Below are 72089 nucleotides of genomic sequence, written 5' to 3'. Positions count from 1 at the left end.
TGCCATCTCTTCACAACACACAGCTCTTTCTCTTTCTCTTCCCTCATCTCCTGTCTCTACCCCCCTGCTCTCTCTCTGCTCTGTGTCTGACTGAATGAGGAGTGTTTTTGGTTTTGTATGCTCTGTGAACAGCCCCAGGCCAAAATCTGACCATAGCTTTGCAGCACACCCTGCCCCAACAGTCACATAAAGTTAAGCTGTCTCTGTGCTGTGCATTTAATACATTTAGTGTTGCTCTCAAGGGTTTGTGAAGGGTATAGGGAGTTACAAGATGTGAGTGATATCTATCGCTTATGGAGAGCATTTTGATATATATTTTCATTCTTTACAGTAGATCTCCCAAAGAGGAAATCTTTTCTCATGAATATACAAAGCATCTTCCTTCTAGCCCTGAAACGAAAACACACAAGCCTGAACGACGTTTACCTTGAAATCCTGACTGAAACCGATACCCTGCCTCCAAGTTGAAGAAAAAGCAGAGACAAAACGTGCTTTTAAACATTGTCGGTTTCTGAATTTCTATCCCTAGCCATCCTTCCTACACAATTGAAATCCCCTGTGACAAGTTTTGCATATTGTTTGTGAATAACATCCGTCTGGGTTGGTGGGGAGTACCTGGCATTGCCCCTTTGGCTGTGTAAAACATCTTCTCGCTGCGTTCTGTCTTGCTCGCGGTTATCTCCGTCTATTCTTTAAGGAATTTCTTCTGCATTACAACAGACTCTGTGACAAGCCTAGAGATGTTACACAGAGAGAGAGGGAGATCCTTAGGGAGGGCTTATTGATTTGTGAAATGCATTCTAAAGGTTCCCTGGCCCATTTTACTGTGGGGCAGTTGGGTTTAACAAGGACTTTGAACTCCTCACAAGCAGGGACCAGCTCTAAAGAGGCAATGAATGGAATGGAGCATTAGGGTAGTCTAGAGGATACTAGGAGTCTTTTCCACATGCCATTCTAATGGAAGAAGCCACTCACTGGGGCTTCCTTGGGCCTCAGTTCTAATGGGAGGAGAGGATGTTGGGTGAAAAATGCACAGCCTAATCATGCATGCAAAAAACATGAGTGCCATTGGGGTATTCTGATTACAAAACAACACTGAGGAAGAGCAGAAACGCGTGGGTGGGGGTTGGGGGGAGGGGTGAAGGAGTCGTGGTTAATAATATCAGAGGGAAGAGGAAGAGTCTGCTTATAGGTATGGGGCTAATTAACAGAGTTTTGTCTGCGCAAGGAATCCAGGGCAGAAAATAATGCTCTGATTCAATATTCCCTAAAGACTGTCTTCAAAGCTGAAACAGGGGCTATTAAATGCATCAGAAATGATAATAATAATGCGAGCTTGTGCGACACTGCCGGCGCTTTCCGGCTCTATCAGAGGGAGGACCTGTTGTGTTTTACCCCTGCCTGTGAGACACGGAGGAGAAAGCGCCTCTAAAACACATCAACCTGCACCTCTCCCATGGTTCATGATATGATAATAAGGATGCTGATGATGCAAACACCATTATTGCAAATTACACCAGAAACAAGGCATGAAAATGATGCACAGAGGCGTTAAAACGTTGCTCACTTCTCCATTTCTCGACAATGTGCCGTTAAAGGATATTTTGTGCATTCTTTCTTCCAGTCTAATTGCAGTCAACGTACATTCCCAGCTCTGTGAGTTTCGCTGTGGGCGCGGTAATAACAAATAAATGAAACTCTCTGACAGTCTGCTAATGACTTGTTATTGAAGTTAGAATGAACATTACATTGTAATTTAGGTCCATTCACAGTTTTTGCTTTGCTCTCTTAGTATCTCTCTCTCTATCTATCTGTTAACACATATGTGTTGCACATCACAGCATCCAGGGCACAACAAAGAGGACAGATTAAAACAAATTATACTTATATTTACAGGCCTACTCTGGATTCAAGCCACACAAGAAATTCAACTTCTTAACAAATGCTCTGTCAGTGTGTGACAGAACACCGCAGGGCATCTGAATGTGTAGACGAGGTGTTTTACAGCGACGGTCAAGTTTAAAGAACACATTCAGTTGACCTGAACACCTCGACAAGCAGATTCATCTTAACAATTGCACTCACAGCATCCCCACCTCTATATACTTTCCATTTATCAGGAATCCAGATGAGGCTTGACTCATCTAAATGGGGTTTCATGGGATAGACAATGACTAATCTATGCTGAGGAGTCTCAAGGCCAATTAGACCTATAATTGAAAAGACAATTATATCTTTTCCCTCTGTGAAAGATTGATGTGTTGTTCATGATAATTAACAAGTAATTTTAGTCTTATTAAGTACTTATTACAATGTAATTACTCCTGTGGTGGCAAAAAATTATAATTGATAACTGATTTATTCTGTGAACCAAAACATGTCTTTAAAAAAAAAAAGTCATGTTTAGTACTAAACAGTTTAACACAATAATGCTTGAAGCTGTTGTGGAGAGATTTTTCTTTTGATTATTTTGCACCAAGTGCAGGTGTATGGTGTTAGACTCTTTCTCTTATTGGTTTTGACCTGCTGCTCTCCCGGCCATCAACCCTTCTCCCAAACAAAAGAGGAGTTGTAAGATCCGTTCCCCTCTCTGCCGGCAAGGAGGATCGTGCCTTGTGCTATTTTTCTCACTCTCTCTCTCCTCCTCTGTCTTTTCATCCTCCCTCCAACTGTCTGCTCACATTTCATTAAGTCAGGAGGAAACAGGACTGGAAGCCATTGCTGGGGATCCACTCCTATTAGGATGCCTATTATCATCCCAAATCAGTCACGTTTTAGCATTTAAGTGCTGAAGGTTCGCGCCAGATTTTCCAGAACTGTGCCCTGAGGTATGGAGGGTGCATCAAACAGGAATAGAAAAAGTGTTCCTCTCAATTCACTCTTCACAGCTGCTGCTAAAAACACTTTTTTTTTCTTTTCATCCTTTACCAAACCAAGTGACTATTTCCAAAATTGCAGCAGATTTCGCAGGGCTGAAGTCAAGGGGTGATGGGATGCTTGCTGAAAGAGCCTAGCACAAGTAATGAGTGTTCACAATGTTAAGCAAATGAAATGCTCTGTTACAAATACTCACTTCAGTAATTTCCTTAAACTGCTCCAAATTTCTTTTTCTGCTCCAAAAGTCTACAAATGTTGCACTTGGTCTCCTTTTCCTTTCTTTACAGACATCAATAGACAGTTCACATATACAACAAATATAACACACACACACACACACACACACACACACACACACAAATTCGACTTTGCCATTACAGGAATAAATTACATGTCAAATATAACATGTTAAAGAGAAAACAGATTAAATTGCAATAATATTTCACAATATTACTGTGTTCACTGTGTTTTTATTATTATTATTACTATTTGATAAATATATATATATATAATATATATATATATGTATATGCTGGGCAGGGAGGTGTATTTTTAGAGAGGAAGAAACATATGGTGTGTGTGTGTGTGTGTATATATATATATATATATATATATATATATATATATATATATATATATATATACATAAAAAACTTGTCTGTATATATATATATATATATATTCGCTTGTTAAGTCTGACGTCACGTAGCACCGCTTCCGTGTCCAAACGCTCTATCAAATACCACAAGAAATCAACAAAAGGTGCTAATATACACTCACAATGTGATATAATACTACTGAAAAAGTTATAATCCTAACCTTTAACTCCATACCGAAGTCCCAGATAGCCAGACAATGAAAATATAAATATAAATAAATAAATCTAAAAATTATTTGTGTTTGGGATGCTATGAGCACGGAGACTGTAGTGTACACCGTAAGTTTGAAAGCGTTTAGCTTAAATGATTAATATGAATAAACAGTGCTCATAAACGGCTGCTGAGGTAGTATTCTCAAGTGAAGCGAATTAAGGCTTGGACCAGGAAACAGCGCTTTTTACGTCATCACTTAACAAACGAATATATACATTCACACACAAACACACACACACACATTGAAATCTAAGATAAGCCATCACAATTTTTAGTCTACATTTTTATAGTAGCTCTGAATCGAACATATGAAACATGACAGCAAGTTAAACATGCTGAATGTGACATGAACACAACTATTTGCAACCTTGAAAACCAACATACATGAACACATGCCACACTCAATCTCCAGAAAACACACATGCATGCACTCACTTCAAACCCTGCACTCATATTCATACACAAATGCTCACACTCTCACTCTCACACATATATAATTGAGATTTTTCACACAAGGACATAGAGAGCCTGAAGCCAGTGCTTAATTGCACCAGCTATCATTAGAGGGGAAAATCAACAATTTTAAAAATACACCAAGCACCTTTCATCTTCTCCCCTCTCTAATCGCACCAGTAAGAGGCATGGAGAAGAGGAGCTTGATGTAGTCAAACTATCTAAACAGTGCCGGCGGGTGCTGGCACAATCAGCCGCTCTGAAGTCGATACTAGAGGACGTGTCCGTGTGATGTGCGGCCTGTTCCCTCACTGTCAGGGCTCCGCTGGGAAATGTGATGTGACCTGTATCTCGTATTGGGCACATTTCACCCCTGGTGAATACAGCTCTAAACGGAACCCAGATTCAGAGGGTTAGCTACACTGCTCAGCCAGCACTGCCACACGATTTGTTTGTTTGTTAACTGTAATTTGGTGTAGTTTTCATCTGCTGTGCTCCTCCCCCCAACAAATATTCATGTCATGGAGAGAGAGAGAAAACGTTTTCTTCTTGCCTTCCACTGACTGAAAAGCTGCCTTCGCTCCCCCTGAGGGAAATGGGATAATGAGGATCTGTATGCCTCCGTTCTGTCTCATTTCAATTGGAAATGCCGCACACACTCTAACAGTCACACACCCTACATTTTGGGTCGGTGATGGCCGTATTATCGTCCCTCGTTTCTTGTCTGACAGTCCATCATGTCCACGCATACACAAACACACACACAAAACAGACATCTCCTCGTTGCACTCAATTTTATAAACACTGTATCTTGGCCACCGTTCTGTTTTCACACAACTCAGTAGAGATAACAAATATGTTCTTTAGCATTCAAGCTTTTCAAGGCACTTTCTTTGCCATTCTTTCTTTATATGTGTTTATGTATTTTTACTTTTTAGCTTCTTATTCTCTTATATTATTTTTATGCAATATGGCTTATTAACAAGTCAGGTTTCTTAATGTGTTTAATGAGAACTTGAGGAAGTCTAGGAACTAATTTAGGGAAGGGGAAAAAATTACATAAACAGTACATGTCATTATGCACATTTCAGGGTTAATATACTAAAACTAGCCTAAAGGTAATTAAGACAAACTACAATTTAACCTAAAAAAACTACAATGAAACTTCTGTGTAAATTAAAAGCATTTATTTATTTTATTTGTTTGTTTAGCATTTTGTTTTCAACAAGCAGTTGATACACTGAGGTGATTTTTTTTTTTTTTTTTTTTTATGTTGACAATCATTATAAATATGTCCATAAATATCACTGGTGAAACTAATTAAATGTGAAATAATTTTAAAATAAATGCAAAAACATTTTAACAACACACGCACACAGAAAACTTGAAAATGAATTGTTCATCTTACAATATTCTGTGTATTGCTGAGCGGTCACACTTTATTTTAACATCCAATTCTCACTATTAACAAACCATTAACTATGACTTTTGCCTCAATAAACTCATAATTTGCTGTTAATTAATAGTTAGTAAGGTAGTTGTTACGTTTAGGTATTAGGTAGGATTAGAGATGTAGAATATGGTTATGGGTTTTAAGTACTATTAAACTGCCAATATGTTAATTTTAAGCATGCTAATAAGCAACTAGTTAATAGTGAGAATTGGTCCCTATGCTAAAGTGTTATCTGCTGAGCTTAAACTATAATTTAAAATGGCACTAAAAGATGAAAAAAAATTGGGAAAAAAATGGTCACAATATTAAAAATTACAGTTGAAACATTAACTAAACTAAAATGTAAAATAATCTTGAAAATATAAAGTAAAAAAACATTAAAATGAAGAAAAAAAAAAATCCAAAAAAAAAAAAACTGAAAATACAATACTAATCTTCTAACTTTCCTTCTGAGCAGAATAATCTGATTATCTTTAATTTTTAAAGACTTAGTACATAAGAAAGAAAGTGGAGAACCTATATTTTATTGTGTAAATACTTCAGCAATTAGCAATGATGGCAGTGATGGTCATCTGGTGTGTGACAGTAAAGGTCAAAGGTGATATTTGTGATAGTATGGTGCAGCGAGCTGCCAATTTAACGTCAACGGTCCCCACCTATTATCCTTAATATTGACAAATGCATAACAGTGATGTCAAGTGCTCATGGTTATCTGCTTGCCTTTCTCTCTGATGCCAGCCCCCCAGAGTAAACGGCAGATAAACATATTCTCTTCAAACAATCCCAATGACAGCCAAATAGCCTGCTTGTCGCTTGTAAAAAAAATCCTCTAATGATGCGTGTCGAGGGAGCGGCCTGCCTCCTTGTAGGAGACGAGTCCCTTGTGTATGAGGACGAAGAGGGGGGGGGGGGGTAATAACAATCCCTAAAATATTCCTATAAGCTCAAAAGTCCCACAGTACACACGCAAAAAAATCCTACTCGCCAAACCTTTTCAAGATCTAGTGCTTTTTTAATGTCTTATATCTTATTCCCATTTTCCTCTCCTCCTGTTTGTCGCCCTTCCATTCGCATGCAGAGTCAACATCCATTAGGCTAACCATGAAAGTGCAACTTTTTTAATCTCGTCCCAGCCGTAGCAGATAGCGGGATTTTAATCACAGACAATTGGACATGATGGGTACATGCGCATCAGAGTAGAGGCCTTCCTGTTTGAACTTAGTCTCTGCTCGAGATTTGTCTCGAGTGAGTTCTGGCTTCTGCTTAGTGCTCCACTTTTCATAATTAGAGCTGAAACGTTGACGAGACTCTCAGAGAAGCATGCCGTTATTTTCGAAGCGCAAGTCCTGATACATTTTCCCCGAGGAGGGGGTGAGAGGTACTACGCAAATTCATATCCATGTTATTTTTATTCATTTTCGCTAATGTGATGCTGTGTTAAACATCACACTACTTCCCTCACCATCAGCACAATCAGAGCGCACTACTCCACCAATTAATGGTGAGAGGAAACGCAAGGGTCCGCTAAGCTAGCTTTTATCATCATATCATCAAAATCACGTTAACAGATTTTTGGTAATGAAGTGGCTGATGACACTCATATGAATCCTGCCATCAGAATGCTCCTCGGATCTGATGAATGAGACATTTGCAATTAACAAGAACTGGTGGCATCATTTGAACTTTTTTATATGTATGTGATTGATCCATTTCATAAGTGCTAGTTTTGAATGAGGTGTTTATTTAGATCTCAGCTGTATGTGCATACAGTAGCTTTCTTGGGTGACTGCTTTGGAAACAGGCATACTGTTAAAACCTCACTTTTCTAGGCAATAACTAAAGAGCTGGTGAAGCAGCCAATGAGAGAGCGAGAAGCCTGTGTGTCTTAATGACGAGACAGACAGAGCGCTAACGGCTCTTGATTAGCTCCGTTTATCTCTAATTAATTACCTTTACCTAATTAGACACCCTGTTTTGGCTAGACACAGAGTCAAGTAGACTAGATTATTAGCGTGCTCATTGGGCCTTTACAAAGGGCTGAAATTAATGTAACGTTGGGAAAGAATCCTCTGTTTTAATTGCACAGGTGTTGCCTTATGGCGCTGCTTTATCATCCGCTGGCTCCCCTGGATTATTAGTGGGGTTTTGTACATGGGGACTATTCTGTGAAATTCACCTTGGCAACGGCTCATTAGTTTGGCTTGTTATTGTATTATTTATTACATTTGGCCTTCCCCCTATTACACAGATTGATTCATGGCTCCTTCTCTCTCTCTCTCTCTCTCTCTCTCTCTCTCTCACACACACACACACACACACAGATTCTATCTCTGTGACTCCCCTTTTCTCTGTTGTTTTATGGCATGACTGGCTGAAGCGACTAAATGTGACCCTGAAAATACTTAAGCAGTTTTACAGCTGAAAACGAATACCAGTTTCCCAGACATGAGAAAATTATAAATTGTCAATTGATCACCAAATTAAAATCTACTCTAAAACAAAAACACTGGTGGCAATGCTTAACTAAAGCAATATGCCATGAGAGGCTGTGGTAAAATCACTGTAACATACAGCTTCTGTAGCATGAATGTAGATTATTTATACATATCATATATTTTTAATATCACCTAATTATTAATAATATATTGATTGTTATAAAATGTGCAGTTGGATTTTTTTATCTGCATTTTACAATCACTTTGAATTCAGCTCATCCAAACAAATTTTAGAGTCGGATGCTATTTGTTTTATATATTTTCTCAAAATAATTTTTCATAATAGTATAAAGAAACATACAATAATAAAGAAAAGAAAAAGAATATTAACCCATAACCGTAAGCAACAATCTCACATTTTGTCTGGACAATACCTTAATCAAAGATGCTGCTTTAACTTGTAATTCCAACAAGCTCTATATATGTCCCCCCTCCCCCTCCATCACATGAATATTATTACAACAGAATGTGCATATATAACGCATATGGTCCACATGTAAAATTGATCACAGGCATTATGCTTGGAAACATGCATATGAAGGCAAAGACACCTTCCTCGACCAGTACTTGACATCAAATGAGGGAATTGTTGAAGCATTACAGATCTGCATGGAACGATGAATATTTAAACATGGGATTAACAATTAACATGGTCCTCTCACTTTCACAGGCTAAATAACAAGTAGTTTTGAATCAGAGAATGAGACCTTGGATGATGGAAACATCAACCAAGGTGAAATAATGATTTAATTCATTTCCACACCTGGTGTGGTTTGATCACGCTTAGTTAAATCAGCACAGGATATCTTATGCATAACAACAGATGATGGAGATATGAAATACTGTGATTGTATCTATCACAGCTATGGAGTTTCTCAAAATTTGGCAATAACTATACTGTATTACTTTGACTAGTGAATAATATTTCTTTCCCATTGTCTGTTTACTATTTTTTCTATTGTTATTTCTCTCTGATTTTAATATTTAAAAAAGGGATAACTTACCCAAAACTGAAAATTATTCATACTTTTCCAAACCTGACTTTCTTTCTTCTGTGGAACACAAATGATATTTAGAAAAATGCATCAAGAAAAAAAAAGAAAGAAAGAAATGACGATTCAAAAGAAATATTATGTACTAGTCAAAATAATAGACAGAAAATGATGAAATAATCCAAAATGCTCAAATCAGTGTAAACACATCACAGACTTGGCCTGACAGGTCATTCCACTGGAAGGCAAAGACATGTCATGACATGAAAAACGTTAGTCTTTTGAAAATGGCTATTGATTGTAAATGTCACTGTGTAAACCTTGTGCAGGTTGACAGCTTACTGTGAGATGACTTAGAAAATGTCTTAGCTGAAAAGTATCACTACAACCATCATTTTCGGCGGCCAGGAAGAAGGAAGCGAGGGAATGGAAGGGTTTAAAGGATAAAAATAAGATGCACCTGTGACAAAGATGCATTGACTTGCGTCACGCACAAAGAAAGATGCCCTTGACCAGAGCTAGTGCAGGCTGAAGGTAAAATGCTGCCATAGTTTTTCAGCTTTGATTGCCAGTGCTTCTTCACCCATCAAACTCTGACTCATCACCAGCTGTTTTCTCTTTTTTTCCTGAATCCTGATCGTGTTGAGGTGAACCATGGCTGACAGTTTCAGAAAGAGGCTGACACATAGACGGTCCAGGGTGAGGGTCTGTCAAACACAGGACAGGGAACTTCTGATTATATCTATAATAAGAGCATGAAAAACAAAACTACCATTTCAACATTCTTCCTTAGACTGATATTATTTGGTATATTTAAAATAATTGCATGTGCTAACACAATTTACTTTTAAATCTGTTTACTGATTAATTATGAGATCACTTAACATGCAAAAACTTTTTTAATAATTTGTGGTTGAGCTGTGCATAGGGAAATGTTACTTTTTGGGAAATGTTATACTGTGTGTGTGTATTTTCTTTTCTGTTTGAGCTGTGCATAGGGAAATTTTAATTTTTGGGTAATGTAATATATTACTAGTTTCTCAGCTGTTTCTCAGCTGATTTACATTCTATTTATTTAAAATAGTTTCTTTTCTCTTTTTTTGTGTAAATTTATATTTTCCATTAAACACTGTACATTTAATCAAGATCCTACCCCTGAATTCGCCTCGTTGTTGTTGTTTTCATAGCTTGTAGTATAGCTGTTTTAATAACTTTAAATGATGTTTTGCTTGTAGCTCCAAAAAGCTACAGTGTTAAAGTAGCTTTCCAAAACTTGTATAAAGGCTATAGAATCATGTAATTACTAACTGTACCGGGATTATGCATCACTTTGAAGTCACCTGACATCCTCCAATCAGCATGACTAATTAGTACAGACGTCTCCATTGTACAGCTTTCTGTTTTGTCTTCAGTTCACTTCCCGCTTGACAAAGGCTTTTATTTCATCAGTTATCTGTAAGCAATCACCTAAACTGACAGTATCTTATTGAGGCCTGTCTCTGTCTCTTTCTACAGCACATTGTTCTTAGGGACTTGTCTTGCTCACTCAATCAGAATGGGTGAAATTAACAAAAATGGAATGACACAATCTGTCTTTAGTGATTTAATGTCATTCGCTCAGCAGCGGATGGGAATATTCCCAGCGGCCTTAATTTGTTAAACGTATGGCAGGTATTTAATGTGGGATGAAAGCTGGCATGCATCATATTATGAATAAAAAAAAGAGGGACATATGTCTTTGGAAAATGAGACCTCGCTGTTAGAAAACTCTGTTTACAAACACAAGAAAGGAAATCAGGCGTCATCAGTGGAATAGGAAATGGCTTTGATCTGCTAAGACACTGTGGTGTCACTTTTAAAGTCGATTAAGGACCATTAAAGTGTGTCTGCATGTGGAAGAGCTCATTTCAAACATTTAGTGATTAAAGTCCATTAATTTCCTAATAATGACAGCTTGTATTACTTCCACCCAAATAAGATGTTTCTGTTAGCACTTAGATTTGGGAATCGTTTGGGAAACTTCTAGTAAATATGCATGGCAGTCAGTAGTTTATTGTCCTATTTTACTCATGCAGGTGTTGGCCTCTTTCAGATGGAGCTTGGCTATTTAAAAAATCTGTTTCAATTTGTTCTGCATTAAATTCACTTATGCAGTACTTTAACCAGAGGTGTCCTGTGCTGTTTCAGATAAGTAAGCAAATTTAATTGTAGAATGTTAGGCTGGGGCATGCATGTTTGCGGCCCAGGGCTCAGTCAGCGGGCGGCTGAACAGAAATAGCCCATCAGGGGCACATAAGGTTCTGAGCATCCAGAAGGTCATTCATAATAGCCTGAGTGTTTCCTCTTACTTTCTCCTTCCTTGTCTTTTCTCGGCAGTGGTTGAAGTGCACCTCTCTATCTTCCTCATGCAGACAATCGTTCTTCCGTTCTCCCCTTCTCCATCTACCCATCCTCCTCTGTTCTCTCTCTCTCTGACACTCTCGCTCCGCTGCTGTCCTCAGCATCTCCGTGGGGCGGTGACTAATTGCCCCCGTAAATCACTGAGCAGGCCGCACGCTCCTCCGTTTATTTTTCCTGACAGTAATTTACTGCTTGCTCTTTTACACACTTGTCATTGCGTGTTTTTCCTCACATTAGAGTCCTGTGGAAAAAGGAGTGTAATTAACGGTGTGGAGCTCGCCGGCCGCCGCTCTTTCATCATGGTGTGATAATTGTGCTCCTTGTCTGTCACTGTAACCTCTCTCTCCGTTTCCTACCCGACTCTCCCCACCCTATTTGTCAACCGCGGGAGTCATGTGGCTTTCCCAACGCCCTCGCTTCGACGCCGCACGCCAAGGCACCAGTTTTCCTATTTGTCCGAAGCCTGGGTCATTTATATCCCCTGTGCTGCTTGTCAAAAATATTAGCCTGATGCGCTGCGGAAGATAAAAGATTCATGGTAAACACACCTGGACTGGGTCCTGTGGTAACTAAGGATACCAGACTTTGTATCCGAATTACAGTGGTGCATTGAAATGAGGGTCACACCGAAGCGCTCACAGGTTCGCTGAGTTGAGCAACTACTTCCTGTCTTTACCACAAGATGCGCGCTCATCAGCATATGCACATACTTCTCTTTCACGGGCCGCCATCCATGAATAATCTCTACTGCCGAAACAAAACCCAACTCTATTTGCAGGACATACAGTGGATTCTATTTTTAACTGGGGTGGGACAGTGATTCACTGCTCGTCTCATTATCCTGTGTGGCTCTCCAGTCTCAATATATCCATCACCACTAACCCGCGCCCAAGAGGTTAACTCATCAATAACTTTCGGAGGGAGATGAACCCATCCGAGAGACTCTCTAGCTTTGACCCTGCTCTCCGCACCTTTGCCACAGCCCCCTAGCCTTCCCTCGAAGGTTTCATTGGATTTTGATAATATCTTTATTGGGGCTGTCATGGACAGGGGCTAATGGGACGTCTGGTCAAGATTTCAGGATCCATCACGGCCAGGCTGAGGAATTAGCATGGAGCTCATGCATCACCTGCCAGAGCTGTCATCCCCCTCCCCGTCCTCCAACTCCATTCATTACAGGCCCCTGCCGAGCGCTTCTGCAAGGCTGCCGTGCACCCTGTCTCCAGTTGCACCATCCTCTTCTTCTCCGCTATCTTAACCGCCCTGTGGACCATTGACGGTGCCACCGCTTCCAGGCTGAGCTGACAAAGACCCCCTCACCACGCCTCTCGGTGTCAGGCCCCTGAACAGTAGCCACTAAATTAGGAGTCACCGTCAGCTCTTCCTTTTTGAAAGTGAGAGGACTAGTCGGGGCCAGAAGTATTCTGGGAGAAGATGGCTGATGCACCGTCCCTCCTTCCTCTTGTCCTTTAAACTCCTCCTCTCCACTCTTGGGTGTTTTTGCAATATGTGAGGGGGTAGCGGGATGGAACTAGCATGTTTAAGCTATTAAGGGTAATTAAGGAGCCTTTGGCCCATGCTGTAATAGAGAGGACCTTGACTTTGATTACTGTTGGCCCTCTTGGTGATAAGCAGGGTGCATCAGTCTCATTTACGGACCGTGACCCATGCGGCACATGCAAGCGCACTGTTGAGGGCCAGGGTCCCGCCACTCCCGAAGAGACAGTCCCGGGGTATTCTCTAGTTTTCCCTCTCTTTGTCTCCCTCCTGCATCAAAAGCAGCACCCGCTAAGAAGGTCAGAGCGAAAATGAAGGCAGGCAAGCAGGGCTACAGCTGGGGATGGTGGCCCCGGTCCTCCCCCTCTTCCCCTCATTAGCAAATCAAAGCTGCCCCGGATAGATTCACACTCCTCACCTGATTTTGTCCTTTTGCTCTAATCACGTAGCCACACAATCTTGACTGACAGTTTTCTGTATAATTGGCCCATGATCTGGCGCTGCTCTAATAACCAGAAAATCCCCTATGAGAGACGGCCAGACACGGGTGACCTATCTCTACATCCCACACACACACACGCTCTCGCTTCTCTAGATATACTGTATCGCACAATACTTACACAGATCTGACTTATATCCACACGTTCTGCGCAAACACACGCCGGTGTCACCGGCGGCCACCCCCCTGTCGCCATCTGCGCGGGCAGTATTTGTGCCATGCTATTTGTGCATGGAAGAGAGCTAATCCTAATGTTCAATAATGATGTGAATATTGGATGAGCAGCTCAGACAGAGGAGCCTCACTAGCAGCCTCTAATTACTGTTCATTTGCCAGAGTATCAAAGCCTAATTACTGCTCATCTCAATATTCCCCAGGACAGAGGGGGAGTCAAGACAGGGTATGGAGGAGATGGCCCCAGGAGATCAGTCAGTCAGCCTTTATCTCTCTCTCTTGCTCTCTTTCTCCATCTCTTGCTCTGAATAGGTTAACACGGGTGTTGGTGTGTTCAGTTCCTTCCTGCAAGCAAACAAACAATGATTCTACAAACAAACACACTGTCAGTCTGAGAGACAGCAAGAGAACTGGGGCCTATAATGCCAAGCTTATTGTTTCTTTTGCACTCTTTGCCTTGTGTTTTTAATGTGTTTTGGGTAAATATCAGACAACGGGAGGAGATGGGAGGAAGCTGCCAGCATATCTCTCATTCTCTCTTCAGATAAAAAGCATATTTTTTTCCCTTTTCCTCTCACCTAATCCTGACAGAAGCCACTGCAATCACTAGCTGCCACCCGTTTGACAGTTTCTGTCACCAATTAGCAGCTAAATCGACATCACCCAAAACAAGAAAACGAGGCAATTTATACGTCTGTTATTTATCGTTGGCTTGTGTACTGTATGTCTGGGTCCTTCCCTCTCATCTCTATCTCTCTTTTTGTCTCTATCTCTGTTTGCGTCTCTTTCTTCTCCTCAGATGTCTGTTCTTCCTCTCGCCCATCGTTTGGTCCTGATGGGGCGGGGACTGGATCTCTCCTCTTCTCTTATGAGGAAGTTTGGCGGCTGGTTTTTACCAGCCCATGCTCCTCGAAAATTTACAAGACGTCAACAAGCTTTTAATGAGGTAAGCCAAGCTGTTCACCGGGCCCTGCCACTCGTTCCTACATTTCTCTCTCTCTCCAATGGGTCGTTAAATGAGGATATGCTTGTAACTCATGCACTTTGTTATCATTCAATCAACGAGAAAACACAAACCAGTCATTGTGCTGCTGTTACTCTGGTGATTTACTCTGCCTTGTGATGCAGTATCTGTGTGTGTGTCACATGCCTTATTTCTCCTCCCTGAAACACAAAAGATACTAGCTTCAGCTATTTGCATCTACACGATCTGGATAAGTAGGATATTAGACAGCAATTCTGTCAATGTTTAATGTTATTGTATAGTAGTCAAAATAAATAAATAAGAACACTAAACCGGCCAACTGTATATAATCATATTGAATGTCACAGAAACAGTTTTGCTAACATGATTAATTAGCTCTAGACTAGTTTATATATTTGACTGTATTGAAGAGTAACCAGTTTAATTTTAAAAGTTTGAAAGCACACACAACCATATATAATAAATCACTGAACGTATTATTCTTTTTCTTGGCACGTATGGTGCATGTGGTGTCTGTCTGTGGGCAGGTGTGCTGGTGTATGCTAGCTTTAAAATCATCTCTTCTATTTTATAGCAACCCTGTAGTGTGTAAGATAATAGGTGTGGGTTACACAAATCATGGAGAATATAGAAAATCTATATTTCACACAAGGGGGTGCAGGGACAACAAATGTCAGATGTGTTATAATGGAATGATCAAGATGTCAGATATGCTACAAATATGTACAATATAGATGAGCCTCTCAGAGGTGCATAGCTTATTGGCAGGTAGGTAAACAGTATGACAATGGAGTTGTCTCAATCAATATTTGCTTTAAGAAGTCATTTGTTACTAAATGACATGTGATGAATATACTGTCAATAAAGTGGGTGAAGTGTGAGTGGATTGTAAAAAACAACAACAACTACAATAATGATTTAGATTATTTAAACAATAAATTAAAGAAAGCAATCTTATTATTAAATTAATAATCAAATTTTATTATTATTATTTTTAAACCGGTTTAGCAAGGCAAAACCCCCACTTTGGATTTTTCTTCAACAGTCCTTGTTATCATACATGAAGCTATGATGTGATTTTCAAAAAGCCAGCCTTTAAAAGACTTCTAGTAAATGTAAAAAGAAGTGATTATTATGTAATCATAGGCTAGCAGAGCACATCTCAGCTGGTGTGAGAGTGTGTGCTGTAATTACGTGTAGCATGGCAGTGTGGTGCTCAGTTAACCCAGCAGAGGACTGAAGGCTCAGTGGTGAGCTCTTGGCCTAAAGTGCTCCTCATTTAAACCGATCGAAAAAATCAATGAGGTGAAGTATGATTCTGCACTCTTTCTGCTGTCCTTTTCTCCCAAGATCTCTCAGTTAACTCTCTTTTACCAGCTGTGCTCATTCTGCAGAATAACCGCATACACACATGTGAATATGAATTTTGGATAATCCACAAAATTAAGGATTTACAAAATAACTTTGTATTTATCAAAAGAGTAAAAGTACATTTTAAAAAATAGTCTTGAGTCTAAATTCCAATCAGATCATCCACATATTAATCTGTTATTTTGCCTTATTTATTACTTTATTAATCCCACAAGTAGCAATTTTGCTTGGCAAGCATAAACTAAGCTCACATAACATAACGTTTTTCCTCATCTTCACTTGCTTGGAACACTTCATGCTTTGTATTTCAATGTCATGCAAAATCTTATCCTCCCTGGAATTCTCTTTATCTAGGACCTAGGAAAAGTTTGTATTTATTTATTTATTTTTTCCTTTACCATACTAGCATACTATTACTATTTCTGATGTGTCTTTTTTAGTGCCCTCCACTAATATTGGCACCCTTAGTAGATAGGAGCAAAGGTGGCTGTGGAAATAAATCTGCATTGTTTATCTTTTAATGTTACACATTTTTATGTTGATTATGATGTTTGTTTTTGGATCATTGTCCTGATGGAAGATCCAACCATGGCCCAATATAAGATTTCTAACAGAGGCAGTTAGGTTTAGACTGCCTCTTAGTTTTTTTATCTGTTGGTATTTGATATAATTCATGATGCCATGTATCTGAACAAGATGTCCAGGACCTCCGGCAGAAAAATAGGCCCATAACATTAAATATCTAGTGGCATATTTAACCGTGGGCATGGGGTACTTTTTATCCCTGTTTGCACCAAACCCATCTGGTGGATTTATTGCCAAAAGGCTCTTTTTTTTAGTTTCATCTGACCATAGAAGCCAGTCCTGTTTGAAGTTCCAGTCATGTCTGACATCTGAATATGCTGGAGTTTGTTTTTGGATGAGCAAGGAGGGTTTTACTTTAAAACCCCTCCTGAACAACATGTGGTGATGTAGAGGTTGTTTGGTTGTTATTTGGTTGGTGTGAGGTTGTTATATATATATATATATATATATATATGGCCACTCAAACTCTCCTCCTCACTATGCATTAGGATGATATAGACACACATTCTCTTCCAGGCAGATTTGTAACATCTTTAGTTGATTGGAACTTAATTTATTGCCCTGATGCTGGAAATTGGGATTTTCTTAGTCACTTTTAATGTTGTGAAGGTCAACAATCTTGTTCTGCACATCAGAACTATTTTCTTTGGTTTTACTCCTTATGATGGATGATTTAGGGAATTTGGTCTTTGTATTCATCATATTTATAATCCTGTGGAACAGGAAGTCATGGCTGGACAATTTAATGCTCCTAGTTACCCTGGTGTGCTAAAAAAAAAAAAAAATGTAAATATGAATGGGTATATACTTCAGAGATATTTTACTCTGAATTTCACGGGATGCCAATAATTGTGGCCAGCATGCATTGGAGAAAAACATTTATTTCATAATGTGAGTTTTCCCCTACTTTCAATTGTTTTACTTCAATGAAAGATAATAATTTTATAATTTTTTGAATGAAATATCAAAAAGATAAACAATGAAGATTTATTTTCACAGCTGCCTTTGCTCATATTTACCAAGGGTGCTAATATTGGTGATGGAGGGCACTGTATTAAAAATAAATACTATGAGTAGGATGCTATTCTAAGTTCAGACACACTTTTGAAGAAGTGAAGAAGGATTTCTAATCAGGAATAAAGTACAGACAAGTACAGAAATTCAATTATTTTGGGGTCAAAGAGGACTAGGTGAATAGGGTCTAACTCCAGACCACTAAGAGTGGCACCTGTTTAGTCTGCATAACAATATATTCAATCTTCTACCAGCTATTCCTTAACACACACACACACACACACACACTATCCAGCACAAACCATATGCCATATATATGGATGTGCTAATGTTGAAAAGGGACACTTTTTTAGTTCTGTCAACATGCAACATGCAAGGGGCATATTTGGTGATATAGTTAGGTTTAACGGGTAGAGGTAGGGTCAAGAGTGTAATTATAGATGTAACTACAGAAATTAATTACATACAATATGTGATTATAGAATGGCAGATAGCACTTTATTTTAAGGTGTCCTTGTTACACGTTACATGTACTTACTATTATAATAACAATTTTACATGCAAGTAACCATAAGCCAAACCCTAATCAAAACCCTAACGATATACTGTAGTAAGTACACAGTTAATTAATATCACTCAGTACTTAAATGCATATTTACACTGTAACAAGGACACCTTAAAATAAAGTGTAACCGAATGGTGTTTTCAAATATAAGTACAATATTAAAACATGTATGTACATTGTAGCAAATGATTCATTTTAATGTAATTACATAGTAGTTAATGACACTTAATATAAAGTGGTTCCTAAAATGTTTTGTATATTTTAGGAATATGTATATACTGTATATATTTTATATTCTCTGCTTAACATCATCAGATCTGTTCTGGAGTGAGTTCAGTGGAAGCATTCGTCAGTCGTGTGAAATGGCTTTGCTTAATCATGGAGGCCACTAAGGGGCTGAACTGATTCTGTTGAAGGGGTGCGGAGTGAAAATGCTGACAGACAAACCACTGCGCCGCAGGGCAATGGAGCTACCACCACCGACACACTTTCTGCATGTTTCTGCTTTATAGCCATCTATCCAAATGACTTGATGCAACAGTGCAGTCGTTTAATGCATTTTAACATCTTTTGTGAACAATCACATTTACAGCACAACTCCCTCCAGTGACGCTGTGACTAAACCCACTCAACCTGCCGCATTTAAATCCTTCAGCTCCTGTTAAAGAAAATGCTCCTCCTTTTATGCAAACACTCACCTCGAGTGACTAGGATGTGTCTCCACTGTCTCTCTCTCTCTGTACTTACCCACACACCACTGGCCATCCATACACATGACCTACAAAACAATAAATGACTTTTAGCCCTGCTGTAAAGTATAAAGTATTTAAAAATAGAGCCCTGGGGGCTGCTTTGTCCGTGGCTGGAGGCGTTATTATAGCCGGCCTGTCACGCGCCATCCCCTCAGGTCATTACTAGCCGGCAGAGCTGCAGCCCTTGGCAGCCTAACAGAGGCAGAGTGCTCCATTATCTGGAACAGGGAGCAAGGGAACGAGAGAGGGGAGGAGAGGAGAGGCCTGGACGCTGATCTGAGGAATGAGAAATGGGGAGATGGCAATGAAAGCTGTGGGGAAAGGGGGAATGCTTTTCGGGACTGGCCCGGCTCCTAGACGCCACCCATTTGGAGGTTGATTCGCAAATGCTTGTGGTGGTTTGGAGCTCTGGCAAAGGAAAGCTTAACCTGATCAAGGACATAATTGCATGTTTTTTTCATCCTTTTTCTTTTTTCGTCTGATGCATATATTCCCTTTAGTTAAATGAGAGCCTCCCTGCCAAAGTCCGATCGTGTTGGTCCTGCAGATGAGCAAACACTGCAAGGTGCAATAAGAGGTCTTTATTTTACATAGCTCAAAAGATGGTCACATCGCAGATGTTCTGTAATTCACAGATCTTTTATTCGTCTCAAAATCTCCCACGTCCCGAAACCACGTATCAATGCCCTGTTGATTGTTCTAGTATGGCTTGACATGAAAGGCAGAGTCAACTGAGAGAAATAAATAGTAGTAAGAAATGTCTGAACTCAGATTCTGACTGTTGACAGTGGATTGGAGGCATCTGGTCTTATGATGATGCCATACATTAGGAGACTAAGGCAGTGATTCCCCACAAGACCTGATTGGCATCAACATTTATCTAGCGATGGAGATCAAATCTAGATCAAATCTTTATTTTATTTATTCTGTTAATTTCATTTATTTGATCAGAGTTAAGTTAAAGATAAAAAATAATAATAATGCAGGCAATGACAAATTATGAGAAACAGAAATTATTCATTCAGGATTTTCCGGCCTGGGTCATTCATTTTTTTTTTTTTTTTTCAAATTAACCAAAAAGGAAAGGCTAGTACAGTAAACATAAATGATTAGATTAATTTAAGCAATTTATGTATAAATTGCAAGAGCTAAAACGGTCAAATGACATCAGAAATGTGTTGTGTGCTAAATGTAAGAGCTTGTTTTTAAAGATGATTCACGGCCAACACAAAATAAACAAATCACTCTCCGAGACAACTCACTATTCCCAAGTCATGTAAAAGTTTTGTTCAAAATGAATTAATTGTTCATGATCGACCATCACTAGTTTAATCCTGAGAATTCTAGCTTTCGCATTCTCCATGATTTAAATGCATTTTACACTTCTTCATTTCCAGCCAGCTGCCATTCAAATGGTGTAATGAACAATTCAGGCCCCAATGAAATGTTCGTGAATGCAGGACATGCAGAAGCAACTTTTTTGATTGCCAGTCTGTCAATAGTACTTTTGTGCGCTTGCGCAACATCAAGGCAAGAAAAAATGGATCAAAGAAAGATTTACATTAAATGGGTCTCATGTGACAATTTCAAGTTTTCCTTTCTTTTTGGAGTGTTACAAGCTGTTCATGCATAGATACGATCGCTAAAGTCTCAAAGCCAAAGAGATATTCTTTATAAAAGTTAAGACTTGTCCACGCCCTCCTAAAACGCCTCTTTTAAGCAAGCCCCCACATCTCAACGTCACTGTGTGGGAAGATTTGCATAACACCGCCCAAATGTTCACGCAAAGAAAGAAGGAGTAACTTTTATTCTCGCTGTAGTATTGTTGCTGCCGCCATGTCGTGGAGATGCTGTGTGTTTCATTGTGAAAGCGAAAATACTTTGTTTGGTCTTCCAAAAGAGGACACAACTAGAAATCAGTGCTTACGTTTTATTGCAACACTGTTCCAGAACAGTTTAACCTAAATATTCAGATGTGTGGAGTGTATTTTACGAAGGATTGGTGGGGCATTTCCAACTTTGCAAGGACAGTCTGGCGCTTCTGACTCACAGCCTGTAAGTATGTTTTCATATTTAAAGAATTTGCCACTGATGATTCAAACGCGAGTTTTGAGCAGTGTAGAGTAGTGCTTGTTGTTTGTCGTTTCTCCAATCACAAATGCAGACATGGTTTTATGTTTATGCGGCATGATACACAATGCAACACGTAAAAATCAGTAATTATGTCCCCACTGGATGCAACAAATGCCTCATTTGTAATGGGTTTTATTGGTTTTGTCTTGTCGCACCAGGATATGGCATCACAATATGGTAAGGGGCGTAACATTTCCGTCACACGCTTGAGGTATTCAGCCAATCACAACGCACTGGATAGCTGACCAATCAGCGTACACCTCGCTTTTCAGAACGATGAGCTTTGTAAAAATCAACACGTTTCAGAAAGGAGGGGCATAGAGGAGCAACAATAATGTACAGAATTTTTTTAACCTTAAACTGTATGAACAAATTTCATTACACAAAATAATGTTCTTTTTAGCAACGTCATATGACTCCTTTAATAAAAATATTTATATACACTTACTTAATTAACACTGGACATTTTAAGTCAAAAAGGTATAAAAGATTTGACAGTCAACGGCCACAATCAAACTTTTTTTTTTTTTTTTTTTTAAACAAACTGTTCAAGAAATGTACATACTTTTGAAGATTTAGCAGAAAGTTTTGGCATATCCATGTCATAATTATTGCATAGCTATATGTGTCCTCTCATTGTAAACTGGCCTCTCAATCATCTTGTCACAGTTAATGTCCTACGTGCTCCACATTTGCATTACTTAACAACTCTTCCTACCATTTCGGAGAGAAAATAAGTAACACCGCTATGGGGAACACCTCGTCGTGACCCGTGTCTGAAGCATACAATGAAAAAACACCAACGAGTTGGCCGGCGACAGCCTCTGACGTCACTACCAGTGCGACTATAAAACAGGCACCGGGAAACACGTCGTTCTCTTCTTCGTCTTCAAAACTGACCGTTTTGTTTGAAGCGTGCATCTGAAAGAACCGGTAAGAGCGCTCTTTCTCTGTCTATCATGGCGACTACTAGCAAGCGTTTAGACGATGTGTGCATCCGTGTCGGCGTTATTTGACACCGGATGACACACACGATCTTTACGTCATTTGATTGGGTAAAGAGCACGCACGCGATGTCTTTGAGGAGGCAATCTCCGTGTATTGCGAGCGTTTTTTCAAGGAAAAAGCTCCGCTCTCGTTCGTCTCTCTTTCCAAGAAAAAAAGGCTGCCATCTGCTTCCCGCGGTTCAGGACCCGCCGCTGCTGAGGCACGGAGGAGAATGAGCTCGTGAGAATTTCAGGTGGATCTGTCTGAATGGTTTAAAGAGGGACTTTCCCTTTCGCGCTCATAATGGCGGCGGACGAGAGAGCGCCTCGGGAGGATGATGTTATATATTTAACACTTTCTGATACTGAGGTTAGTGCTCTGCTGGGTTTTTACCCAGGAAAAACAGGAGATATTTGAGGATGGTGAAGAAGCTGAGGCTGAGCCTTCTCAATTCTCCTGCCCTGCGTATGTAGAGCTGTTGGAGTTTATGGATCGCGCCTCGATGACCGTTATCTTTCCGACCATAGCCCTCCAGCTCAGGTGAGCCTTCCATTTCTGCCTGATCTCCATACAGAGATCGAAAGGAAATGAAAGAGGCCGTTTTCTTCATCCATCTGTTTCGGCATAAGAGTTTTGCCGACATCGAGGCGATGCGCGAAAACGGCTATGAGAGGATGCCCCCTGTAGAAGGAGCTTTCATTCTGCGGGGGAGACATCCTCTCTTAATCTCCCTCCTTGCCATCTAATCCCCTTCAAGAAATACATCTTGCTTAAATGGCAAGGCATACGCAGCAGCAGGTCAGGCTGTGGCTTTATTACAAAATAAATGCTTCGAGCATATCAGACTGATCTGCTAAGAGACCTGGATTGAGGCGAAGGCCTTTTTCCTGATCAGGTAGCCGAGCTGCTACGCACCACAGGCCTCTCTCCGGGCTACCAAGCAGGCCGACTCTGCCAAGCGCAGGACTATGGCGGCCATGGTGGTGGCGGAGACACTTCTGTGGATGAACCTGGCAGACATCGGGAAGAAAGAAAAAAGGCTTTCTTCTCGATGCTCAGGTTTCGCCTTCTGAACTTTTCGGTATTTCCGTTGAGACGGTGATCAAGAAGTTCGGGGAGACGAAGACGAAGGGGAGACGAAGGCTTTCAGATCCTTCGTTCCACGAAGGTCCAGGTCTGAGCCCGAACAACATAGGGGTCCTGGCCTGTCTCGATCTGAGGATCAAAGATGGGCACAGAAGGCTAGTGTCGCGACTCACGCTCCTCCCCCACCTGCGGGCAGGGTTAAGAGGAATTGTGGGTCACAAGGAGGTAAGCAGAACCTAAGGGATTGTGATCCAGACGAGGCAGCATTCTCGTCTGAGTCAGAGTGATACTGAGGTATCTACTCGTTCCCTTTAGGGATTTTTAACTTCTGCTTTTATCCTACCCTTCCAAATTCCCCTGTAACCACCAGCTCTCCACCTGATCAAGGTTAGGTGGAAACCTCTAACGCATAACCTATGCTGGACCTATAATGTTTTTGGCTGGTTCTATGTTCATAGCAACCACCTTACTGATGGTCCGGACTAAAAGGAGGCGCCCCTTGAGCGGGTCTCCAGCGCAGGAGGGTGGGAGTATAAAAATAACCCTTTCTGTATATACTTATGTGTAAATTGCTGGTGGTTATGTGTCTACTAATAAACTCTGTGAGTTTCCTTTGCAGTGCTCAGTTACAGTGTTTACTAAACACTCGTCAGCACCAGCCGTCCAGCTTCATGTTCCGGTATTAGGCGGCTGAGATCATAGGTTTCTGCGGGAGCCTCCTGGATCATCAGGCCTGGCACAGCACTGCAGGGAATTTCATAGATGTCCAGCCAGGTCACCCTGAGGGGTCTCCTGGCCGCTTAGGTGCTGTCGCATCCAGCGGGAAGTGAAGGTGGCAGTTACAGAAGTCTTCTTGTATATGCTGCCTCAGGTGATGCTCCCCTCGCTAGAGGTTTGTAAAATTTGAGCTTGCCTCTCCCGTGCGGTTCAGGACCTCTGCGATGCTTAGGAACCTTTAGGTACACACGCTAAGCTCTGTGTACTTTCTGAAAACCACATGGTGGTCAGTGTGCACGTGAACACTTTGCGCACTTTCTAAAAATCCACGTATTGGTAAGTGTGCACGCAAGACTCTGCGCACTGTCTGAAATCCTGTATGGAAAGGGTTACGCGCTCCGCCTCGTTCCCTTTCTTGAGATGATTAGACCTTGGTTCCTTGGGCTCCATTCAGCCAGTGTGTATTCGTTTATACACTTCAAGCATCGCTTCCCTCAACATGAGGGGCTATTCGGGCGATTCTCGTGGTAGTTTAGCAGCGCTCCCCTTTTCCAAGAAGGGTCGCCTATGAGCGCGCTACTCTGGATTCAGGAGTTCTCCTCTCATATGAGACTGAGTTCACTGTTTTTCCCCAGAGCGCTCCAGCATTATTTCCACAGATCGAGTTGATGACTCTCAAACATACTGTTTTGAGATGTACCATTCCATCTATGAGCTGCTCTATCAGAGTGTCACGAGAGCCCTTCCTTAGAACAGTATTTGAATCCATGCTATGGTAAGTGTGCACGTGAAGTCTTTGCACACTTTCTGAAATCCACACTGTGGTAAGTTTGCACGCTAGTACTCTGCGTTCTTTCTAAAATCCTATATGGTGAGGGCTTCGCGCGGTTGCTTCGTGCCCTTTCTTGAGTTGGTAAAAGCCCCGTTCATCTTGGGCGCCACTCCACCCATGTATCCTCGGATACCTATCTAAACAGGGTGTTGCTACTGGAGATCTGTTGAGACAGCTCCTTCAGCAAGCTTTTGCGGAAGCAAGCTGTAGCCCCTGTGTGACAGGCAAGACTTAGTATAAAATGCTAGGTTCCTAGCCGTGTCCCTTTAAAAGAATCTTTCCTGATTCCAAGCCTTTAGTTCTACCACCGGGCCGAGGCCCTAACAATTAAGTTGGGTATGTAGCTTAGGCCTTTGGCCGTAAGGGGTATTGTCACAGACAGCCGTCTAAATGTCCCGGGGGCAACTCCCATTGAAATGGTAGAGTTGGTACTTAGTGTTCGCCATGATTCTGGCCTGCACTCCCCTCAGCATGGCGGCGTGGGTATACTGTTCCCCATAGCGACCCCTAGAGGACGCAGTTCGAAGTTCCCTTGAAAGGGAACGTCTCAGGTTACGAATGTAACCATGGTTCCCTGAGTAGGGAACGAGACACTGCGTCCTCTAGCTCCCTGCTATGCTTCGGACGCAAGCTTCAGACGAAGAAGTGAATGACGTGTTTCCCGGTGCCTGTTTTATAGTCGCACCGGTAGTGACGTCAGAGGCTGTCGCCAGCCAACTCGTTGGTGTTTTTCATTGTATGCTTCAGACACGGGTCACGACGAAGTGTTCCCCATAGCGACCCCTAGAGGATGCAGTGTCTCGTTCCCTACTCAGGGAACCATGGTTACATTCGTAACCTGAGACGTTTTTTTAGATTCAGATTTATATTTTAGATAAATTTGTAGATTTTAAAAACTACATGATTATATATGAATTTGAAGTTTAATAACATTTGTAAGCATTTTAATTTACATGATTTGTAATTCATTATGTAATGTTCAATAAGTTAACAAACATTCAAACACATTATCTCATACATGTAGCTATTTGAATAACTATTGATCTGTTAAACATTATATAATGTTTGTTAATGATTTATTAATGAAAGCTTTTATAAAGACTGCAACACATTTGAGGTTTTGCATTCTTTGGCTGCATCTGAAAGCTCAGGCTGTTGACTTGTTGCCTTGATGCCTTATTAAATAGAAAGAAAGAAAGAAAGAAAGAAAGAAAATAAGTATAAAAATAACTTTAAAAATAAATGAAAGTATGCGTAAATAAAAGTTAAAAAGAATAAAATAAATGTAAAAAAAATACAGAAAATAATAAATAAAGAAAAAAGATGATAAAAATTATTTAATTCAGGATTAAATTTTATTATAAATGAATTATACTTGTTTTATCAAATAATTTATTAATTCATTTTATTTTTTTATTTATTTCTGCAGGTTTGGTCCTCCATAAGCCTGTGTGAACTGTAGCCTCATTTTCTTGTTCGTAGCTGACAGGAGTGGCACTCGATGTGGTCTTCTGCTGCTGTAGCCTATCAGCTTCAAATTTCAACTTGTTTTGCATTCAGAGATGCTTTTCATGCCACGTTCAGAGTCACTCATAGTCATCTTTCCTCCCCATTCTGATGCTCAGTTTTGAACTTCAGCAGATCTTGACCATATCTACATGCATTGAGTTGCCACCATAATATTGGCTGATTAGATATTAGAATATCATTAGATATTTGAGATAATGAGCAGTTGAACTTCATTGATTTGTGTATAACTGATGTACATGATTAAATCATGTAAATTCAGCACTTTTTCATTCATTAATACGGTTCTCTCATTAAAGGGAGCGATAAGAGGAAATTTCTGTTATCCAACATTATTGATTATTTTTTTGTTTCAAGAAGAAATACTGTAATAATTTTAATAACAGGCATAAATGATGATGCTTCATGGTATTCCATATAATATGCTAATGGGAATGCATTGCTGGTATGGTCTCAGTTATGGAGTATTTATTATCCTTGCCGATAGGGCTAAAAAAAAACATAAGAAAAGGTGGATGCCAGGGAAGCCGAGTCGAGAGCTCCACACCAAACCTCACTGGAGACTTCATCATCTATCTGCCCTTTCCCCTATTCCACAAACAACACACCAAAGAAACACTAACACCACTTGTGACCAAAGCCTTATGATCTGTGCTCTCTAACCAGACGCTCTCAATCACTCTGTTATTACAATCTCATCAAAAACAAATCTCCAATCTGGTCGATTTTAAGCCTCAGTAAACTTTAAGACCTCCGATAAGTAGATCAGAGACAACATATTCATTAAAGGACATCACTGTTTTGTAATATACTCCACTTTGACAGAGACGTAAGTAAAAGGCATGCGTCTTTTCCTGTGAGGTCCTTTCAGGTGTTCACAGTGTCTTACATCAATGACGACATCTCATCAACCACCGAATGGTGATAGAAAGATACAGCTGTCGTAAATCATTACTGTGCCTCGTCGTCGGAGATGCAAAGCTTGGTAACTGAGAGCAGGGATTAATAAACATGTTGTCCTTTGTGAAGTGAGGTGTTTGTCCCCTCATTGTAGTCTTTGTGGAAGGTATTGATGACTGCTCTAAACAGCTACCATTGTGTCTGCTTTCATATGAGAATGCCTGTTAAATTGGTTTAGCACTTTGAAACATCTCATTCACGTATCTTTGACCAGTCACAGCATGAAAACAGTTGTAAGGAACGGCAGACACTGAGTGTGATTAAAGGCAAAGCGAGAGATGTGAAGCATCTGTCTCTTTCTCTCTCGCTCTCTCTCTTTTTGGCAGTGTGGTATGAGTTTGAACGGAGAGATGGAAAAAGGTTTCTCTTGACGTGTCCCGGCTCTGGCCAGGCTGAGGGAGAGAGCAGGGCTTTCACACAAGAGAGTCTGGCCATGTCGAGTGTATGTTAGCCTGTCAGTCAAACATGACAGCTGTTTCCAGACTGACTGAGAGAGATGAAAAGACAAGTAAAGGGAGAGAGAGAATAGAACGAGTGCTTTAATCGGGGGTCCACTGAATCCATCCAATTGTTCTTGCTGGTGCCTGCACTACATGCTCAAATATAGAAGTCACAAACACTTTGTCTTCCTATCAGTCTTTTACCATGCTATACCACACACCATACACCCAATATATATAATAACATAAAAAAATAGCATTTATTACCCAGTTGCAAACATGAAAATTTTGCTAAATTATTATTCATTATTATACTTGTTCATCACATGTTGCCCAAAGAATACATTAATATGGAAATTAGAGACAACAGACTCCGACAATAGACTCCAATAGATTATAATAGTGATTATAATAGGAAACCCCGTTTTTGGCAATGTTTATACACTTATTGTGTAAAGTAAATTGGTATATTAAATCATTCACTGATATCTTTCATACCATAGTTGAGAATCTTTGTACAAATCTTCATGCAGAATTTGGTTCAGGTGGAAGGTTTGTAGAGCGGTCAAAAATCTAATTGATTTGAAATCTGAAAATTTGACTGTTATATTAAATATAAAAATGGAACATTGCTTTGGTAATAGAGTCTTGTTTTCGTTTTCATATTAACTTAATATTGGTGTCCTCCAAATCATAAAATATTAATAATTTACAAAACTTTTTTTCTATGGTTCTCAGGATATGAGTGTCTATGATCAAAGATGGGGGGGGGGGCTATTTTAAATCACATTTTATGAACTCTAAAAATGGTATGTGGTGTAACCATCAAGTAAAAAACAATATTTTGCTTACATATACATGTGAGTTTATACATCTGAATATTTGATTATTTTCAAAATGTTTATTTAAATGTCAAAGTCAGGTATTTAACTAGTCAAGGTATTTATTTTATAAGTAATATTAATTGATAATAATAATAATTATTATTATTATTACTATTGTTGTTGTAATAAAAATAGTGAAAAAATATTGTTAAGTTTTCTTTAGGATTGGCACCACATGAAATTTTTATTTTAAAAACAAACAAATCAATCAATCAACCAATCAATCAATAAATAATATTTTAGTCATTTGTATGATTAGCCTTTTATTTTTATTTTTTTTACCTATTAAAGTTATATACAAACACTGTTCACTCAGGCTACAAATCACATTTACCTGTGCCAAGATGTAGAATAATTTGTTAGCATATCAGTCACAGTCCATTTCCAGCATAACATTTTATGCATATTCTATCAGATGTGCATCTGTTTTTGTGATGTGCATGTTCATATTTTACCGGCTCTTAGGTGAGAGCTCACACTGAGACCAATGGATAAGCTAAGCATAATACTTATACATTTATCACCAATAATCACACTTCTCTCTGTGTGCCAATACTTTCAGACAGGAATAATGAGATGCCTTGCCGAGACAGGTTTTGAATATAAAACCTCTGCGTGTATGCGAACATCCTGGGACTCTCGCTCTGAAGGTGAGGAAAACACTATTAGACAGCTGTAAAGCACCGTCAACAATTTACCAGATTAAAACGCCTTTCCAATCGATATATAAATAGTTACAAGTTTGGTGCCTACTGTTTCTTGTAAGAACTGAGATTGATAACATCCTGTGTGAAATAGAGAAGCAGAGTCAGTTTTGTACTGAAACATTTTCCCAGGAGTTGAAGATATAAACCTAGTACAACCCTTTCAACTCAGGAGTGACCTCCAAACTCTTGTTCCTTGTGGTCCAGGGCTTGTTTACTCCACCTACTGGCAGTGGGGTAAAATGCAAGTGTTGCATTGCATAGTAAGTTTCCAAAGGTCATTGGAAGGTCATCTACTTACCAATAGGGCCATTTCAAGTGACCCAAGTGGGAGTGCGACCCAATATTTTCTAATGAACATGTCCAAGACTTTACCCAGTAAATAGGGGTTCATTTTCTAAAGCCCACATTAATTAAAAGTTATGTTTTAATGTTTTTTTTTTTCTATTATAATGCTATTAGAAATCAAAATTAGATGTTGAGTATGATAATGCAGTACCTAGAGATCTGAGGCAATATCAAGACTAATCCCTAATATAAATTAAATCAGCACTTCAAATGTTTTAAGAAGGATAACACACAACTTATTAGAAGTGTAATGTAGTACTCACTTTTTAAGATATAAAAAGGGGGGCAGTATGTCATTCTCTTTATAGAAGGTCTCTGTGGAGCTGTAGTCCTGTAGTATATTGCTCTGAACTCCACCAACTGGAGACTAATTTGCTGCATTTACAACCAGAACAAATGGGTATGGTACTGCTGTGTGCTGTGTGACATACGGACAGCCCTTTCCCGCTGAAATGTGAATCTGTGGGACTTTATGGAAAGGTGTATATCACTTGCCACTTGATCATTAAAGATATGATTACCATTGAATGGGCTCAGACGGCAGAACATTCATTAGTATGGCAACAGATGGGGATGTACATTTTCCTTTCACATACTTCGGAAATGGCTCTTCGGGTAGCCGTATAAATATGATGCACTGCTTCACGTCTCACTTTATAGAGGCACAAAGTCAATGCAACCAGGTATGCACTACAGGGGACAAATAACACCACATATTTGGCAACCCTATCATGAATGATCTATTCCACACAATGGTATGGTTTACTAGCTGTCTTGCATATTTGCATTTCTTATCATTTATAGCGGTTGAGAGGAATACAGAGTGGAGACATAGCAAGCAACCCTGATTTCTGTCTTCATGGGAAGTACATCTCCCAAGCGAGAATACATCATTTTCTATTATATGAACAATTTTCACTGTCAGTGGAAATATAGGGCTGTAAAAAAGTGGGATGGGGTTTGACATGCACATCAGAAGAGAGTATCACTATTGTCATATACATTGTTCAGCCAGACAAACTGAAAGCTCAACCAATATTCATTACCATATTGATTGAAATAATTCATCATTGTGCGATTTTAGGTTTAGTATTTGAGAGAGAGAGAGAGAGAAAGAGAGAGAAGATGAGAAAGAGAGACAGGCAGTAAAGAATTATCTAACAAAAGAACAGCATTGTACCACGGGGACGTTTCTCTGTTCCAGTTCATTGATGGAGTTGATGAAGTTTAAATGAAGCAGACACGGGATAAAAGTGAGGGTATTGACCAGCGGGCGCTTGAAAAACCTGATACATGCGCGAAAGCAAGATTTGCTAAATGCTCTAATCTTCAATCAAATCTAACATCAATACAGACAAAGTTTGGTAATGAGAGATTCAATGAAGCATGAAGGAGAGAGAATTAATTCCCTTCGCCTAAACTGGGTTCAACTTTGAAGCTTTGCTCTTTGGGACAGACAGTTATCTAAATGCTAAATAAGAAACGTATTGTACTTTTCACAGTATGCTAATCATTTGTTCATTTCATCTCCGTTATTTGTTCTCCCGTAGATTAGAGTTGTTGATCTAGTGATTAGAACAACATTGGCCAGCGTCTGGAAGTGGGCAGAATACTTAACAGTCAATTCAACGAGGCCTAGGTGCAAATATAACGCAGGCCTCTAATTTAAAAACTCAATATTGTGCAGCCTGACTGACTCCAATTATGGACGTGACAAACTACAGATTTTATGTCCATCAGCCCCATAATATAGTTCAATGCGATAGCAAGATTTAATTTTCATTTGAAACATATAAAACAACCCTCTATTCAACAGCATTTAAAAATAGGAAAAACAAAAGCTGTGAAGGTATTAAATAATTACATGTTGTTAATTTGTATTATTACACATGTTATTACATATGCAATTACACTTTAATAAGAATACTAATCTAATTTAAGCAGAATTTGGTTTTGATTTAACACTTTTTTCATATTCTTATGTATTAAATGTTGCATTGAACAATTTATAATCTATGTTATACAGATTGCCTGTATATTACAAAAAAAAAATTATATATAAAAAAAATGAAAATAAAAATAGGCATTCATTTATTATCACCTCTTACAAACTCATGATGAGCCGACATGTTTTGGCATGTGTTTTTACATTGTTTTTACAATCCTAGAAATGTTTCTGAACTTTGGCAGGACTGAGCAATGATCACAGCTCAGGGTGTAGCTAGCAAGCCTGAAGGTGACAGACGCATAACAGGTGACAACTCCCTGGACGAGCTGTGATATCTACACACACTGTGTCAGCTCTATGACCCTTAACAGCGGCAGAAAAAAAGAACACGGAGAGAGGGCAAATCGTTAAAAAAAATTTAATTTCTTTTAGATCTTGTCAGATTAGAGCAGTTTAACATGTTTGTCAGTGAATGCATACCACCTGCAATGTTAGCCTCTATGCCAGCAGGTAAAATATGACAACACTTTCTAGGCACACATATGCACCACCATATTTTCAGCTGAATAGGCATTGCCAAGACATATGTTTATGCCATGGATCAGAGTCCCTCCATAATTACATAAATAATCTGTTACCTAAATATAAATAGATTTGTGTGTGTGTGTGTGTGTGTGTGTGTGTGTGTGTGTGTGTGTGTGTGTGTGTGTGTGTGTGTGTGTGTGTGTGTGTGTGTGTATCTAATAATTCATTACAATTGGAATAATAAAAAAAATGTGTAAATATTAGATGGTTCAATAAAATAAAAGTACATATAAAGCACGTGTTATCAATAAGTACTGCCCAGTGCATACGTATTAAATTACACTGTAACCTAAACAAAAGCCTGAATGTAAAATGTGACCATATTTTGTCGTTATTTTGCATTTATCGCCGAAAGACAATGGTTCATTTAGCCAAGCAGGTTCTGCTGTTCTATTTGTGTTGGTATGAGCGCGATGGGACCTGGAATCTGCAAGTAAAGAGTGTCTGTCAAACCCCTATCTAATCTGCATGTTTGTTTCTTAAACAGGGCGTGTTAGTTTCTTTCTTCAGCCCGGGAGATGTGCGCTAAAACAAACTGCGCTCTCAAAGCTCTGCGCGCCTTTGTACTACTGCGTGTGTCTTTCTACTGTCACTTATTCCCCTTCTGTTTCTGTCATTTGCTCTATATATTCACGTGTCGCCTGACACATTTCTCAACAGTAGTATACAGTTGGGTCGCAATTATATATATATATCAACAAAGCAAAAGGCAAAAGAAAGCATTGCTTACGGTGAAGATATTCCACGTTTAAATGTTAAAACACGCAGCAGGATGACGCGCGCGAGCAAGTTTGTGTTTGTTTGTTTTTGCACTGAAATAACAGACATGTCAGTGCAGTAAATGCAGAATTATTTCGTTCTTCTGTCTGAGACGAGGCTTTCTAAAATTAGACATTACCATCCCAAGGAGCGGGGGAATTATGAATAGTAAGAAAGTACTAAATATTTGGAGTTATTTCTACATCCTCCCCAATCAGATGGTTCATCCAATAAGGAAGAATGCAATAAACATTTGCAATTTTACGCTGAGCCTATAGTCTTAATGCATTCAAATGATGGAGCTCAAAACATTAATAAATAATTATCTGTTTGTGGGAAAACAAACCAAATAATAATAATAATAATAATAATAATAATAATAATAATAATATTAATGCATGAAAAAATGTTTCCTGTCCTGTACAATTATACAGTTACCATGTTACCCATTCTGGAAAATTGTCTAAATTGAAAATAAATTGGAAATTGTATATATATGTATATATATATATATATATATATATATATATATATATATATATATATATCGTGAGCGTGATTTCACCAAGTACAACATGTTCCTGGATCAACATTGTTGATCCTGGAACAACATTCCAATCAACCAATCAGAATAAGGATATAACTTTTCAGGAAATATCTGTTTTAGGCTTACAGGTTAGGTGCTTCTACACTCTTGTTAATCAGCTATCCTTTAACACTGATTTTAGGAATAAATTATTGGTAGGGTTAGGTTTAGTGGTAGGAATTTGGTTAATTCTATATTTTTGGACATTAATGTTGATCCAGGATCATCAAAATATGTTCATCCAGGAACATGTCTTACTTGGCAAAATCATATATATATATATAGGCCTACACATCCTGTATATAGAATGTTTCTTCATTTTATCAGCGTGTAAATCATGACTAGTGACATTTAGTCACAATTTTCTACATTACCTTTTTTCTACCACTTTTTAGGTGAGTACCTAAACAGGTTAAAATGCTGTTAGGCAGACTCATCTCAAACGTTTAATGTTGGCTCAACAAAGCGTCTGTAGCCAAATGGATCTTAATTGCAGTGCAGTGACTCCTAGTGGCCGATTTCTGAACTGCATGCAGTTTACGTTTCAAAAGAAAAAAAATGTATAGCAAACAGAGGCTTTAGGCCAAATACAGCATAAGCAATCTTATTTGATTGGCCCAATTCTCTCTACATTTTCATTGGTCTGAAACGATCAATTAACACTCGCAAACGGAGCTGGGAAGACCAAATTGGCGCCGCATTTTATTACAGAAGAGAGAGAAATCTTGCATTTTGATTTGGTTATTTCCCCCAATGTGTGAGAAAAGCATAACATGTTTTTTTTTTTTTTTTTTTTTTTCAATCATGAGTTAACCCATTACAACCAATACAAGCCAGGGTAACTTTAATGATAGCTATACAGCAAGTGTGAATTGGATTGCCTGGTATTTAATTAATTTAGTATTGTAACATAAGATAAGCAACACACACTATAATGTGTGCCTATATGATGCTTTACATAACGCAGATAGAAGGAAAGGATGTTGAATATGTAAGTATTTTAACGATATGTGCTGTTGGACAATATTTGAACCGGTTACACGGAGAATAAAGAGGCGCTGTATGTTTTACGCGTGATGTCTCATGCCCGGGACACCCGTCGGACTCGTCACTTTTGGCTCATATTCTGCATTTCTTCCCGAATCCAACTCAAATCACTTTCATTTTGTGGCTTGTCAAGCCTCCAATTTAGTGTGGAAAGAAAAGCAGGTCATGGTGCGCCCGGAGGGATGAGCGCCAGCTGCTCAGTGACCAGTCACACCTACAGTTCTGCTACACATTCATTCATTCTTCAGAGAGTCCAGCACAATTTCGAAATATGATTATCATTATTATTATCATTTTTATTATTAGGCCTATTATTAGTAGTAGTCTATTATTGTGGTTGTTGTTGTGAACTGCATGCTAAAGTCATGATACACACCGAATATAGATAGATAGATAGATAGATAGATAGATAGATAGATAGATAGATAGATAGATAGATAGATAGATAGATAGATAGATAGATAGATAGATAGATATACACACAGATAATAATAATAATTGTACCAATAAACGAAATAGTATCCTGCATGATTTTAATTCAACCCAATTATTAGCCTAAGTTAGAATTTTTTTCATTATAGGCTAAGTAATTAATGCTACAAATTTCATTGCATTCCGCCTATTAATTGGAAACATTTTAAAATAGCCAACTGTAATTATGTCGTCATAATAGTGTGTAATGACGTGTCTTTAGGGCAGCTAATGATTAGGACCTGCTGTCAGCTGCTGAAATGAACCGAACCAGTCGAGCGTGCACAGCGACATGACTCGCTATTGTTCGAGGCTTGTCGACATATTAACCTGCATTCCCTGCAGTCATCCACTATACCGAATTAGTGCAGTAGACAAGGAAAGGGAAACCGGGGGAAAAAAGGAAGGCGGACTAATTGAAAAACAATTGGTGGGAAAGCGCATTAATTAATAGGCTCTATACCGCATGTCAGATGATGCCTCGAGAGCTTGAAGCCTTTTGTAAAATCCGTCCATTAGAAATAATTTAGCGCGAATGGGCGAGCTAATTTCTCATTAACCTTTGTTATAAGACCCAGTTACACATAATTAGGGACAATACAGTTGCAGTTTCACCTTAATGTTTAAGAATAAACGGTGTTTAAAATCATAACATACAAGAAGATATAAACATTTCCTGCTCCACAAAAGCTGACTGTGGTGAACCTCAGACAAGCCTTACAGATCTAATTGAATGTGACAAGGGCTAAAGCATATTTTTGGAGCACCAAAATGGTGCATCCCGTTTCATCCTTGTCAAAATGTATTGATTTCTCTAGTTTTGTGGAGTGGTTGATGTCTCTGTTACTCAGCGGTCAGCGGGAGAGGGTTGGTTTAAGCGGGTTCAATTGGAGGGCTGATACAACACCCACCTAACAAGTCTGTAAAACTAGATTTAACTTAGGCTTTCTCTCATTAGAGATACTCTTGAGTCAAAGTACTCTGTAGATGTTTTCAAGCATCATAGTACTTAACATAGTGAGATATTGTGTAAAAGATAGGCTACATTGTCTATATTTTTAATGATTTACATTAAGTGAGAGAATACACCTACATGCATATCCAATTCTGTATATATTTATTTATTTTGTAGGACAGGGGGTAGGAGATGGGTAGCAGTGGGGGAGAAAGACAGGGAACGGAACAGAGAGTGCGAGCTTGTGCCGACCACGGAGGTGATGAATTTCTCTTGGCCAGAATCAGTGCACCTGGGTTTCCTTTGGTGTATCCAGAGGTAAATAATTGATGTGGGGATAAAAGCGTTTGTGAGGGGGAGTGAGACATTCAGACAAGGGAGTGAAAACCCGGCCGGAGCCCAATCTTCTATGCCCCCCTCGCCGTTTGGTGGCCCCTCACACCGCCACCTCGGACAAGCGCTTGAAGTGCAAATCTGTGTTCTGACTTGTTCCTGGTTGCTGTCAGCATGTTTTCCTCTTGTCAGTGGCGATTGACTGGGGGCTCATCTCACCCTTGTGCCGGGACTGTAGCGGGATCATTGACAGGCCAGTGACACTGCCCAACCAGATAATGGAAACCTATTGATTTTTTTGTTCTCACACTCTCTCCGTCTTCTCTCTCTTTTCCTGGCTTTTTTCACAGAGGAAGTGTAGGCTCTTACACTTTAGGAATGACCGAAAGCAAGGGCACGGTTGAGAACGTTGAGGGCTAGATCACTGATCCTGATCTCCAGGTCGCTCCTGCCATTTCATAGGAGGGAAAAAAAAATCAAGACAAGTGGCTGTCTTTGGAAACAAGAAAAACACTAAAGGGGAAAAGTGCCCATCGATCAATCAATCTATTAACTGTATCTTCTGGTGTTTGTGTCAGGTGCACCCGAGACTATGATTGGGAGATAAATGTAATGTGAGATAACCTCTCTCTATCCTTCCTGCAGTCCCTAGTCTGCCTTTGTCACAAACACACCAATGAAATATTAAGAATGTGCTTATCTGCCAGAGGGCGATTTTAATTACCACCTAAGGTTACACCATTAATATGAAATAACACAGTGTGCAATCTCTTCATGTTCTAAAGGTTCAATTAAACAAATAAAATATGGTGATTAATAGAAAGCCTCTTTCTGGTTTTTCCAAAGGCGAGTCATTACACCTCCTGGTTCACATAAGATGTGCTCTCTTGCACACCGAGAAGGGATGACACTTGTATACTGTTTTAATGGAGGAATCTCCAGAGAGCAGGACTCTTTGATTCACTGCCTAATGATAAGCATGCTCTGGTCTGTCAGCGGCACAGCCCCATAGCAGATGGCTGGTGTGGATCTTACACATTTCTTTATGTTCCTGCCTCCCCCCTCGTTCACCTCATTCTTAAAGCTGCCAATGGTATAATGGAAAAACTCAATCCTGGTCATGGTTAGCTCAATCTCATTATAATCCCTCGTTTTTTATTCATTCGGCCCTTTGGGACACTGTCTGCCCACCATGCAGCTTCCAGCCTTGGTGGAGTGTCTTTTGATTCGGCCAGGAGAGCCTAATGAAGTCACAGAGAGATACAATTATTTCCCAAAGCAGGGGCATTAATGTACTCCAAATTCCCTCTGGAGGAACGTGATGACAATTGGTTTGTACAGCTTTGATCGCCAGTCTAAGCCCTGCCCGGGACAAACTGTGAGGTCGCCCCCCCCCCCCCCCCATTCCAGACGCGTACTGATGAACCTGAAAACAGACCCCGGTCAAGCTGCTTTCTCTGGTATTATCAGAGCTGTTCTTCTACACAAAGACAGAGCTGATATCATGGAGAACCTTCATACTTGCATAACAACATTGTTGGACAGAGCTTTTGTCAACAACGTGGAAGTGTAAAGTAAATAAGTATTACAGCAGAAAAAGATACAAAGGTTTAAATCACAATTTCATTTTAATTGGCTATTACTGACTTAACAGAGACATAAATACAACATGTTAACACTTCCTTTGCTCATTAACACATTGTATACCTTAATTGATCGGTATGTGCTTGCACATTATCATCACCAAGCAATGGTATATAGTTACATGGTAACTATTTGAAGGGTTGAACAGGACATGGAGGGGTATACCTCCATTTGGTATTTACCTACAGCTTTATTTACAATTAAAAAGCTAAGAAATCATTTACCTCAGAAAGAATGAGTGGTAAAGTTTCCCTTAAGTATCCTAAAGTAACATGATAATTAGTTGTGCTGTTATACGTTTGTGACATATCTTACATTTTAGCACCATAAAATGATGAGCAAAAACAGTATTTGCAGGGGTTTCAGCAACGTACAATAGAACAATGACCTTTTTAGACATTATATAGATACATCTCATTAATATTTCATCATGCCAGTATTGCCCATGATTTTATTAAACAACTAGAAACTTTTTGAAAAATATTTATTGATATTGTCAAAGTTCACAGTTCATTTCTTTGATAATGGCATTAAAAAATATTGTAATAGATTGTGTGTTACATGTTTTGGGCTTTAATGCCCATATACGCAATATGATAATTTTTTCCTCAATGTGTTAAATGATGCATAAGAGTAGATAAGAATTCTTAACCATAAATGAAGCACTACTTTTGTATATATATTATTATGTTGATATACTCTCTTAAAAAAAAAAAAAAAAAAAAAAAAAAAAAAAAAAGTTATACATTGTTTTTTCAGTGTAATAAATATTGCGGTGCAAAATTACAGTAATTTGCAATAAGTCCTTGCAGCTGTCTTTGAAGCTGACCAGTCAACATAGTGCCATGTTCTAAACAGTGACCTCTGAATTTCATGATTCGGACAGTTTCTAAAATCTAGTTGCAGGATTTTAGTCGTGCAAGTCACAGCAGCTGAGAACTGCAGTCTGTGACGAGACACTGCCTTAATGTGCACATCAAAGATCTAAATATAGCCAAACTCTACATCTATGTTGCAAATAGCATGCCCTTACAAATAACTGAAGATTGAAATAATAAAATTGGCAAATATTCCGAAGAAAAAAAATGAATAGTATGCAACATAAGAAAGTCTTGCATTTATATTATATATACATATATTACTATTCTGTGTTTATATATATAGATTTATATATATAGTATTAGATGTGTTTATGAACATGTGCAGAACAGGTGTACAGCGAGTGTAGCTGGTGTGTAAACGTGGCTTAGGAGACCCCCTCAGGCAGACTGAGAGGAGGGCTTGTATCCAGAAGCAGGCGCTCGGGGGGAGATGGGGAACACAGCTCTTTACACAGCGCTGAAACCTCCACCATACCTGCACCCACACCGGGGATACTCGTGTGCATGAGATGCCTCTGCAAGTGCTTGATCCAGTCTTCCTGAATTGACTGAGGACCCTGGAAGATCAGATCGCAGAACCTGGGGGAAAGCAAGACAGATATGAGAACTCCTGGTAGTGGTAGGAGAGAGTGCAGGAGTGCTGTAAAGTACCTGCAGGTCATTCTGTAGATCACTTCAGAGGCGGAGCGTGAAGATGAAAACACCTTCCTTTTTGGTCCAGGCCTTGATCTCTGACTCTTCTGTTTACAATCATATGCTGTGAAACAAATGATGTAATTAAAACCAACAGAAAGCTGAGTGGCTGGATGATTAGATTAGATTGGAAGAGCAAGGATGAAACCCTACTTGTTCCTTCTAATAAGGCGATTTTCTTCCGTCGCGTATATGCTCGAAGATGATTGGACAGGCTGACAGCGCTGTGGAACGTCGTGTTGCAGTGGATGCAGATCTTCTTATTGTCTGGATCACACATAAATAAAAAGTTTGGAGCTAATGAGTATTTAAATTACAGTTAGATGACCTTGTGCTTTTTTTCGGTCTCTGCTCTCCACTCATGACTTCTCTTTAAAAAGAAAAAGCTTGGTTATATGGCTACATGAGTGTGTAATTTAGAAAAAGAACACAGCAGCTTGAAGAAAATAAAACTGTGATTCCCTGAGTGTCATCACCTCCCACTCCATCTGTTTTCATATCATAAAGATCGTCTGTGCACTCTGTTTTTGAGGACATGTAGTTATATGTTCTCAGTAAGTATCTGCACTCAGTTTGATGGTTTGTTTGTTTGTTTTTAGGGGCAAAGTTTGAATTTAGCAATCTGTTCTCATTGTATTTTTATATTAAATGTAGTCATTTAATACTAATCTACAACTGTTATGATTCTTGACTATAAAAAAATAAATAAAAAAAACACAGGAGGTAATAATACATGCTAGACATTTAATGATCAAAAATATATTTAATAATCAGGGTTTGTAATAAATACAAAAAGATTACAATAAGAAGTTTTGGTCCCACTTTATATTAGGTGACAAGGTATACATTATAGGATACAGGAATCAGGTACAATGTGTTCGTGTTCATGTTGTATTGCATAACACTGCTGCTACTGAGTTTGGATACGGTTAAGGTTATAGTTACCGTTAGGATTACGGCTAGGACAGGTTTTGGGGTACAGTTAGGAGTATTGGGAGGGTCAACACTGTAATTATAGATGTATCTACAGAAATTAATAATTTTTTTATATATAAGCACAATGTAAAAACATGCAAGTACACAGTGAGTGCATTGTATCAAATAATTGGTTTAATGTTACAACAGTTGAAGACACTTAATATAAAGTGGGTCTCAAGTTTTACTAAAATTAATTACATGATTCAGTTAACTTGATCAGAATTAATTACATATATTTACTGGGAAAATTACCCATATGAAGATAATTGAAAGACATTATTGGGAGTAAATCACTGAATAGACATTAGGGATTTTAGAGTTCAATATATGGTTAAGATAATTTCTTAAATTATTGAGCACCATAAGCCAACAGTCCTCAAATATTTATTTTGCAATCGAATTTGTTACGCTGTCAGAGGTAGATTTAGGAGTATTCAAGAATCCAGTCGCATTTTTTTTTTTAATTACTGCTCATGCATAGGTCAAAAGGTTGCTGATTTTTCAGCATATTGTACCACAAGTGCCACATTTTTAAAACACTGTGGAAAGTTAAAGTTTCAAAGTGGTGTTTTCAGACCACCAACATTGTTCTAATACATGGCACTATGTTTTGATGTTTCTGAACACAATAATGTGTCCCATGCGGACATTTTTTTACTCATCCTGTGCTGTAGTGTCAGCTGAACCACTACAGAATTTGCAAAAATGTGATTGCATATACTGTAGGTAGTGCTTCTTTCCTTACTATGGAAGTTACATAAGGGTCACGGGGCATGAATTGTTAATTTGTGTGAGTTGTTCACACAATCATATAAAATCACATTATTATCATTCTATATTTTTTTTATTAACTGAACCAAATCAACATGTTTAATTGATAGCCCTAATACAAACATAACTGAAGATGGAAAAATACACATGAACAAAGACCCCCCACCCCCGAAAGCACAAACATCTTTTTTTTCTAACAGGCATCATTGAACATCCTACAATAGTTGTTAGTGCTCCACCTCCAATCAAAGAGTTCCAGCAGAACATAAAAAACAGACCTGATTATATGAGTCTGGTTGAACAGTCAAATCTAATTTAGTTAACACTGTATATCCAATTAAAATGGACAACCTGTGAAATTAATGTGATTGTTTAACTTCATTAATTAGTTTTTTTATTAATGAAATGAGAGTTTTATTTGGGTAGACATGAAACAAAAATGTGCAAATACAGCTGATGTGTTTCCAGTAGTACATAAAAGAACGCTATGCATTTTACATTTGAATTTCAAAGCCACTTTTGATGACATTCATTCTTTTTGTACCTGCTACAATATTTCAATGAGTGGCAAACTTTTACCATGAACTCTCTGAATCTTGTGTTCCCTCTCTCTTTTAATGGCATCAACTGGCAACTTCAAGGTTACAGGAAAAGAACTTTGTCTTTAAGTATGAGGCATCTGTCATACATATTTAACATGGAGTGTATGACTGAAATTTGGTTTTAAGGTGCACAGTAAATAATGAAGGCAGTAGAGGTGGAAAAAACATATGAGACTGTGCAGTCATGTTACACTGCATTGATCATTTCTACCCATGCTTACTGTAACCATCTCAAATCAATGGTATGGCACTTAAACTGCTTTATTATTTGCACTTCAAAGGCTATAACTATTAACAAAAGACTAACAACAATAAAAACCCAATGTTATGGGAATAATGATTGTTCAACACTGCTTTGTGACCCAGATATCTGAAACCTCACCTGTCTGTCACTCTCAGATTCTTTGATTCAACATCTCTCGAAACAAGACAGATCACACGCTCAGCTGTCAGTGAACAAGCAAAAGCTTCTTGTCATGGAGGGGTTTTGTTTTCACTGAAATTGCTCAGTATCAATGGTACTTCCAAGCTCTCTTTGTCAATATACAATGCATGAGGAAAAAAAGAAATTAATGGCCAATTAAGAGGCTAAAATTTTTTCAGCCACTAAACTTGATGTTAAATGGGCATATGTATGGTATATACATAAGGTATTTTCATCTTAAATGCGAATATGAATTTCTGAGCCTTGATAATAGTACAACAGCTTTGTATGACAGAGGAATAAACAGATATTTAAGTCATTAACCACTTTAAATTTCCTATAGTGAACCGAATAAGTACTAAGTCGTGATAGTTGTACAGACATATCAAACAAGCTAATGAAGTCAAATGTTGTTTATGTATTTTGGTGGAGAAAAGGGCAATTCTGTCACTGATCTTCAACTTGAATGACTGGGGGTCATTATTAACCTGCTATTATTAACTGTTTATTAACCTGTTCACCTCTACATATTAGAGACACTTACACAAACTGAAGCTGATGGTGAAAGAACACATAAGTACACATTAAATGGTTTGTCATTAATGTTTGAGGGCCACTTTTTCTTTGAGAGGTTCAATGAGACTACTAATGTCTTCAAATATCAAATAAAGGCACTTTACTGAACCTTGTTACTAAAGGAAACAGCTGCAGAATTGGTGTTTAAAAATTAAGTTCTGAATTTCAGAAGATGACATTAAATAGGTTTCCCCATGTAAATTAATATTTAATTAATTTGAACAGCAAATGACACATGAATGAGTAAGTGTGTGGTTCCTAACCTTGGCTCCAGGTAGGATCCAGCTTCACAGATGGTGTTCTGGGTAAACTGCCACTAGTGGAGGAGATGGTCAAAGGAGTTCTGGCCTCCTCTGAGTGGCCTTCAACCTCCATTTCCTGCTCCACATTCCTATTCCCCAGCAGATCCTCTAAAGTGCTAGATTGGACCTTATTGGTTCTCTTTCTCTCTCTGTCGACCTGTGGGGGTCTGATCATAGTACGTTCATCTGGTGTGCCAGTTGTGTGATGGATCTTCATGGGAATGCCGGAGGATGTAAGAAACAGTCCATCGCTGCTGGCAAACTTTTGAGAGACAAAAGGTTTAGATAAGTGCGGCCTTGAACCAAACACCTTCAAGATGTTCCTGTACTCCGTCTCATCCTGAAGAAGTTCTGTCAGAATGCAGAGAGGCGACTTGCTAGCGCCCGAAATTGACTTGCCAATCCGCTTCAGGTGACCCCGCACGTGATTGGAGAGGCCGGTCTTAGTGTCAAACCAGCCCAGGCACAGCGGACAGGTATGCTCAGTTTTAGACTCTGGCTTATCTGCCATGATGAAAGCACATGATTACTTTAAATGAATTAGTATTAATAGTAAGTTACATGTAGAAAGGTTTGTACACATACATAAATATAGCTTATGCATGTGTGATTTTAGTTTAAGTTCATTATCTAAAATCACAATGACTTGAACAAGGAAAGGTGAACAATAATCACCTTTTCTGATTCTGCGATTCACTGAGGGAATTTTTCTGCGTATGCGAGGCTGGCGGTCCTGAGATGCCACTTGCTCAGGTGACACCACATGACGAGCATCATAACTTAGCCCCACCCTATGTAAGTGTCCTCTCACGTGGTTGGACAAGCCCACCCCAGACTCAAACACTGCAGGGCAATAGGGACAGCACTTCCCGCCCACCAAAGGCAAAGGGTTGACAATATACTCTACATAAGGGTCACTTTGCTGATAAACAACATGATCAGAGTTATCCTCACTTATTATACTCTCAATACACTCCTCCTTCACTATAAATGTACAAATATCATCACTGTCCATCTCTATGCTATTGTCTTGATTAGTATCATTGGCATAGTCTGGAATGTTGCTGTTGAGAGGGATGAAATAATCACTGGGGGTATTGCTATGAAATGGATCCAAAAACTCTTTGGTGCAGTCGCTAAAATCCTGAGCACCTTCATAGTCATCTCCCTCTTGTGGTGTAGTAGAGTCCCACTGTGGAGACTCAGGCTCACATTTTGGAAGACGCACATGAGGAATATCGGCATGGGTGTTGCGGTACGGGATTGACATTTTTCTTTTCGAGGGTATTTTGTGCCGCAGCATTTCCAGCGCTAAAGTACTACTGGTTGAAGGATCTTTGGGACAGCTCTCAGTGCCAGGGTTCAGACAGGCTGGTTTACTTACAATCTCTGTTTTTGTAAGATGTACGTCAAAGCTGGAAAGATATTTTGTCCTCTTTTCGGAGACAGCACTTTCATATTCTTGATTGTCTTCTTCGACATACGGAAGACCTGTTGTCACGTCTATTTTCTCTGTAGGCAGAAGGGATAATTTGCTTGGCTTGTCACTTCTCAGTGAGAATGGTGACAGCTTGTTTGCTGTGCTGCCAGGGCTCCGTTTGATCAGCGAGGAGCTGAAACCATCACAGGCTTTTTGTGTTTCTTTGCTTCTCACATTAAGGCCAGCTGAGCCATTGGGCCTAAAGGGCAGCTCACCTCTGTCCTTAACAGACCATTTCTCTGTGCTTTGAAACTTTGGCATCAGTAAAGATGAATCCTTGTTTTTGGGTTGGCCCAACACAGCTTTTATGTGGTCATCCATATTTCTGTGTGGTTGAGGTTCATAATTCTCATAATTCTGCCCGTGGATAAGCTCCACATGCTTTCTGAAACTATATCTATTCTTACTTCTAAATGTGCAATTTTGACATACAAAAAAGTCACCTGTCTTGCCACATGTGTTGTGGTGAGCTGTGAACCCGTGTCCCTCCATTTCAGTCATAGTCATGTGATCACATTCCTCACAGCTATAAGACGGCTTCTCCATCACATTAGTTTTGCCAGGATGGACTAAAGTTTTGGGGCATTTCGTTCCAAAGACACACTGGGGACACTGAAGACAAGCTCTTCTTCCCTCGACATCTATCTTACTGAAACCTTTAATCTCTTCCATCAGCCTCTCCCTCCGCACCTGGTGGATTATCATGTGCTTTTCCAGAGAGGTTAGGTCTCGGAATGAACGCCCACACTCTCTACATATAAAGGGTCGGGGAATGTCTTCTTGTCTCACCTTATTATTCCTATCTAAATGATACATCATATGCTTATGCAAATGCCTCTTCTCCTTGAAATTACCGTTGCACTTTGAACATGGGAAAAAGGACAGCTCCTCGCCTGTTTTTGTCTCTGTCTTTAACCGTGCCGATTTTTCACCCATGTAGGTGTTTGTTTCTACGTCGCTGCTGCCTTCATCACATCCCTCTTCCTTCTCACTTGAAATTAGCTCCTGCATGGCAGCTGACTTGTCGCAGAATTTCTCCAAGCGCAAGCCGGCATAGGCTTTCAAACTTTCTGGCTCTTTCCTAAAGGCATGTTCTTTGTTAATGGACGACTCATAATCGGAGTCTTCGTCGGTTAGGGAATACTGGGATGCATAATCAAAGCCTTCATAAACCTGTCCTCTAGTGTCAGCCCTCTCCGTGGCAAGATTTTTACGCATCCTCCGTCTTTGGTTGGCAGGTTGAGCTCCATCAATCTCTACCTTTGTTCTTACTCCATCACCTGCTACACTGCTTTTCAACAGTATCCGCATGAACTTCTCCTGCAGGCCCCAGTTCAGACCATCACAGTCATCAGAGGAACTCTCTGACAACTCTGAATCAAAGTCCCATAAGCACCCTGCTTTGATTCCCTTTCTAGCCAACAGTCGGCTGATTGGCCTGTTATCCAAGTCTTCCCCCACCAGCATACCTAAGGGGGCCTCAACGTCACTGTTGTTTGATTCAGATGAGGCCCGTGCGGGCCACACTTTTAGGGCGCACCCTTCTGTTTTCTGCCGGGTGTCTGATTGAAGCTCACTGGGAGGCGGTAACACCTCAGGGCTGGTGTCTGTCCCGGGCAGAGGGGACATGTCTTTGTTGTGGACGCAGGGCTCCTCTGAGGTACAGTGTGAAGCAGCTCCATTAACAAGTGCTCCTGAAGGCAATGAGTCGTTTGTGCTGGGGGCAGCAGGGACGCTACCACAGACAAATGGGTTCGGCTGGACTCCATTTAAAGGGTTTTGGTGACTGTCCAAGGGCAGGGGCTCTGGTGGATCCAAGCTGTTATTGTTGTTGTTGGGAGAAGATGTGCTTGTCAGCTCTTGAGTGTCATCAGAGGAAGATTCTACCTCTTTGTCTTCCTCTACACTTTCTTTTACTGCCGCCATAACACAGTCTGTGAAAGAGAGACAAACGATCACTTTCAAGTCAGCATCTCCATATAACTACTTATAATGGTCAATGTCATGGTGTACAATATCCTTGATAAAGGACAAGAAAACACATAGATGCCAAGTTGTCTATGTATTCATGTTGACTTTTCTAAAGTAATTTATATATATATATATATATATAATGTATTTGTTTATTTACAAATATTATTAATATTCATGAAGAGGATCCTCTCTTTGATATATTTTCCTGTATCTTATTTTTTTTTCTGTATGTTGGTTGGAAAATAACTTTATAGGCCGCACCACATACAGTACCTTTTAGTGCTCAAAGCTATTAATAAGCAGTTAAGCAGTTTGTTATATAAAATATTATAATTAATTATGATATAGATACAGTTCTTCCACATTTTTGTCTTTATGCAATCAAATAATATCAAATTAAATTTTAATTCAACTTAAATTATTTTCGTAAATAATTTAACTTAAAACACAGACATTGAAAAGAGTTCAGGTCATTGTATGTATGAATTGCATTTTAATGTATTTATGAATAAATTAATAGACCCAATGGGGGAAAAAATGCATCACGAATATGTAGCATCAAAGAATCACTCTCTCTAAAACATACTAATGGTGGCTGAAAGAACATGGCCATCATTTTTTGCCAAAATATGCATCTCAAACACCCAGTCACCACTTTTTTTCCCAACACACCACAACGTTAGCCCTGGAAGTCCTAGTGAGGAAGCTTAATTATGTGAACGCACCTCTGGGAACTAACCTTCCTGTTTCTCCCACCAAAGTTCTCAGTCGCCTACTAAAATTGACCAATTTCCATGGGAACAAAGCACACCACCAATAAGATCATATTATTCTGTCTTATCACTCTCTGATGGTGCCAAAGCACATCCCAGCACGAGACTGTTGTTACTTCAAACCTGACAAATTGGCACACTGCACACACATACACAGAGAGACAGACACACACACACACTCAGGTAGAAATGCTCCCGTTCATGACTAGCCAGAGAAATATACATCAGGTGTCATCAGCCGATCTAATTATATTTGATGGTTTTCAACAGCTCAACACCAGCAAACCTGTGGGACAACAGGACTATGTTTAAAGGGTGTGTTAAAGGGGCCCAGGCTTGCTGTTGTCCTGCTAGGCCACAGTGTATGCTCTGAGGATTTGACATTCAGCACTAGCTGCTCTCAACAGGAAGCCGCGTTGCTAACGAAGTGTTAAATTCAGTGTTAATGAGTGGCTTCACTGTTACCACCTCCTAGGTAAACCTTCCGAGCTCCATATTCTCTCCATCTGTTGGGGTGTGAGGGGCTTTCGGAGGGAGAACAGACGCTCTGCATTTAAAAACCAACTTCACTGCAAACCCCTAAACAGCAGGGTGGCAAAGCCTCAGAATATGATTTCAGCTTTAAATTTACAGGCCTCATTAGCTTCCAGTTTCCACACTGATCTGTTCCATACATAACAAACAGGGTTCAACTGCAATGCGTCTTTTAAAAATTCATTCGCTTCTATTTACTTCATTTAGTCAATGTTAAAAGGCTGCCTTTGCCTTGCTGGAAGCTATTTACAAGGATTATGAGCTTAAATACATTTACGCTCGGCACGGAGATCAATCTGAAGCGATTAGCTCTTTCTCTCAATCTTGCTCTAACTCTCTTTCTTCCCTCCTTGAAATATGCTCAGTAATGAACATGTTTGAATTCACAAACAACAATGAATCAGAGGAGGTCCCCCTGTGATCAGTATAAATTAACTGCACAAGTAAAAGAGCACTTAACACTTACACGACACACATATGTCATGTGCTCTCTCTCTCTTTCTCTCTCAGCCCCTATTCTTTCCATCAGCACTTGTTCTAACACTCGGGTTGCACCTCATCTTGAGGTTACTGCTGAAAAAATAAGAAGTGATAATTGCATATTATCATTACACATTATTCTGGAACCCCAGAAGGTAAACTTTTCTTGGATATTTATTAATCATAGGAGAATTCAATCTACTTATGTTCCACTTTGGTGTCTTCAACTTTTTTCCACCTACTACACTTTTATGATGGTGACAAAAGGCCAAAAGTTGAAGTATATGTTCCAAGAATACAATTTTATGGTGTACAACAAATGCAAAGAACCATAATGTATGTTCTATAAATATGAGGGATGAAGAACTAAAATCGATCTCTATTTAAAAATAGCTTCCTAAAATAGGGTGAAGACACGGACCTACTGTATATTGCACTTTCTTTCTGCACATGTAAGCTATGAAACAGAAATTGATTCCCAAAACACTTCAGACTCATTCAACTGAATGAAGCCGTGAAACCTATTGTAGTTTTCTCAGACTCTTCCCCTAAAAGGGAGGACTAAAACAACAGTTGGAAAAACCAAGTTAGGCAAGTCATACAGAGCAGTTATCTGTCTATGTGAATCGGCAACATGCCCAACTCCATTTCACTTTATCTATTACAGTACTCTCTCTCTCTCTTTCTTTCTTTTACCTGTCTATTTCCCCATCCTCTCTTCCTCCTTCACAGGAAGAAAAAAACACATCTAAACAAAGAGGGGAAGCCGTGGCCCCTCAAGTACAGAGCAGAGAATCTTCCTCGGTTAATGGGAGTTATTGATTTGTTTGACACACTGTGAATTTATGAAGCCGCCTCTCAAGTGTGAGAGACTAACAAAGCACAACTGTGAGCAAACAAACAGGTAGCTATTCAACCTGACACCTCACAGAGACTGAGGAGAACCTGTCCTTTCTCTTCTACTCTTGCCATGTTGAAGAAAAGCGTTGAGTTCAACTCAAACAGTCTTGTGAACACACAGAGCAGCAGTGACAGAAGCTGGGTTTACTGGGTTACACAGCACATGCCACAGCCGACGGGACAAGAGATGTTCTGGGGAATGATTTTGCCAGGGGAATACTCATATATTTGGGAATTTCATATTATATTTTTTCATTATTTATAATGAATTTAATGACTTGAATGAATTAGAATTTGTGAAATGCGTTAAGAGGTCTCAGTTAACAAGTCTGACTAATAATAATTAATATAATGCAGAATGACTAACTTGCTTCACCATTAATTTAACATATTAAAACAGACACAATACAAAGAAGTAGTGTCAATACTTAAAATAAATGTACCACAAGGTTTTTGCATTTTGATCCACTCTGTTAGTTGTGTTTTTGTTCTTAATTTTTCCAAAAAAATGTCACTATTTAATAAGAAACGAGGACTGACCTCTGTAGTAACCTTTCCACATCAACATACAGTGTTTATATTTATTGATTTGGCAGAAGCTTTTATCCAAAGTGACTTAGACTGCATTCACATTATACATTTCTTCCTTGGGAATAAAAACCTTTGCACCTCCAGCAGCACACTGTACTCTCTGAGCTATAGGAAAGCAAATACACATTGGATAGCTGTCATTTGTTGCTCATGATTTGTACCAAACTAAGATGCACGTAGAGTGGCATAGATCCAATTTCTTTTGAATGCTTTGTGGAAATTGAGAGCTCAGCAATAAATCTGCTTCAATACACAATCTCCAAAGAGCACGGGGCAGCTACCTTAGAGATCTCTCTCTCTGTGTCTAACAAACCGCTGCTTTACCAGAAGCCAAGGCTGCCAACTCTAATGTCTTGGATACCACTGCACTGCAAAAGTTGCATTTTCCAGGGGTTGCCATTCATAGCCAAGGTGATGCAACGTTGCGGCTTTGTTAACTATTCCAGAATAAAAAAATCAGTCCACACAAATTTGGCTCTGGATTCCAAAACAAAAGAGCACATCCTTCCTTTACCCAAATTAAATGAGCATCAACACATAATCAAAGACTTGATTGCACAGCTCTTCTCAGTACTCTTCTCTAAAATAGAGCGAGTGAAACGCCTGCTCCTCCTGATGGTAGATTTAGGATCGGGGAGAGGGGAAAGGGGGGTCAATGGGCATGATAAAAGGGGACAGGGAGTGAGTGACAGTTGGGTTAAGACAGAAGTCATGTTCAATAGCAGGTAAGGAACATCAAAAGGCAAGTTCACAGGAAACCTATGCAACATTATCTAGAAGGAGGATTTTCTGTTGTGTGAAGTAGATTAGTGATGCCAGAGCTGCTGACATGGCCTCATTTGCTGCTCTGTAGTGTTAGAGGAGGATTAAACCATATAAACTTTGAAGCCTTAAACAATACCTTTCAAAATTAGACAGATTAAGGGAGGGATGTCTGATGGGGATTTCCCGTGGCTTTGTCAGTTTAAAACTTCGCTTTTTTAAAAAGGGAGCAAGAGAGCAGGGGAAAAAGCTGAGCAGATCTGGGGTTTCAGTTTTAATGAGGGTGCGCTTATTGTGAGGCAGGCAGTGGGTGTGAAGTAGTGCAGGTCGACAGGCCCTTAAACCAGTAGCCTCTCTCTCACATTAAAGAATGATGCAAAGAGTTTGTCACTTAAAGAAGGGGGCGAAAGTTTTCTGGCAGTTGCATCATAGCGGTAGTTTTACACGGTGGCACATCTCTTGATGAAAAATAAACATTGATAGTTGCACACTATTCTGTGTAAAATATGAAAGCGAAATGCCATGAAATATACTTCTTTTCAGGTCATGAGTTGTAGGTGCTTTTTTAGCTACGTCGTCGATTTTTCTTTATGTGAAATCTGATGATTACTGGATATCTGATTTAAATACGGTGGGGCTGCACGGGCCCGTATCTACCGCTGTGATCGAGGGCAGACTCGCATGCACTTGTCTTGCTTGAGTAGTGCGAAAGAAAAAAGCTAACTTTGTAACTGCCGCTTTGCTGAAGACACGTGACCAATCAGATGAAAGCGCGTCAATGTCAACGCTTGTCTACACGCTGAGGACGGGATCAGGTCTAAGCGAGCAGACATCAATACGCTTAAATTTGGAAAAATGTCAAGTGCCGCAGGTTTCGGGATGAAACAACTTTTATTACCTTTTCTTAAAACGTAATGTGCCGCGCAAGCTAAGACATGAGCAACATAAAAAAAAAGCGAGGAAAGTGGAAAAGAGCAAATAGTGGCAGAGGATTCCTATCTAAATCAGGACCAAACTGATGGATGTAAACATTCACACTGACTTTTTGTTTAACCAAAACTTAATCTAAAATAACACTGTGCTAATAATAAAAAATAAAAAAAACGACCCGCTCTTAACCACACAAAGCAAAGCTTGCACTTTCTGATCCATCTCCCCCTGAACAGGCTCCCTTAGGATATTAAAAAATCATCACATTTTTATCAGTCCCTGCTGCTTGTCAATGGCATCTATTAAAGCTGAATGAGGAGGCGGAGCTGCATCCAGACTGGTCATTAACACCAGAGCCCCACTCAATCAGAGCAACTCCCAAATATATCAAAGAGGAAGCTGCATGCGTGCAGGAGAGGTAGGGGGTGTGCTCGGTAGCCTGAGAAAGGCCCCATGGAGAGATGTAAATAACCTCCCAAGAGACTCCCAGCGGGCTGTAAAGAAGATGCTAGCTGGGAGACGGTGGGAAGCTAATGAGTATAACAGTAAATGTATACAAAAGACAGAAGGAGAGGCCCTCTCTCTTTATTCCAATTAAGATGCTCTTATCAATAACAGGGCGCCGAAGCCACTTTCCTCGCTGCACCGTCTGGTTGTAAGCAACAGCGGCACTCCATAAAGTAAAAACGCAGCTGACCAAACCAAAAGTGAAAAAAATCTGTTGTTTGATAAACAACAGATCAGATGATCTCTTAATTTTTTTTTTTTTTTTAACATTTGACCTATAAACAAACATAGCATGGTGTAAACATAAGCATTTCAGAAACATATGTGAGCAGGTCTATTGGAAACTGAAATTTTTCAGCATCAAGTTGGAATAAATACCAGGTTTTATTACTTAATTTTTATGGAGTCTCAGCAAAACAGCTAAATGTGACTTTCTGCCAGGATGGACTCTGCAGTCTGCACAATTCAAAATTTAACTGTGGTTCCACACAAAAATGTAAAACAAGGACTGTACTTCCAATATAATTAAGTCCCTATTATTATTATTATTATTATTATTATTATTATTATTATTATTATTATTATTATTATTATTATTATTATATTTACATTTAATCCATGAGCTGACAGAATCAGTACTTCCTACTGGTCACTACCACTGATGACCAACAGATGGCTCTGGCAACTCAACATTTTGCCAGACTTTCTATAACCAAATTACATAAAATAAATATGTAAAAACAAAAGAATATATAAATAATAAAAAAGAAATAAACAGAAAAAGAAAGAAAAAGAAAAAAGGAAATTGAAAATAAATATCAATAGTAATATATTTAGGGTGATATTTAGAATAAATAAAAGAAAGAGTTTGTGTTTATGTGTTTGTGGACAAAAGTAACATTTCTTGGGTTAAAAATAAATAATAATTAATGCTTTCATTTTTCTATTTTCAAACTCCGGTTGTACAGAGTTTCAAAGCCTGCTTGTGAACACATCAATAAGCAGAATATGAGTGTATGTAATGACTGCACAAGTAAACCATTCACACACTCTCATCTAGTCTCTTAATACCACATATAATTCAGTGATTTCTTCCTGACAGAAATGCTCTATAATCACACATCACCCTGCAACCTCTGTTCAAAGCTCTAAAATATCACATCCAACTTCAGGAATAATTGGAAAATTTAATGAGATTGGTGAACCACAACCTTGAAGGATTTCACAAGAAAAAGGTTTTGGGTGCTTGACAGTTAATTCTCAGGCAAACTTTTGCCTTTACCCTTTCAATCAATAGAAACAGTGGATTTAATTTTGGTTAATTGGTGCTCAGTAAGAGACACCCTTCAGCGTCGATAGAACATTCTTACGGCCTTGGTCCTATTGATTTTGGAATCTCTTGTAGCCACTTACAAACGTGTCTGTTCCGATGGATTCTGTTCCTCTGCGGTTCTCATATTTTTAAACTGGATAAGAGACTTCGAATAAAACTGGTATTACATGAGTATGTAATTTCACTCAATACTTACTATATCATGCACTACAAAAATCAAGCAATACTCAATATAATTTTTCATATATTTACACAAAGTTTTCAGCTGTTCACTTAAGACTAAGTAACACTGTCATATTGTTACCAACATTTCATACTGACACAACTACAATTATTTAAAAATAGACTATAAATGGCATAGACGTTAGTGAATCTTCACAGAGAAGCATTCATATCTCTTAACTGTAACCAAGTTTAGCACCCCGCAGAGCATTAGTGATCAAATCCTGGCCCCTAGTGGTGAAGTCATCAGCGTGAGATGATCTGGAGCCTGAGGCTGCTGCAGTCTGTTTGTAGCTTCTGGTGAGCTGAAAGATTTTACGTGTGTAACTTCCCTCATAAAGTCTTTAAAAGGAAGAAGTGTTCTCATTTGCTTATCCATGGTGTGGAATAACTGACTGCCGGGACACCCATGCCATATCTGTTTCAAAGTTGTTAGAATTGCGCTAAGAGAGAGGCAAGCTCTCGACTTGGAACGAGCCTAACCGGCGACAATCACATCTGTCAAATAATTTTGGCACACATCCCAAGACAAACTTCAGAGACAAAGATATCGTTTGATTGTTTGAACGCAGACAGGTTAACATTTTTCGCACTATCGTCTCGACTCTGTTGGATCATTGTCCAATTACACAAAATTATTTTGGCAGTTTTGCTAACACAACATTATACCCAGATTCCCTTTTTTGTCCTTTTTCTGGAGGGCTGCTAGAGGAAGATGAAGGTTGCCAGGTTTCCAGGCTGACGGGAAGTAGCTATGCCTGTGACAAGCGTAACTGACAGCTCTGATTTAATTTGACTGGTGATCACACCCAGCTATAGTATCAGAGCAGTTCACACATCTGTGCCTCAGCTCAAGGTGTTGAGACATGCCACCAAATATCTGGAACATTACACGCACCCCTGGTGCTGTGTAAAGGCAGCCAGAGCAATGTCACTCCAGCTTTCCAGCAACATTAGCGAAGACACAAATCTTACATTCGCCATTTCCATCCTAATTCTGTCAGCATTTAATCTCTTTCTTAATTAAATTTCCACATGCTTATTAACAGTTTGCAATGATTAATAACATTATTACAATTTGCTACGATACAGAAAACAAAAGACACTAAATTGTTAATCTTTTAGATATATATTTGGTTCCTACCAGTGTTTTCCAAAACATTGGTACCCTGTAGTTCTCTGTAAACCCACCTGTAACATCAACATATACATAGACAGAGAATTTGTATGTGACATTTTGTGTTATTGCTAGGATTCACCAAACACAGCTGCTTAATCATCTCATTTAAAGTAATAGAGCTCATTACATTCTAATACAGTGATGAGTCTGGTGGCTGTAATGAGAGATCATGCTAGAGGTTAAATGATATGGAATGAGCAGCTAATACTCAGAGCAGAGCGGCGGATAAATAGGCCTCTCTCTCTCATGGCCTCTTCCTCTAATAGATTTATGCAGGTCTCAATGTTCTGGCTAGATCAACAGCTCACTGAAATATCTCTCCGGCCCAGCTGCAGTAGTGCTGGCTTGCTAATTCAGGCCAGTGTACTTCCATTAAAACAGTCCCCTGTGTCTTCATTTAGAACACTGCGAACTAGGAACCCAGCAAAAACAAGGAAGACCGGACAAATTTTTAGCATTCTGCACATTCTAGAAGTGTCTCAGTGCAAATATTTGTCCTTGCTGAGTGGCACATAATCAGTTTGTTTGAAAATCGGCTCAAAGTATTTTCATTTACTTGGTCTTGCCATGTAAACTGTCTTCAGGACTTGATAATGTATTTGTGGACATGCGGCTTGCAGGTTGCATGTGCCTGAGCCCTATTCCTGGTCTTGACCCTCCTCAATTATGTTAAGGAATTACCCTCAATTATAAAAACTAAAACATCTGCTCTCAGCTTTATTTTTAAACTCCAATAAAAAAGTTAGATATCCTTGTGTTTCCTTGGCCCGATTTACCCAGTGTCGAAAGTAACAAAGCAATCAATATATGTATGTCATTGTTTCGCAGAACTGTGTGTAAGAATAGCTTCATTGTGAAATCATGCTTAGATAATTAAAAATGGAAAAATTCTAATTGATTTTATACATTTTGTAATGATAATATAAACATCATATTTACAATTGTGCTGTGATTACCTAAAATATCATGCATAGGCCGGATCACGGCCATGATGATACAGAATTCAAATAGGACAGTGTCATGATATTACTCAATTTATTCAGTGTATTTATAGTTTTTATTAAATAAATAATCAAGGGTGACATTTTAAGTGTATAGTAGTCACTCTGTGAGTCACAGCAGACAAGTCACATACTTGCAAGTCAAACATTTGACTAGTGAGCAAATGAAAAAACTGAATCTTGACATGGTTGGCAGAAGAAAAAAAAAGAGTTTACTCTGGCACTCAAAGTTGTCATGCAGCAAAACAAAGTTTGTGCATCTGATAAATTGACCAGTGGAGCTAAAGCTGGATTTATCAAAATGATGTGTGAAGGGGGGCATCTATGAAGTCACACACAAATATGTTATTTAAATTTATAAAAATATAAAATGTGCATTTACAGTTATAAAAAAAAGCAATAGGCTGGCGGGAGGTTTCTTTGCCGCGGTGCGCAAATGCGCTGCGCACAGATTCCTTCCGATCAAGGTCGCGTCGAGCGCCTTCAAGACGAGCGTCTAAACGCGTCTGCGGTCTTCAAGTGTCAAATCCGCAACTAGAGGCCACAACACAAACTCCCCGCTGACACGGAAAAAATCATTGAATCGTCTCATCCAATGACTGACTTGGATCGATTCTGACACCTATCTTGTAAAAACCAATATAAAGTTGGTTCAACGTTTGACGTTGGATATTAGACATTTCCAAGTGAAATGGAATATTGAATAAAGTGCGAGGCTTTATTAATAATTAATAAATCAATAATTTTTTTAGTGAATGAGTATAATTGTATAAAAAATGTCTTATCTGAAAAGCATTAGGCCTAAAATGTAGAACTGAACACACAACGCAGTTTATTTGTTTTACTCCTCCTCGATATGTTGCAACCTGTTTTTACATTCTATGGTTGCAACGCATAAAGTCTCTAGCAGCAGCAGCGAGCTAGTGCTTAGGCCAATAGGGACCGTCTACAAAGTACACATAAAGGATAAAACGATTAATGTTTTCCCACCAGAATGTTTTTTACAATTAACAAAACAAAAGCAATTTTTGCATCAAGGTCTTTGAAAGATATAAAGACAAACACTTATAACGCTCACTTGAATTTAAATAAGAAATATTGTACACAAGATATGTGATAGTGTTTATTATTATATTATTAATATTAATAAATATATTAATAAAAGAAAAACAATATTAAAAATCATTATCATTCCATAATCCAGTAGTTATGCAGTAGTTATGGTGTGTGTGTTGTTGTTTTTATAAGAACATTTTTATATTTGTTTTAGTCACAGAACTATAACAGAAAACATGCTATTAAATTCAACAATTAAGATAAAGCTGGCAAAGTGTTGTTTTCGAGAAAATAATTTTTATGGTGGCAAAGGGGTGGCATGGGATCTATGAGGGATGCCAACACCAAAGCAAGCCCCCATGCATAGTTTTTGGGGATTTATGGTACCAATATACACAATAGTCAATACACAATATAAAAACTTGAAATGATTCTGAGCTTGTATCACTAAAGGAGACATGCGGTTCTATTAAAATTACATATGGCTACTCAGATGGTAGAATCACGTTTAGTGCAAGTTTAAGAGCAACAAACACTTTTGAATTTCCTAACATTAGAAAAAAATACAATAATATTAAAGCACGGAAACTATTTGATTTTCTGTTATTAACAGAGGTGGGAATGTCTGTAATCACCCAGAACAAACACTATCAACCATATACTCTAGCAACACCTCAGCAACTGCATAGCAAGAGCCTAGCAACCACCCAGAATATACTAGCAACCAACTAGCAACACTTTAGCAAACACTTAGAACATCTAACTGACCAAACATTTAAGTTTTTTAAACAAGTCTAAGACATGCCAGCATAAATTTGTCTTTCAAACTTTTCAATTTAGTTATTACAGTTTTTCTTAGTTTTTTTTTTCTTCAACTGCTTACACACGTTTTCAAAACTTTGCCTCTTTTTTTTTTCAAAACTTTACACAAAAATCCAAGAATTGCACACACAAAATGCAAAATGCCTCACATCTCTTGCAAAATGAAGCACTGCATTCAAAATATCACAAACACATTTAAAAAGCAAACATTTAAAAACACCTTTGCCATAATATTAATTCCTGTTAGATTTGTGTGTGTTACATAGAGAATTGTGTGTTGTGTTTTGCAAAAAGTGAACGGTCCAGAACTAGTGTATGGTTTTGCAGATTTGGTGTATGCTTCTGCTGTTTGAGTGTCAGCTTTCAGAAATTGTGTGACAAGTAAAGATTTTGTGTGGAAGCAGTTGAAAAAAACTTTAAATGTTTACACACAATTCAAATACACAGATGACTTTCCTGCCCAGTGAACACTGAGATCAGTAACACTGTAACAAAAAACTCTGACTATAGGATTCAGGAATTATTTTCGCAGCTCAATGTCTATTACAGTAAACATACATTAAATTACAGATACAGATGTATAATTCAGCAATTAACATTTGGAAAAAAATCATTTTCATTTTACTGTTGTAAAGTAATCTTGCAGTAGACGAAAAGCACTAGAAAAGTTCAAATACCAAAGAATTGTATGAACTTGGCATCCACCACAATACATTACAGTAAAAAATCTAATTAAAAAAAAGTAAATTTAGCGTCCTTTGCACATTTGGCCAAATTACTGTACTAAAGCAGTTTCTTTGTCTCCTGACACAAGACTAGCTATATCTTTAGGCAGCCATTTCTCAGTTCTGCAAAAATGCAGTACACATAAAAAATGGTTACAAATAATTTTTTACAGTCACACGCTTGAAAGTGTACATGTGCTACAGTCAGTGAAGGTAATGAATTACAACTACTCAAGTTACTGTAATTAAGTATTTTTTTGGGTACTTTCTTGAGTATATTTTTATCGCTGTACTTTTACTTGTACTTAAGTACAAATTAAGCAAAATAATCTACTTCGTTACTTTTAAATGATAGTTCGTTACTGAGTACTCAATATTCAAACCTTTGAGAGCACTTTAGTAGCCAATAAACATATCCGAACATAAAGGGACCAATAACAGCCCTGATATCTGAACAGTGAGGGAGCTCAGCGTAACTTGCGTAACTGGACTCAAAGTTTGGAGAATGGTGTTATCATAAATATCTATATTTTGATACAGATACTGAAATATCTGACACGGTTCGATTACTCATTTTCCACAGTATCTAATTGTTGTTTTGCAGGTATTCCGCAGAATTTTAATCATTCCCGCACAAATGTGGCTAGAACTTTGTTGTAACATGAAAACACAGTCATGTAATCGCAGAAAACGGTATGCGAGCTCTCAACTTATACAAATGAACTGCCTGGCTGTCCTCTCACTCCGATATTGCTTGTGTGCAATCGCGATCTCTCCATGCTTTTAAAGTAGAAATTATTTCTCTTTGCTCCTGGATTAAACTGTCAAAAGTTATCAACCATTCAGAATAGATCCACACCTGACCGATGAAAATGCTACCAGAAATATTAGTGGCTGTAAGTGAAATGCATCAGAAAGTCTTTCAACTATCAAAAATGGGACTTTAATTTCTTTACAATGTAAGTACATGTTTTGGAATAGGATATTTGTCTGATTTGTACATATAAATATCTTAACTGCAACACTACATTGTACAGACATTACAGGTCAAATCCATCTGATGTTCCATTTATCTAAAAAAAATAGGCTTAACATACTGTATGGTTCTTAAATCACTGCTTATAAAATTCAGTGTCATTTTTTGAATACCTCAACTGAATTGAGGTCATTTGTTTTATCGTTTAATTTTATTACTGACTGTGCACTTGTCTTTTTTTGTAAATTAAGTTCAGTTTGAAATCAAATTTGCATGCTTCCTTGTGCTGTAAGCTTTTGCAACAAAGTTACCATATTTTAAAGACAAAAATACACAGGATGAACAAATGTTTAAGATTGAGATTATTGTAATGGTAACTGATGAATGTTTATATGTATGTAAACAAAAGCCTATATTAAATTTTGTTTATCATATAAAGCAAACTTGTCTTTTTGGAAGACTTGGATTAAACCATTTAAAGCTTGAAATAATAATTGCCTGGACAAAAAATGGATGGACAAAAAATAAATTGAGATATTAAAACATCTATATGGCAGAATTCAGTATAGTTTTGCCAATGGTATTGAAAAAGTCGTCATAATATCAAAAATTATCCTACTTACATTTTTTAGTGCACATTAGCCTACTAGTCTTGTGGTTGCAAGTCAACACATTGGGGAAAAAAAAAATTGTATGCCGTCGTAATCTTTAATCAAAAACTGAAAATTGGCTTCTACTCTGGAATGGCGTTCTCGTTCTGATGACTTAACTTTTAATGGCTTCGGGAGAATCCTCTTGTTAAGTATGACATAACGACTGCTGTTTCTGGGTCCATGCCTCTACTCATTTCACTTGAGAATACTATCTCAACAGCCATTTATGAGCACTATTTAATTAATATTACATACTTAAGCTAAGCATTTAAAAATTTGCTGTGCACACTCTCCGTGTTCACAGTATCTCAGACACTAATTTTTTAGCTGAATCACTGTCTGGTCATCTGGGATATCAGTATGGAGATAAAGGTTAGGGTTATAATTTTTCAGTATTACATGACATCGTGGGTGTATATTAGCACAGTTTGGTGCTTTCTTGGGGTGTCTGGCAGAGCGTTAAGACCCAGAAGCAGTGAAGCGTGATGTCACACGTAACAAGCAGATATTCTTAGCCTCTCCTATCCAACCGTGAATCCACTATGAGCAAGAGGTGGAGTGGAGCTGCACCACAATAAAGCCCCGCACTTTATTCAATATTCCATTTCACTTGGAAATACATCACAACACTGAAGTCAGTTGCAACTTCCGGTTCACGGGTACTTTATTGATATTTTTCAAGGTATTGAAATTCTTGTATCATGACCACTAATTCAAGTACTTTGTCAATAAGATAAAAGTGGATTTTGCTCAAAGTAGCTATTATCCACATAGATCTATGATATTAATATTTTTTGGAAATTCATTAAATATCGCTGGCTAAAAAGTAACTACTAATTAGTACTCCGAGTAGTTTTTGAGAAGAGTACTTTGTACTTTTACTTAAGTACTGTTTTGGCACCAGTACTTTTACTTGTAATTAAGTATTATTTAAGCAATGTAACAGTACTTGTAATTAAGTACAAATTTTCAGTACTCTTTACACCACTGGCTTCAGTTTACTGCTATTAGTTTCTGTAATCGGCATCTTCTTATTGATTTCATGTTATTATTAGAATCGGATCACCAAACAATTAAGCGATGAATCTCAGACATATCTGGACGGGATTAGATTTCTCAGAGGACTTCTGAGTTACCTGAAAAGCAGTAATTATCTGATTCACGAACAAATGTAAAAATTTGTTAGTGAACTGGAGCACACTTTGTGGTTTTGAATCAAAAAGAACCGGTTAATGAAGCTGACTACGGTGCGTGCACGTGCAACCATCATGCACAGTTTATTAAAAGACGTGTTTTTACCATTATTTTGCCATTTTTATTCTGTCATTGCCATGGCTGAAAAGTAGCACATGAAACACTGCTTACATTTGTATTTTATTCTGAGATAATTCTGGGGTGGCAGGTTGGGTGGCACACCTTTTTCTAAGGGTGGCAGTTGCCACCCCTTGCCACCCCGTTAGATCCGCCACTGGTTGTTTTGCAGTTGTAAATTAATAAATTAATTTATAACACGCAGTTTTACTACACAACTTCAATGGGTGTGTCTTTTTATAGATTAGACAAACATTTTGATGGTGGTTTTAGCCACAGAACTATAATTGAACACATACCATAGAAAATGAAACCAATACATAATTTAGTTTAAAATAAATACAATCTTCTACCTCAGCTTTAAAGGCTGTGTCTTGTTAAATATTTCTTAAAGAACATTTTGCAGTAGTTTTTATTGGCAAAAGAGATGCCGAGGTCACACTATTGACATTCAAGAATGGCTTGCAAAACCTTCCATAGAGTCTCCAGTATTACTGCCCCCTAGAGGAAGATACTGCAGTTGTTTTGGCTGAATTCGACATTCAAACCTTTAATAAATTAATTTAAAATGCATACAGTTCCCTTTCGAATTCAGTCACTCTACATTGCTATGGAAATTACCCCTTCCTCCAAATACTACTGAAGCCTTATTGAATCACGCTAGTGAAACTGGCCAATGGCGTTCAAGTGCGTGAAATATGAGGGGCTCCCACTCTGCATACAGTTCCCTTTTGAATTCGGTCACTCTACATTGCTATGGGAATTACCCCTTCCTCCAAATACTACTGAAGCCTTATTGAATCACGCCAGTGAAACTGGCCAATGGCGTTCAAGTGCGCAAAATATGAGGGGCTCCCACTCTATATACAGCAGCGGTTGTACATCATCCATTCAGAATCTTTTCCTTCAGCCAAACTTCTACAAGAAGCAAGAAGCAAGAAGCAAGAAGCCTATCTCAAGGGCAGACACGCCTTCTCTCCTCTGCTGTGTTCCGGTGAGATTCGGACAAGGATGACCTTACGCGATTGCCTTTACTTCTCGTGGGCGGTTGAATTGTACTATGGGATGGAATTGTGTTTTTTGTGTTTTGGTTGGGTGAGTGCAGGGGGGGGGGTTGGTTGGTGGGACTGCCCCCACTGTGGAGATATGAGCCTTTGGACTCTCAGGCTTCTTGTGGCTATCGTCCAAGGCGATGAATTCACCCAAATAGCTCTGCCGTGCTCTTCCTCTGCAACCTCTTTTGAGGCCCAGTGCCCACGCGCTCCTCAGCCCCCTGCTGCAGGTCCCCTTCCAGTGTGCTTTATGGCCGCTGATCTCCGTCCCTCCCCCAGCACGTGGGATATGATGTCTTTCAGTGGCGTTTAGGGTGCTGAGGATGAAGGTGATGCCATTTTGGTGGCAGCTTCTGCGAGGGAGGAGTGGTCCAACAGTCCACTGGATTACACTGCAACCCATGACAGTGACGCAGGGGACCTCCATCATAGGGATGTCGAACTCCTAAGCGTCCTGACCAAGGCGGCTGATGAGCTCGGTTTGGAATGGGCACCTCCTGCCGAGCCAGCCAGAAGTCATCTGGATGAGTGGTACCTCGAGTCGGACTAGAGCCAAAAAGACACCCCACGGAGGCCCAGCCCCTTTTTCCTGGAGGTGCACGACGAAATAGAAGTAGTGGAATGCGCTGCTCACCAGTCGAGTGAACAATACGGGATTCTCCCTCCTGTCATCTGTGGACGGCACTGAAAGAGTGGGGTACATTAAACTTCCCCCCGTGGAGGAAGCTGTTGCTGCCCACCTCTGTCCTGCAGCCACGGCAAACTGAAGTGGAAAAAAAAACATGTCTCTCCCCTCTAAACCTTGCCGCGTCACAGCAAACTTCACTGGCAAGGCTTTCTCTGTGACAGGCCATGCAGCTTCAGCACTGCACATCATGGTGAAACTCCAGGTGTATCAGGCCAAACTTCTCAGGTCTCTGGATGAGGATGGCCTCGACCCTGAAGTCTTCGAAGAGCTCTGACGCGACAAGAATCTGGCCCTCAGAGCGACGAAAGTTACAGCTTGCGCGATTGGCCGCAACATGGGGAACCTTGTAGTGCTGGATCGTCACCTGTGGCTTACCCTGACTGAGCTAAAAAACTCAGAGAAGATGCCCATTCTGGACACGACTGTTGAATCCATCAGGTCTCTTTGGAGCGGCGGTGGAGACGTTAAGAAACAGTCTATGGCCATTAGCTACTTCCTGCCAAAACACGCCGGCGCGAACTCTCCTGCGCTCCTACCCTCCTGGAAAGACCGCACGCCTCCTCTGCTGCTGTTCGGCGCAAACATGAGCCAACATTTCCTCCTCTCACTCCCCTCATCCCCATCACTCACTCTCACACTCGTGTGGTATTAAACTCCCCGCCCCCCAACGGCGAGTTATCCATTACAGTGTGCAGCCTGCCTCGCCCGCTGTCACAGTTCACAGAAGCATGGCGGGCGCCACCAGGGGTATCAGAGTGGCGTTATGAAATCAATAAAGAACGGCTACACACTTCAGTTCTTCCACAGACCTCCCCATTTCAACAGTGTGTTAATGTCCACTGTATGGGAGCATAATGCCTCAGTTCTGAAATACACAATCTTCTCGCAAAACATGCTGTAGAGATAGTGCCCCTTGCAGATCGCGAGAGCGGCTTCTACAGTCGTTAATTTCTGGTGCCAAAGAAAGACGGTGGACTCCGCCCAATCTTGGATTTGAGACCGCTGAATCGTGCACTTTCGAAGCGCTCGTTCAAAATGCTTACACTAAAGCAAATCCCCTCACACATCAGACAGGGAGATTGGTTTATCTCCGTGGATTTAAAGGATGCTTATTTCCACATTCAGGTAGCCCCCCGCCACAGGCATAGTCAATTGGTCTATATATGTGATGGCGCTGGCGCCACCGCCATTTCATATTCTCTGTTTTACCAGCGTTCAATATCAATATCACTGCCGCTCTCATTATGGTTCCGTATGTGAAACTCGTCATACTTAGTTGAGCCAGGCTCCATCGCTGTGACACGGCGGGATTTTATAAGTTCCCATAGCAATGTAGAGTGACCGTATCGAATGGGAACGCTCTCGGTTACTCACGTAACCTCGGTTCCCTGAGATGAGGGAATGAGACATTGCTCTTATTGCCATGTCACCTAGCTCAGGATCTTAGAATACCAAGTTGCTTCAGTCAAGATTCCGAATGGATGACGTAGCAGTGCTGCTTTATATAGAGTGGGATCCCCTCATATTTCGCATGCTTGAACGCCACTGGCCAGTTTCACCAGAGTGATTCAATAAGGCTTCAGTAGTATTTGGAGGAAAGGGTTATTCCAATAGCAATGACTCGTTTCCTCATCTCAGGGAACCGCGGTTACGTGAGTAACCAAGAGCAGTTTCCATCTCAACTTCGAAAGTTGAGAGAGCATTTCTATGCAGGTTTTACTCTCATTTGTAAATCAGGATGCATGCTATTGAATTGAATTCAAATCTGTTAATAAATAAATTTAAAATAAATAGCCTACAGTCTTCCATTTCAACTTCAAAAGGTGTGGCTTGTTTCTGATTCCTAAATGAACATTTAAATTCAGGTTTTACTCTCATATGTAATTCAGGACACATGCTATTGAATGAAATTCAAATCTGTTAATAAATTAATTTAAATGTATGCCGTTTTCCATCACAACTTCAAAAGCTATGTCTTGTTACTGGTTTCTAGAAGAATATTTTAATGTTGGTTTTAGTCACAGAATTATAAGAGAACACATGCAATTGAAACTGAATAGCCAATTAAATTGTTTATTAAGCTGATTAACCCATACCTCAATTAGTTAAAAATTCAATTTTCGAGCTAATTTTTAAAGGGTCCATTTTGTTTCTTTGAAAACACTTTAATGTTTTGTAAGAGGAATCACACAAAATGCATGCAATTTTTTAATACTGTCCTGAGTAAGATATTTTGTGTCAAAGATGTTTACATAAAATTATAGGTGAATTATATCAGAAGCTTCAGAAGGAACTTATGTGTTTCCCATGTTACCTGGAGAGTTTTTCTGAAGAATAATGGACGGTTTAACTGCTCGGGACAAATAAGATACTCATAAATAACTATCAATAATAATAATAATAATAATAATAATAATAATAATAATAATAATAATAACAATAAATGAATGGAATTTTTTAATTAAATTCAATAGCATATTTCCTGATTTACATATGAGAGTAAAGCCTAAACTGATGTTCATTTAGGAATCAGAAACAAGACACACCCTTTGAAGTTGAAATAGAACACTGTATTGATTTTAAATTAATTTATTAAAGGTTTTAATGTCAAACTCAGTCAAAACAACTGCAGTATCTTCCTCTAGGGGGCAGTAATACTGGAGACTCTATGGAAGGTTTCGCAAGCTATCCTTAAATGTCAATAGTGTGACGTCTGCATTTCTTTTGCCAATGAAAATAACTGAAAAATATTCTTTAAGAAATCTGTAACAAGACACAGCCTTTACAGCGGAGGTAGAAGATTGTATTTATTTTAAACTAAATTATGTATTGGTTTCATTTTCTATACTATCTAAAAATTATGTTTAATTATATGTTCAATTATAGTTCTGTGGCTAAAACCACCATCAAAATGTTCTTCTAGGAATCAGTAACAAGACACACCATTTGAAGTTGAGATGGAAAACTGTATGCATTTTAAGTTAATTTATTAAAGGTTTGAATTTCAAACTCAGTTTTAAAGGGGTCATATGACATTGTATTTGTTGTAATGCAATATGTTTATACGGTTTAAGGTTCAAAAAACATTATTTTCCACATAATGTACATTATTGTTGCTCCTCTATGCCCCGCCATTCTGAAACGCGTCGATTTTTACAAACCTTATCTTTCTGAAAAGCGAGGTGTACGCTGATTGGCCAGCTATCCAGTGCGTTGTGATTGGCTGAATGCCTCAAGCGTGTGACGGAAATGTTACGCCCATTACCACAGCGGTTCTCAATCTCAGTCCTCGCTCCCCAGCTCTGCATATTTTGCATGTCTCTTTTAGTGAATACAACAATGTTGTAAATACAACTTAACCACTGATTCTAGTTGTGTCCTCATTTGGAAGGCCAAACAAAGTAGTTTTGCTTTCACAATGAAACACACAGCGTCTCCACAACATGGCGCCAGCGGCAACAGCGAGAATTAAGGTTAGGCCTTCTTTCTTTGCATGAACATTTGGATGCCGTTATGCAAATCTTCCCACATCGTGACGTAGACGTGGGGTCGTGTTAAAACAAGCCGTTTTAGGAGGGCGTGGTTGAATCTTAACTTGATTAAAGAATATCTCTTTGTATTTGAGACTTTAGTTTTTGCAACTTTACCGATCTGCTTTATGCACCAAGAGATTGTAACACTCCAAAGTGAAAGGAAAAATTGAAATCGCATCATATGACCCCTTTAACAAATGCAACAAGTTCCTCTAGGTGGCAGTGTACTGCACAATCTATGAAAGGCTTTGTGAGCTTTTTGCTCAATCCTTACATTTAAATAGCTTTTGCTGTGTTGCAGTTTCACGACTAAAACCACCAAGTAAATGTTGTTCCATGGACCAATAACACGACACACTCCTTAGAATTGGGACAGAAGAGCGTATTTATTAGAAATGAATACATGTATTTGTTGCCATTTCAATATCATGCATCGTGTTATAGTTCTTTAACGTTAACATGTTGACATTGACGTATATTTTTAATTTGTTTATTCACATTTCTGAATATCAAACTCAGTCGAACCAACTGCAATGTATTCCTCTAGGGGGCGGTGTACTGCACACTCTTTGGGAAGCTTCCAGCGCTCTTTCTCAGTTTTTACAATTCAATAGCTTTTGTTGTTACACTTTTGTGAATAAAACCAACATCTAAATGTCATTATAGGAAACAATTACAAGACACACCCTATAAAGCTTAAATAAAAGAGTATTTGTATTTTTTATTAATCGATGTATCTCCTTACATTTCAATAGCGTGGTGTGCTATAGTTCTGCAAATTCAATCGATATCTAACTGTTATTCTATGAACCAGTGACAAGACAACCTTTGAAGATGAGATAAAATGTATGTTTACAAAAATTATATGTCAATAGGTTTGAATTTGATTCAGTAGTGTGTATCCAAATTTTTTGAAAGAAAGGATACATAGAAGTGTGGTTCTATGAACCAGCAACAAGACACACCCTTTGAGGTTTAAATGTCAGACTGTGTATTTTAAATTAATTTATTCACATTTCAGAATTTTAAACTCAGTCAAAACAACTGCAATGTGTTCCTCTAGGGGGCGGTGGAATTTTTACATAAATGTTAAATTAATTTAAACTTCTGAATGTCAAACTTGGTCAAGACAAGTGAACTGCACAATCTTTGTAATGCTTTGCAAGCTTTTTCTCAATTGTTCCATTTCAATAGCTTTTGTTGTGCTACGTTCTGTGAATACAACCAACATCTAAATGTTTTTTATGAACCAGTAATAAGACCAGGGCCGGTTGCATAAACGGTTTAGACTAGTCTTAAAAGTTAGTCATATGATTTTTTTTCTTTAGGACTGGTCAATTTTTTTTACATTCGGTTTACATAAAAACTTAAATTAGCCTAAATTGAATCCAAAATATAAGACTACCCTTTGGTTAACTGCTAGTTGGTCAAAATAGTTTTTAAGACACTGTCTTAACATAGAGGCTAAGTTTATGCAACTGGACCCCGAGCTTTATTTTTTTTTTACATTTGACAAGTGAAGCATTTAGATAGAATAATTGTGCTTTTTGCTCTTGGTTTTGCACTTTGCAGACAGTCCCTATCCTGCACTTTTTACATTACAAGGTCTATCAGTTACAATACCTGGTTAAAACAAATAAAGCGCATTGTGTTCTCTTCTACATTTGAAAACAATTATAACACATTATGTTTCTTGTCCTTGTGCTAAATCGTTAAAGAACTATTGAAGATTTCCGAGGTTGATTCTCTAACAAATGTCAAAAACGTCAAACGTCGAACCAACTTTATATCTGTCTTGTAAAAGTGTGTATTAAGTGTTTATCAGGGGGAAGCGAGAAACCGCGCGAGTGCGCTCAGATAGCAGAGGAGCGTCCAACTTTTCCCCAAATACAATACTATTCAGAGCAATAGCGTACATGACAACGGAGGGGTGAAATCTTAGCTTGCGCGATTCGTGACTGGCACGGTGTTGACATAGCTACCTGATGCCCTTGTCTAAGCTCTCGAGCCCATACAAGTACTCAAGCCACTGTATACCCATCGCGCACTCATATCTCAACACGGTTAAACACACATCCGGCAAGGGAAGATGTTCTTAAGTTATAAACCTACCTTCCCAGAGAATGACACTATAACATAGGACAAGTTTGTCATGGTACTTGATTACAGTCCTTTTTTTCGTCCTCCATCCGTTACAATGTCGCCATTTTGCTTAAAATTCTGCAGGTTGAACTTAAACTCCAGGAGGGATGTTCGGTCTGTGCGTTCACAGATCATGCCATATACTAAGACTAAAAGAAACGTTGACATCCTTTCAAAGAGGAAAACAATAGTTCAAGTCGTGTTATTATTCAGGAAGAAGGTGCATTGGGTCTTTATAAAGAGGGCTGAAGTGGAGACATACTGTAAATCCCCCGCTCGCGAAATGGATTATTCCACAGACAGAGGGTGAATTCTTCTTAGGTGAACTTAATGCTGCTGTTGAAAAAAAGACAGGAAAGATGGTGGAAAGGTGAACTTGCACACCTAGCGATGTGGTGAATAATGGCATAAATGGAATAATGCGTTTTATTTTGTCAGTGATTATTTCTTGCTGGAAATTGTAGCCATACTTTTAGTCTGCAGTTGTAAGTTGTTTGATAATACCAGACACACACAAAAAAACCTGTCTTGTTTATATGCATACATACAGTACTGGATTCCTGAATTGCATTTTTAGTTTTCTTCTGTTGTTTTTCACTGTTGTTTATTATGTGTAAAGAAATGAAATATCATGAATCATAATTTCATAAATAGGTATTAAATGTCTTTTAAAACACATATCTAACAAATTTAAAATATTCTTTCATGACATTGTTAGTGACTAGAGTCCAGTTTGTTTGTTTTCATTTTTTAAGAATATTTTGAGCCATTCTGGCATCGATAGAAAGAAACAATGCTAAATGCAAATATTAACATGCAGTTAACAGTATAATTGTGCATAATCAGCTACAAAAAAAGCCACAGATTTCGATAAGTGTGTTGTCTTATATTCAAGAAAACAGTGTTTTTTTTTTTGGTTTTTTTTGGCAAATGCATCTGTTATTTGGTAGAATTGAACCAAGACAGATGCCAACATGGGCAGGTTGTGTGCCAGCTTCAAATACCATGAACAAAGCTATGCAAGGTTAAAGAAAGATGAAGTGGTGTGTTTTGCCAGTTGAACAGCACACACTTTTAGCATACATTTAATACACTTGTAGTCAGCATTAAGAAAAACTTGACATCAGCTGGGCTATGATTGTATATCATTGTATATCATTTTTGTTCTAGACCTGGATCCATATATATATTCTCTTTCATTCTCACAGTCCTGTGCAGCTTAACTTGGTTGAAATCTTCTGTGACAACTGTGGGTTCAGAGAGATATGTGATGAAACAGTGAAATCAAATGAATGTTATAAAATAAATGCCTACCTGTAAAACTAAAACCAACACTTACAGCTGAAAAATATCTGGGTCAAATGATGGAGCACAGAACATTAAACCCAGGAAAGTTAATTAATCTTGAGCATGTATTTTACATTTCTGACGAAATATCAAAATTAACTTTAGGCCTCTGTTTTAAGAGCATGAAGAAATTCTTTTAATGGCCTGCCAAGCATACACTGAAAAGTTTGAATTTGGTCTACTGGAACAAGAGCAGAGAATAATTTATTATGCTGTTTGTGCCTCACGTTAGTAGTTATCGTTCCCTACCTTGGGGTACAATTGGCCATTTTTATCCATTTTCACTGGCTCACATTTTTTCTTGATCCCGTACGCTGCCGACTAAGCTTGAGCCTGGAGCAATGGTGTCGAAACATCACAGGAAACCACATTATTATACTGCTGCCTGTTAACAGGCAGAAAAGAGACGGTGTACCCGTTTAAATCTGGGGGCAGAAGAATGAATACAAAGGATCAGAGAGTTCATCATTTCACCAGAGGTGGTTTGTCTTTAAAGCAGAGCAGAGCAGAAAGCACACTGCGTTTCATCCGTCCCGTTTCACAGGCAGATCTGAGACCTAAACATATTAATGAAAGACATTCTTTCACTTGCTTCGGCCATCAACTCAAGGTCACTCTTCTGCGCTCACCTGTCCTTAAATAAGAAGTTCAGTGTTTGTGTGGGCACACTGATTAATAATGTCTTTTGAAGAACTATATATATATATATATAGGAAATTATGGAAGCAAAGTAGTGAGTGTAAGAGAATAAGTATGTGTTTATGTATTTTGGAAATTATGGAGGTTTGGTGGTGTTTGTAAGGGAACAAGGTAGCAGAACGTGTGCGGACATGCAAGGTCTTGGACAACATGAATTAAAATTCTGAAAGAGAATTCTAATAAATTATACATTTATAGCCTAATAGGGCATCAGTCTTTCCAGTGTCTTCATGGAACAATTCAGTAGATGTAACATTTTGCAATAGCTTTCATGTTTTTAAGGAATGCTGTTAAAAAAAGGCCAGGCAATTTTTCTTGTCTTGTGTGCCGTGTATCAAACAGTATCATTTAAATTGCAGCATTAATTATTTATAATATTTTCATTTTATGATAACAGAAATATAACAGTGTCTTCACAAATAACCTAAAAGAATAATGATCTTGTTTGCTTTTTACTTGCTTCTCATTTTAGTCAGTCTGTGAGTTGTTTTCAGCGTCATTATATGTAAATGTATCAGCTTCATCTCCACTTAACTTCATGGAGTTTGTTGTTGTGCGAAATGTGGACAGCATTTTTGGTATATGTTTATTTGATTCTTTTAGTTTTCACTCATAATCATTCACTTTCCCACTCTGTATCGTCTCTTCCTAGTTTGAAAGCGTTCTCTGAGTTTCGAAACTCTGAAAATTTCCCTGCCAGAGGCTTTGTCTACCTCTTTTAAGGTAAGGAGAGCTGAAGTTTATATTCTTTGTGCTGTGCTTTCTGAATGTTATTAGCAAAGCCATTATGGCAAAACAGTTTAAGGTTATGGCACCATTCAGTTATTCATGTCAGAGAGGTAGTTATGTCTTCCCAAGAAGTTTGGTTAGTTGATCTTTCTGTAAACAAGATTTAAGAACGCTGGATTTGAAATAGATTACAAATATGGAGCTGTTCTGAGTGCAAGCCTTCAGCTTTGATGTTTCCTTTGTTGAGGGTACAGAACAGCATTCATCAGAAATTGAGAGACCTTGGGCAAGAAGCGAAGACTAATTAGTTCTGCACGCTAAAGATATGGGCAGCAATGAATGTTTCTCTAATATTTGTTTTCATTCCACTGAATATCTGAGGAAGAAAAAAAGAGAAAAGCTTTACATATCACCGATTCTTTTTCTCTTCAAAAGACTAAGAAAATCTTGTGATTCTTTTGGTACGTCCTGTGTTCTTGCTCATTACTGCAATAAGCCATATTGCGCCTCCACAGATCATTCTAGAAAGAGA

The 72089-nt window shown here is 38.8% G+C and overlaps 1 protein-coding gene across 1 annotated transcript; it reads right to left on the bottom strand.

The window, feature by feature from the left end:
• Positions 1 to 37893: 37893 nt before the first annotated feature.
• Positions 37894 to 71614, bottom strand: znf644b (zinc finger protein 644b). Its single transcript, XM_042759188.1, has 7 exons — positions 71542 to 71614; positions 68753 to 68851; positions 43833 to 46571; positions 43119 to 43661; positions 39658 to 39771; positions 39463 to 39568; positions 37894 to 39390 (listed from the first exon to the last, which is right to left on the bottom strand). The coding sequence occupies exons 1-7, from the start codon at positions 71612 to 71614 to the stop codon at positions 39177 to 39179; spliced, it is 3888 nt and encodes a 1295-aa protein (XP_042615122.1). The 3' UTR covers positions 37894 to 39176.
• Between the last annotated feature and the right edge of the window lie 475 nt (positions 71615 to 72089).

This window comes from Cyprinus carpio, chromosome A6, assembly GCF_018340385.1.
Source record: "Cyprinus carpio isolate SPL01 chromosome A6, ASM1834038v1, whole genome shotgun sequence".
In the NCBI taxonomy this organism is placed as follows: domain Eukaryota; kingdom Metazoa; phylum Chordata; class Actinopteri; order Cypriniformes; family Cyprinidae; genus Cyprinus; species Cyprinus carpio.
This window is presented reverse-complemented; position numbering and strand designations above follow the sequence as displayed.

What these genes read in the sequence shown, in the direction of transcription:
- znf644b (XM_042759188.1), bottom strand. Translation starts at nt 71,614, where the DNA reads ATGGCTTTGCTAATAACATTCAGAAAGCACAGCACAAAGAATATAAAC. An exon ending in GAATCGCAGAATCAGAAAAG is followed by an intron (nt 43,662 to 43,832) that starts GTGATTATTGTT and finishes TCATCATGGCAG; the next exon opens with ATAAGCCAGAGTCTAAAACT. An exon ending in ATCTACAGAATGACCTGCAG is followed by an intron (nt 39,391 to 39,462) that starts GTACTTTACAGC and finishes GCTTTCCCCCAG; the next exon opens with GTTCTGCGATCTGATCTTCC.